Source organism: Heterodontus francisci, chromosome 13, assembly GCF_036365525.1.
Source record: "Heterodontus francisci isolate sHetFra1 chromosome 13, sHetFra1.hap1, whole genome shotgun sequence".
Lineage (NCBI taxonomy): Eukaryota > Metazoa > Chordata > Chondrichthyes > Heterodontiformes > Heterodontidae > Heterodontus > Heterodontus francisci.
In genome coordinates this window covers 119,886,401-119,958,489 of record NC_090383.1, presented here as the reverse complement: position 1 = coordinate 119,958,489, position 72,089 = coordinate 119,886,401, and the positions used below count along the sequence as shown (strand labels likewise).

General features: G+C 47.3%; 2 protein-coding genes across 4 annotated transcripts; both read right to left on the bottom strand.

Moving 5' to 3' along the window:
- Positions 1 to 34,638: 34,638 nt before the first annotated feature.
- On the bottom strand, positions 34,639 to 41,839 carry LOC137376651 (interferon-inducible GTPase 5-like). Of its 2 annotated transcripts, none has more exons than XM_068045611.1 (3): positions 41,581 to 41,839; positions 40,882 to 40,969; positions 34,639 to 38,932 (listed from the first exon to the last, which is right to left on the bottom strand). In XM_068045611.1, exon 3 carries the CDS (start codon positions 38,924 to 38,926, stop codon positions 37,730 to 37,732), a length of 1,197 nt encoding a protein of 398 aa, XP_067901712.1. In that variant the 5' UTR covers positions 38,927 to 38,932; positions 40,882 to 40,969; positions 41,581 to 41,839; the 3' UTR covers positions 34,639 to 37,729. The 2 variants fall into 2 exon arrangements, with proteins under 2 accessions (XP_067901712.1, XP_067901713.1); XM_068045612.1 differs by lacking the exon at positions 41,581 to 41,839 and adding an exon at positions 41,106 to 41,225.
- Positions 41,840 to 44,478: 2,639 nt separating this feature from the next.
- LOC137376650 (tripartite motif-containing protein 16-like) lies at positions 44,479 to 69,730 on the bottom strand. 2 transcript variants are annotated; one of them, XM_068045607.1, is made up of 6 exons: positions 69,104 to 69,730; positions 64,257 to 64,352; positions 61,300 to 61,533; positions 59,576 to 59,747; positions 51,702 to 51,797; positions 44,480 to 50,403 (listed from the first exon to the last, which is right to left on the bottom strand). In XM_068045607.1, exons 1-6 carry the CDS (start codon positions 69,695 to 69,697, stop codon positions 49,871 to 49,873), a joined length of 1,725 nt encoding a protein of 574 aa, XP_067901708.1. In that variant the 5' UTR covers positions 69,698 to 69,730; the 3' UTR covers positions 44,480 to 49,870. The 2 variants fall into 2 exon arrangements, with proteins under 2 accessions (XP_067901709.1, XP_067901708.1); XM_068045608.1 differs by lacking the exon at positions 51,702 to 51,797 and having other exon boundaries at positions 44,479 to 50,403.
- Positions 69,731 to 72,089: the final 2,359 nt, after the last annotated feature.

Below are 72,089 nucleotides of genomic sequence, written 5' to 3'. Positions count from 1 at the left end.
GGGCTGTGTCCCTCGCCCTAAGTACGGGGCTCACAGTGGGTGGGATTTTCCTGCCAGTGGACCCTCTGGGGGCCACTGCACATCGGGTAAACTGGTCGAATGTCCCACCCTTCATTCCTGATGAGCTCCTCCTCCCCCACCTACACCATCTGGGGGAGGTGAGGTCAGGGATCATTCCAGTCCCGCTCGGTCTTCGGGAGCACAGCCTCCGACATGTGTACTCCTTCTGCCGCCAGCTATTTATGCAGCTGGCGCGGGAGGAGGTCTTGGAGGGCCACTTCAGTATAGAGTTTCAGGGGACGGCCTACCGCGTCTTCTGGACCTCGGATGGGGCGCGGTGCCACGTCTGCAAGGGGGTGGGGCATGTTCGTAAGAACTGCCCCAACCTCCTGGCCGCCAGCTCCACCTCGGCGGCCCAGAGTGGTTCCACAGCACCTCCTCCCACTCCCCCCACACATCCAATAGACGCCGCTCAGTCGGTTCCGGAGGCTGTGGCTGTGGTCCCCTGGACACTTTGACTCAACCCGAGCCTGAGCTCAGCCCAAGGCCCATTCCCATGGAATCCACCTGTCCCAGGGCTGGGCTCAGGCCCAGGGTGACTAAAAAGGAAAAAAATGGTGCGGAGGCGGAGGCCTCTGATGACATGGAGGTCTCTGAGCCTCCACGCTCTAGTGGGAAAAAGAGGAGAAGGCACCCCTCCACAGAAATAACACAGGGCCCTGAGGCGCAGGGCCCATCTGTTGGAGGGGAGCTGTCTCCTGTTTCGGGTCCCCAGGTTACCCTACCGCCACCACCAAGGCTGCAAAGTCCGGGCAGGAGCACTCTATTCCTCAGGATGGAGGGGAGGGGAAGGCCCCGGTACTTGAGGCCCCTCCTGAAGGAGTAAGTGGGGCCCTGCTTGTGGTGGGGGAGCCTGGGGACGCCGCCCATTCTGCCACTGCTACTGGGTCGGGTGCCCTGAATGAAGGGGAGGGCGAGGCCCCAGAGGGTCGGGCCTCCCAGCCAGAGTCCACCACCAACCAGGAGACACCCGACCCAGTTATAACTGAGAATGCTGCCCCATCTGCTGGGCCTGTGGGTGCTGGCGGAGCGGGAGATAGCCTCCTCCCTCCGCCTCCAGTCTCGGCTCCGGCTGGTTTCCCGGAGTCCAGAACCTCTGTCTCCCCTGGACCACTCATTGGCCTGGGGATGGAGGTGGAGGGGGGTCCTGGACCGCTGGTGCCTACAGGCTCCAGTTTCACAATAGAACCCAGAGAGGACTCCTCTGCCATCGATCCTGGGGTTGGGATCGTGACGGAGGCGGGACAAAAAAAAAAAAACTGGGATTGGCTGCTCTCTGATTTGGGAGCCTGAATGCATCAACGAGGTGCAGCTGACTGTGGCTGTGTGCACAGGTTGGAGGCTGCAGGCTGTGTGACTGCTGCAAGAGGGAGATTCAAACTGAAACAAAAGTTTGTTCCAAATTTCAACAAAGGAAGGAAGGCGAAGAACTGGAAGCTCTTTTGTGAGTTTGTTTTATCCTGAAGTCTTTTTCATTGATTGTTGGGGGTGGGGAAAGAAGAGACCTGAAGACCTTGGGTGGGGCTGCATTGTTCAATAGGGAGCTCCTGTGTTTAGCATCTTTGGATCGGGAGCTCCCTCCCCACCCCAACTACTAAGACTGGGACAGCTGGAGCTGCCCAGGTGAAGAGACTTCTCTTCTCTTTTCTCTTATCTGAACATCGAAGGAGGCGTGTGCCTGGGCATCTTACAGCTGACCCAGGTGAAGACATCACCCCACCCTCCCAACTGGAAGACCAGCTACAAGACTTCTTTAAAATACCAACAAAGACTGATTCCTCCTGGCCTTCCTCTCCCTCAGCCTCTTCCCCTGTGCTACATCCTTTAAATGTTGCTTTTTTGATTTATTGTATTTGCTCTTTTTTTTTCTCTCAGCAAAGTGCCTGTAACTCTTCTACCCCATGACTTCTCAGTCCTCTCCGGTGACGGGGCCCTCCTATGCTGCAGCAGCTGCGACAGCTGCTCCTGTGGCCCCGTCACCATTTAAAATCTTAACATCAAAGCATGGGGTGAAGAGTTACACTCATCCTAATATGACTATTGAGGCTTGTGTTAAGGCAATGGCCATGGTTGTCGGCCCCTCGGCCATTGTTGCAGCCTCAAAGATGTACGGGAAGGCTGTGTTCTTCCTGAAGACCGAGCGGGCTGTGTCCCTCGCCCTAAGTACGGGGCTCACAGTGGGTGGGATTTTCCTGCCAGTGGACCCTCTGGGGGCCACTGCACATCGGGTAAACTGGTCGAATGTCCCACCCTTCATTCCTGATGAGCTCCTCCTCCCCCACCTACACCATCTGGGGGAGGTGAGGTCAGGGATCATTCCAGTCCCGCTCGGTCTTCGGGAGCACAGCCTCCGACATGTGTACTCCTTCTGCCGCCAGCTATTTATGCAGCTGGCGCGGGAGGAGGTCTTGGAGGGCCACTTCAGTATAGAGTTTCAGGGGACGGCCTACCGCGTCTTCTGGACCTCGGATGGGGCGCGGTGCCACGTCTGCAAGGGGGTGGGGCATGTTCGTAAGAACTGCCCCAACCTCCTGGCCGCCAGCTCCACCTCGGCGGCCCAGAGTGGTTCCACAGCACCTCCTCCCACTCCCCCCACACATCCAATAGACGCCGCTCAGTCGGTTCCGGAGGCTGTGGCTGTGGTCCCCTGGACACTTTGACTCAACCCGAGCCTGAGCTCAGCCCAAGGCCCATTCCCATGGAATCCACCTGTCCCAGGGCTGGGCTCAGGCCCAGGGTGACTAAAAAGGAAAAAAATGGTGCGGAGGCGGAGGCCTCTGATGACATGGAGGTCTCTGAGCCTCCACGCTCTAGTGGGAAAAAGAGGAGAAGGCACCCCTCCACAGAAATAACACAGGGCCCTGAGGTGCAGGGCCCATCTGTTGGAGGGGAGCTGTCTCCTGTTTCGGGTCCCCAGGTTACCCTACCGCCACCACCAAGGCTGCAAAGTCCGGGCAGGAGCACTCTATTCCTCAGGATGGAGGGGAGGGGAAGGCCCCGGTACTTGAGGCCCCTCCTGAAGGAGTAAGTGGGGCCCTGCTTGTGGTGGGGGAGCCTGGGGACGCCGCCCATTCTGCCACTGCTACTGGGTCGGGTGCCCTGAATGAAGGGGAGGGCGAGGCCCCAGAGGGTCGGGCCTCCCAGCCGGAGTCCACCACCAACCAGGAGACACCCGACCCAGTTATAACTGAGAATGCTGCCCCATCTGCTGGGCCTGTGGGTGCTGGCGGAGCGGGAGATAGCCTCCTCCCTCCGCCTCCAGTCTCGGCTCCGGCTGGTTTCCCGGAGTCCAGAACCTCTGTCTCCCCTGGACCACTCATTGGCCTGGGGATGGAGGTGGAGGGGGGTCCTGGACCGCTGGTGCCTACAGGCTCCAGTTTCACAATAGAACCCAGAGAGGACTCCTCTGCCATCGATCCTGGGGTTGGGATCGTGACGGAGGCGGGACAAAAAAAAAAAAACTGGGATTGGCTGCTCTCTGATTTGGGAGCCTGAGTGCATCAACGAGGTGCAGCTGACTGTGGCTGTGTGCAGAGGTTGGAGGCTGCAGGCTGTGTGACTGCTGCAAGAGGGAGATTCAAACTGAAACAAAAGTTTGTTCCAAATTTCAACAAAGGAAGGAAGGCGAAGAACTGGAAGCTCTTTTGTGAGTTTGTTTTATCCTGAAGTCTTTTTCATTGATTGTTGGGGGTGGGGAAAGAAGAGACCTGAAGACCTTGGGTGGGGCTGCATTGTTCAATAGGGAGCTCCTGTGTTTAGCATCTTTGGATAGGGAGCTCCCTCCCCACCCCAACTACTAAGACTGGGACAGCTGGAGCTGCCCAGGTGAAGAGACTTCTCTTCTCTTTTCTCTTATCTGAACATCGAAGGAGGCGTGTGCCTGGGCATCTTACAGCTGACCCAGGTGAAGACATCACCCCACCCTCCCAACTGGAAGACCAGCTACAAGACTTCTTTAAAATACCAACAAAGACTGATTCCTCCTGGCCTTCCTCTCCCTCAGCCTCTTCCCCTGTGCTACATCCTTTAAATGTTGCTTTTTTGATTTATTGTATTTGCTCTTTTTTTTTCTCTCAGCAAAGTGCCTGTAACTCTTCTACCCCATGACTTCTCAGTCCTCTCCGGTGACGGGGCCCTCCTATGCTGCAGCAGCTGCGACAGCTGCTCCTGTGGCCCCGTCACCATTTAAAATCTTAACATCAAAGCATGGGGTGAAGAGTTACACTCATCCTAATATGACTATTGAGGCTTGTGTTAAGGCAATGGCCATGGTTGTCGGCCCCTCGGCCATTGTTGCAGCCTCAAAGATGTACGGGAAGGCTGTGTTCTTCCTGAAGACCGAGCGGGCTGTGTCCCTCGCCCTAAGTACGGGGCTCACAGTGGGTGGGATTTTCCTGCCAGTGGACCCTCTGGGGGCCACTGCACATCGGGTAAACTGGTCGAATGTCCCACCCTTCATTCCTGATGAGCTCCTCCTCCCCAACCTACACCATCAGGGGGAGGTGAGGTCAGGGATCATTCCAGTCCCGCTCGGTCTTCGGGAGCACAGCCTCCGACATGTGTACTCCTTCTGCCGCCAGCTATTTATGCAGCTGGCGCGGGAGGAGGTCTTGGAGGGCCACTTCAGTATAGAGTTTCAGGGGACGGCCTACCGCGTCTTCTGGACCTCGGATGGGGCGCGGTGCCACGTCTGCAAGGGGGTGGGGCATGTTCGTAAGAACTGCCCCAACCTCCTGGCCGCCAGCTCCACCTCGGCGGCCCAGAGTGGTTCCACAGCACCTCCTCCCACTCCCCCCACACATCCAATAGACGCCGCTCAGTCGGTTCCGGAGGCTGTGGCTGTGGTCCCCTGGACACTTTGACTCAACCCGAGCCTGAGCTCAGCCCAAGGCCCATTCCCATGGAATCCACCTGTCCCAGGGCTGGGCTCAGGCCCAGGGTGACTAAAAAGGAAAAAAATGGTGCGGAGGCGGAGGCCTCTGATGACATGGAGGTCTCTGAGCCTCCACGCTCGAGTGGGAAAAAGAGGAGAAGGCACCCCTCCACAGAAATAACACAGGGCCCTGAGGTGCAGGGCCCATCTGTTGGAGGGGAGCTGTCTCCTGTTTCGGGTCCTCAGGTTCCCCCTACCGCCACCACCACGGCTGCAAAGTCCGGGCAGGAGCTCCCTATTCCTCAGGATGGAGGGGAGGGGAAGGCCCCGGTACATGAGGCCCCTCCTGAAGGAGTAAGTGGGGCCCTGCTTGTGTTGGGGGAGCCTGGGGACGCCGCCCATTCCGCCACTGCTACTGGGTCGGGTGCCCTGAATGAAGGGGAGGGCGAGGCCCCAGAGGGTGAGCCCTCCCAGCCGGAGTCCACCACCGAACAGGACACACCCGAGCTGGTGAAAACTGAGAATGCTGCCCCATCTGCTGGGCCTGTGGGTGCTGACGGAGCGGGAGATGGCCTCCTCTCTCCGCCTCCAGTCTCGGCTCCGGCTGGTTTTCCGGAGTCGGGAACTTCTGTCTCCCCTGGACCACTCATTGGCCTGGGGACGGAGGTGGAGAGGGGTCCTGAACCGCTGGTGCCTACAGGCTCCAGTTTCACAACGGAACCCAGAGAGTGCGGTGGGCGTGTCGGCCGCTGGCGGTGACGACCCTGAGGAGGATGGGTACGGAGGATGATCTTGATTCCATCGCCAGTGAGGTGGTGGAGTCCCTCGTGCCTCCCACCGAATCTCCTCTCATCCCCACGGCGGAATTCCGGGATTTCCTCGCGGTTTGCAGGGGCTGCCGCAATAAAGTTCAGCTGGCCCTCGACCGCTGGTCGAATCTGGCGCTGATCATACAGTCCGTCCGTGCTGCCCTGAAGATAACGGGCAAGCGCGCGGGCGTGAAACTGGTTGAGAGGCGCCGTTTTAATGTGTTCCTCAATGAGTTGCTAGGGGAGTGGAAGGCCAGGTGCACTTCCACTCCCTCCTCACAGTGAGCTGTTGGTGACGGGTTTTAAGTACCTTTGACATGAAGATAACCATAGCCAGCCTCAACATCAACGGCAGCAGGGGGTCTCACCGCAGATTTCACAATCTCTCAGTCCTTAGGGAAGGGAGATACGCGGTGAGCTTTCTGCAGGAAACCCACACCGTTCCGGGAGACGAAGCCACCTGGCTCCTGGAGTGGCAGGGTGGGGTCTACATGAGTCACCTCACCCCTATTTCTAGTGGGGTGGCTATCTTGTTGGCCCCAACTTTTCAGCCGGAGATCTTGGGGGTCAAGGAGCTAGTGCCGGTCCGCTTGCTCCACCTCGCCGTTCGCCTGGGTAGCGTGCCGCTCCACTTTGTGAACATGTACGCGCCCAGACCTGGCGCGTTGCAAGCGCGCTTCTTTGAAGAAGTGTCCGCTCTCTTGAGCTCCATCGATAGCGGCGAGTGCATCATCCTCGGGGGGGATTTTAACTGCACCCTCGAGGTGGGGGATCGCTCCGGTCCCCAGCGCGGCCAAGCGTCGGTGGAGAAGTTGAGGGGACTGATCAGCTCCCTTAACTTGGTGGACGTCTGGCGGAATCTCCATCCCGACTCCAGCGCCTTCACGTGGAGGTCTGGAGGAGGAGGGTCGCGAATCGACCGCCTCTACATTTCGCAGGCGTACGCCTCCCGCGTCTCGGCGGCCTCCATGTGGCTGGTGCCATGCTCGGACCACCGCTTGGTGTGGGCGGAGTTCACTCCGCTCCGCACGCGGGCGGGGTCCGCGTACTGGCACTTTAATAACCGGCTGCTGGAGGACGAGCGATTTCGGGACTCGTTCTGTCGATTCTGGGCCGACTGGAGAAGGAAGCGGGGGGGATTCCCCTCCTTGAGGCTATGGTGGGATGTGGGCAAGACTCACATCCGCGTCTTCTGTCAGGAGTACGCGAAGGGGTCGACCAAGAGGCGGGAAGCCGAGATCGGGCGCCTTGAGAGGGAGGTGCTCAAATTGGAGTTCCGCCTCGGTCATGCCGTCGTGGACCCGGCCATGTGGCAGGCGTACAAAGAGAAGAAGGGCGCGCTGAGGGACCTGCAGCTCATAGGGTCCTGAGGCGCGTACGTGAGGTCGCGGATCCAGATCCTGGAAGATTTGGACCGCGCCTCACCCTTCTTCTACTCGCTGGAAAAATGGCGGGGGGTCCGTAAGCAGCTCGTCGAGCTGCTGGCCGACGACGGATCCTCCATCATGAATCTGGAGGGAATGGGCCTCCTGGTCCGTACTTATTACAGTGCGTTGTTCTCTCCGGATCCGTCCAGCGAGGATGCGCGCAGAGTTTTGTGGGAGGACCTGCCGCAGGTCAGCCCGGAGGGCGCCGAAGGATTAGAGGCTCCGCTCACGTTGGCGGAGCTGACTGGCGCCCTCCACCAGCTCTCGAGGGGCAAATCCCCAGGGCTGGATGGGTTGACCGTGGAGTTCCTCAGGGCGTTCTGGGACGTCCTGGGGGACGTTTACGCGCGGGTCCTGGGGGAAAGCCTGGCGACCAGGGAGATGCCCCTCTTGTCATCGTCCTGCTGCCGAAGAGGGGCGATCTCCGCCTGCTTAAAAACTGGCGTCCGGTCTCCCTCCTCAGCACAGATTATAAGATCTTTGCCCGGGCTATGTCTACCCGCCTGGGCTCTGTGCTGGCCCACATGATCCACCCCGACCAGTCCTACACGGTCCCGGGCCGGTCCATCCAGGACAACATCCACCTGGTCCGGGACCTGATCCATCTTTCCCAGAGGACTGGTCAGTCGGTCGCCTTTCTCTCACTCGATCAGGAGAAGGCGTTCGACAGGGTGGATCACGATTACCTTTCCGCGCTTTCGGACTCGGGCCGCATTTTATACGCCGCCGCAGAGTGTCTAGTCAAAGTTAACGGGTCCTTGACGGCGCCCCTTCGCTTTGGGAGAGGAGTGCGTCAGGGATGCCCCATGTCCGGCCAATTGTATACCATCTGCGTGCAGCCCTTCCTGTGCCTGCTTCACAGGAGGTTGACGGGATTGGCTCTGCGCGAGCCGGCCATGCGAGTCGTCCTCTCAGCTTACGCCGACGACGTGCTCCTCGCAATCACAGATCCCGTTGACTTGCGGAGGATGCGCGACTGCCAGCAGACCTTTTCTGCCGCGTCCTCCGTGAGGATCAATTGGGAGAAATGTTCCGGATTCCTGGTTGGTCAGTGGCGGGTGGACTCCCTGCCGGAGGAGATGACACCTTTTGCGTGGAGCACCACGCACCTCCTCTATCTGGGAGTCCACCTTAGCCCCGCTGAGGAAGCCTGGCCGGCAAACTGGCAGGAGTTGGAGGTGAAAGTCACCGCTCGGCTGGGGCGCTGGACAGGACTGCTCCGAGTGCTTTCCAACAGGGGCCGAGCGTTGGTCATAAACCAACTGGTGGCCTCCATGCTGTGGTACCGGTTGGTCACTTTGGCCCCGCCCCTGTATTTGCCACCAAGATCCAGAAGAAACTCGTCGATTTCTTCTGGGGCAAGAGGAAACACTGGGTCTCTGCCGCGGTCCTGAGTCTCCCGATTGAGGAGGGCGGTCAGTCGCTGGTGTGCGTCCGCACCCAGGCTGCGACTCTCCGCCTTCGGACCCTGCACAGATACCTGTACGTCGAGCGTCCTCCCAGATGGTGTGCGCTGGCGACGTATTTTTTCCGCCAGTGTCACTGCCTTCAAGATGACACGCAGCTCCCGGTGGAGTCCGTTAGCTGCGCCTCTCTGAGGGAGTTGCCTGTCTTTTACCGGGATCTATTCCGAGTCTGGAACATGGTCGCCTGCAGTCAGGGCGCTCCCCCGCCGGTGGAGGAGAGCGCCTCGGCTGTCCGGGCGGCCGACTCCAGGGACGGTCCGGCGGGCGGAGGAGTAGCCGAAACCCCCGGGACGCCCCTCACTGCGGGTGGCAAGGGGGCTCAGGAGTGCGGAGCGATCCCGGAGGAGCTGACCCCCGCTCGGCCGGAACTGCTCATCGGACCCAGGCCCGAAACCCTCCTCGGGAGCCGGTCCCGCACAACCCGAGCCATGTCTCGGAAATGCCCTCCGTGCCATTCCAATCGGCGCGGAGGGGTTTCCTGTACGGGCTGCTCCTGCACACTCTCCACTTCCTCGCCCTCGTCAGCCGGCCGGACACGCCCTGGCGGTCCGCGTTGCCATCTGGCGGCGAGGGGAAACCCCGATGGAGGTCTCTCTATGCGGGAGTCTTCCCTCTTTACATCGGGGACCTGGGGTGGAGGGTGCTGCACAGAGCAGTCCCGTGCAATAGACTTTTAAGTAGGTTCACGGACTCCCAGGCCGCCTGTACTTTCTGCGGCCTGGACGAGTCCGTGTTCCACGTTTATACGGAGTGTGCGAGGTTGCAGCCCCTCTTTGAGTATCTGAAGGGGCTGCTCCTCAAATTCTGGCTGCACTTCAGTCCCACGCTCCTGATCTTTGGGCACCCGGTGCGGAGGGGCTTGGGCCGGGAGGAGGATCTCCTCGTCGGTCTGCTCCTGGGCCTGGCCAAGGTGGCAATTCACAGGTCCAGGTTGCGGGCCGTCGGGGGTTCCGTCCTCCCCGATTGCCTGCCCCTCTTCCGCGGTTACGTTCGCGCCCAGGTGTCCCTGGAGAAGGAGCATGCGGTGTCCGCCTGTACGCTTGAGGCCTTCCGCGACCGGTGGGCACCGCAGGGACTGGAGTGCATCGTTGACGCCGAGAATGGCATTTTAATTTGAGTTTTTTGTTTATTTATCTGGTTTTAATAAAGTTATTTTAATACTGTAAATATGTACATAAAGGGGGCCTGAGGAATAAAGGCCACCTTAAAAAAAAAACGGGCTGTGGCTGCTGCCTGATTGAGGACTAAAAAAAAACGGGGTTGGATACAGAAAAAAAAAACTGGGTTGGATACAGAGTAAAGCTCCCTCTACACTGTCCCAGCAAACACTGTCTTCGCTTTCTGGTTCCCAGTAAAGGAGAACTCTAACAATGTGAACCGAGCCCAGTTCCTACAGACAGGGATACTTCACCCTGAACTGTCCCTGGTAACATCACTGAGAGGTTGTTCATTCAGTAAATACAGCGGACTGGGCTTAGCTGACATTCACTGCTCTTACCTCCTACCTTGATGTTAATATCCTTGTAGCCTGCTCCTGAGGAAGCACTAACGTTAATCCTGTATGTCCCTGCATCAGATAGACGCACGTTGTTTAACTTCAGTGACACATTTCCTTCAGCAATCTCATTCTCAAACAGCTGGGTTCTGTTTCGATAGTCTGGATCCTGTTGATCAAGGAGACTTTCGCTGATCTGGTAACGATGAACCAGTCGCCTGGGACCCAGCCTCTCCCACAAGACGATGATAAGTTGGGGCTCGTATTGTGAATAAAAGTAACAGGGTGTGATAAGATCATCTCCAACTCTGAGTTTGATTCTGTCGCTATCACATCCAACAAGGAACATACCTGGAACTAGAAACACTTCTCGTTTCAGACCACAGCACGAGAGCGTTTACAGTGAATAGTCAGACACCAGACACAAAGATTCACACCTGGAATAGGGACAGCATTCAACAGAGCAAAGTGAAACTCTCACAATGATCACACAGACCCCACTCGATAATACAGACCCCACTATCTTTAGATTACTGATCCCACTCTCTCTATAATATAGACCCCATTATCTTTATAGCACAGACCCTAACATAACATAGACCCCACTACAGACCCCACTTGGAAATATGATGCTGTTGCTATTACAGAGACTTGGTTGAGGGAAGGGCAGGATTGGCAGCTAAATGTTCCAGGCTTTAGAAGCTTCAGGCGGAATAGAGGGGGGATGTAAAAGGGGTGGGGGAGTTGCATTACTGGTTAGGGAGAATATCACAGCTGTACTGCGAGAGGACACCTCAGAGAGGTCATGCAGCAAGGCAATATGGGTGGAGCTCAGGAATAGGAAAGGTGCAGTCACGATGTTGGGGGTTTACTACAGGCCTCCCAACAGCCAGCGGGAGGTAGAGGAGCAGATATGTAGACAGATTTTGGAAAGATGTAAAGGTAACAGGGTGGTAGTGGTGGGTGATTTTAACTTCCCCTATATTGACTGGGACTCACTTAGTGCTAGGGGCTTGGATGGGGCAGAATTTGTGAGGAGCATCCAGGAGGGCTTCTTGAAACAGTATGTAGATAGTCCAACTAGGGATGGGGCCATACTGGACCTGGTATTGGGGAATGAGCCCGGCCAGGTGGTCGAAGTTTCAGTAGGGGAGCATTTCGGGAGCAGTGACCATAATTCCATAAGTTTTAAGGTACTTGTGGATAAGGATAAGAGTAGTTCTCGGGTGAAGGTGCTAAATTGGGGGAAGGCTAATTATAACAATATTAGGCAGGAACTGAAGAATTTAGATTGGGGGCGGCTGTTTGAGGGTAAATCAACATCTGACATGTGGGAGTCTTTCAAACGTCAGCTGATTAGAATCCAGGACCAGCATGTTCCTGTGAGGAAGAAAAACAAGTTTGGCAAGTTTCGGGAAGCTTGGATAACGCGGGATATTGTGAGCCTAGTCAAAAAGAAAAAGGAAGCATTTGTAAGGGCTGGAAGGCTAGGAACAGATGAAGCACTTGAGGAATATAAAGACAGTAGGAAGGAAATTAAGCAAGGAATTAGGAGGGCTAAAAGGGGTCATGAAAAGTCATTGGCAAACAGGATTAAGGAAAATCCCAAGGCTTTTTATACGTATACAAAGAGCAAGAGGGTAACCAGGGAAAGGGTTGGTCCACTCAAGGACAGAGATGGGAATCTATGTGTGGAGCCAGAGGAAATGGGCGAGGTACTAAATGAGTACTTTGCATCAGTATTCACCAAGGAGAAGGACTTGGTGGATGATGAGCCTAGGGAAGGGAGTGCAGATAGTCTCAGTCATCTCATTATCAAAAAGGAGGAGGTGTTGGGTGTCTTGCAAAGCATTAAGGTAGATAAGTCCCCAGGGCCTGATGGGATCTACCCTAGAATACTGAGGGAGGCAAGGGAGGAAATTGCTGGGGCCTTGACAGAAATCTTTGCATCCTCATTGGCTACAGGTGAGGTCCCAGAGGACTGGAGAATAGCCAATGTTGCTCCTTTGTTTAAGAAGGGTGGCAAGGATAATCCAGGAAATTATAGGCCGGTGAGCCTAACGTTAGTGGTAGGGAAACTATTAGAGAGGATTATTCGGGACAGGATTTACTCCCATTTGGAAACAAATGAACTTATTAGCGAGAGACAGCATGGTTTTGTGAAGGGGAGGTCGTGCCTTACTAATTTGATTTAGTTTTTTGAGGAAGTGACGAAGTTGATTAATGAAGGAAGGGCAGTGGATGTTATCTATATGGACTTTAGTAAAGCCTTTGACAAGGTCCCGCATGGCAGACTGGTACAAAAGGTGAAGTCACACGGGATCAGAGGTGAGCTGGCAAGATGGATACAGAACTGGCTCGGTCATAGAAGACAGAGGGTATCAGTGGATGGGTGTTTTTCTGAATGGAGGGATGTGACTAATGGTGTTCCGCAGGGATCAGTGCTGGGATCTTTGCTGTTTGTAGTATATACAAATGATTTGGAGGAAAATGTAGCTGGTCTGATTAGTAAGTTTGCGCATGACACAAAGGTTGGTGGAGTTGTGGACAGTGATGAGGATTGTCAGAGGATACAGCAGGATATAGATCGGTTGGAGACTTGGGCAGAGAAATGGCAGATGGAGTTTAATCCGGACAAATGTGAGGTAATGCATTTTGGAAGGTCTAATGCAGGTGGGAGGTATACAGTAAATGGCAGAACCCTTAGGAGTATTGACAGGCAGAGAGATCTGGGTGTACAGGTCCACAGGTCACTGAAAGTGGCAACGCAGGTGGATAAGGTAGTCAAGAAGGCATACGGCATGCTTGCCTTCGTCGGTCGAGGCATAGAGTATAAAAATTGGCAAGTCATGTCGCAGCTGTACAGAACCTTAGTTAGGCCACACTTAGAATATTGCGTACAATTCTGGTCACCACACTACCAGAAGGACGTGGAGGCTTTGGACAGGGTACAGAGGAGGTTTACCAGGATGTTGCCTGGTCTGGAGGGTATTAGCTATGAGGAGAGGTTGGAAAAACTCGGATTGTTTTCACTGGAACGACGGAGGTGGAGGGGCGACATGATAGAGGTTTACAAAGTTATGAGCGGCATGGACAGAGTGGATAGTCAGAAGCTTTTTCCCAGGGTGGAAGTCAGTTACTAGGGGACATTGGTTTAAGGTCAGAGGGGCAAAGTTTAGAGGGGATGTGCGAGGCAAGTTTTTTACACAGAGGGTGGTGAGTGCCTGGAACTTGCTGCCAGGGGAGGTGGTGCAAGCAGATACGATAGCGATGTTTAAGAGACATCTTGACAAATACATGAATGGGAAGGGAATAGAGGGATATGGGCCCCGGAAGTGCAGAAGGTGTTAGTTTAGGCAGGCATCAAGATCGGCACAGGCTTGGAGGGCCGAATGGCCTGTTCCTGTGCTGTACTGTTCTTTGTTCTTTGTTCTTATATTTATAACACAGACCCCTCTATAATATAGACCCCACTATCTTTATCACACAGGCCCCATTTTGTAACACAGACCACACTCTCTCTATAATATAGACCCCACTATCATTATAACACTTATCACACTCTCTCTATAATATAGACCCCACTATCCATGACAAGATGAAAGGCACAATTCAGCATAGCGGTGCCTCATCAGACCCCTTTCCTATCCTGAGTGGCGTGAAACAGGGCTGTGTTCTCGCACCCACGCTGTTTGGGATCTTCTTCGCCCTGCTGCTCTCACATGCGTTCAAGTCTTCTGAAGAAGGAATTTTCCTCCACACAAGATCAGATGGCAGGCTGTTCAACCTTACCTGTCTAAGAGCAAAGACCAAAGTACGGAATTTCCTCATCAGGGAACTCCTCTTTGCTGACGATGCTGCTTTAACATCCCACACAGAAGAGTGTCTGCAGAGACTCATTGACAGGCTTGCGGCTGCCTGCCACAAATTTGGCCTAACCATCAGCCTCAAGAAAACGAACCTCATGGGACAGGGCGTCAGAAATGCTCCATCTATCAATATTGGTGCCCACGCTCTGGAAGTGGTTCAAGAGTTCACCTACCTAGGCTCAACTATCACCAGTAACCTGTCTCTAGATGCAGAAATCAACAAGCGAATGGGAAAGGCTTCCACTGCTATGTCCAGACTGGCCAAGAGAGTGTGGGAAAATGGCGCACTGACACGGAACACAAAAGTCCGAGTGTATCAGGCCTGTGTCCTCAGTACCTTGCTCTATGGCAGCGAGGCCTGGACAACGTATGCCAGCCAAGAGCGACGTCTCAATTCATTCCATCTTTGCTGCCTCCGGAGAATCCTTGGCATCAGGTGGCAGGACCGTATCTCCAATGCAGAAGTCCTTGAGACGGTCAACATCCTCAGCATATACACCCGACTGAGCCAGCGGTGCTTGAGATGGCTTGGCCACGTGAACCGCATGGAAGAGGGCAGGATCCCCAAGGACACATTGTACAGCGAGCTCGTCATTGGTATCAGACCCACTGGCCGTCCATGTCTCCGCTTTAAAGACGTCTGCAAACGTGACATGAAGTCCTATGACATTGACCACAAGTAGTGGACATCAGTTGCCAGCAATCGCCAAAGCTGTTGAAAAGCCATAAAGGCAGGGCTAAAGAGTGGCAAGCCGGAGACTTAGTTGTTGGCAGGAAAAAAGACAGAAGCACAAGGAGAGAGCCAATTGTGTAACAGCCCTGACAACCAATTTTATCTTTCGCACCTGTGGAAGAGTCTGTCACTCCAGAATTGGCCTTTATAGCCACTCCAGGTGCTGCTTCACAAACCACTGACCAGCTCCAGGTGCTTACCCATTGTCTCTCGAGACAAGGAGGCCAAAGAGAGATCTTTCTAAAACTGGTCCCACTCTCTCTGTAATGCAGACCCCAGTATCTTTATACAACACAATCCCCATCTAAAATACAAACCCAGCGATCTTTATAACACAGACACCAATCTCTCTATGTTATAGACCCCACGATCTATATAACACTAATTCCACTCTGTCAATAATATAGACCCCACTATCTTTATAACACAGACCTCACTATAATATAGACCCCACTATATTTATAACACAGACCCCTCTATAATATAGACCCCACTAACTTTACAACACAGTCCCCACTCTGTCTATAATACAGTACCCATCATCTTTATAACACAGACACCAATCTCTCTATGTTATAGACCCCACTATCTATATAACACTAATTCCACTCTGTCAATAATATAGACCCCACTATCTTTATAACACAGACCTCACTATAATATAGACCCCACTATATTTATATTAAGGGGTCTGGCAGCATCTGTGGAAAGAGAAGCAGAGTTAACGTTTCGGGTCAGTGACCCTTCTTCGGAACCGACAAATATTAGAAAAGTCACAGATTATAAACAAGTGAGGTGGGGGTGGGGCAAGAGATAACAAAGGAGAAGGTGCAGATTGGACCAGGCCACATAGCTGACCAAAAGGTCACGGAGAACAGGCAAACAATATGTTAATGGTGTGTTGAAAGACAAAGCATTAGTACAGATTAGGTGTGAATACACTGAATATTGAACAGCAGCAAGTGCAAACCTGAAGAAAAGCAACCTGAAAAAAACAGTGGGTAAGCAAACTGAACAAACTAAGATGAACTGAAATAAATGCAAAAAAAGATTGTAAAAAATGTAAAAAGGAAGAAAAAATAACTAAAAATGAAAGTAAAATGGGGGGCTGTCATGCTCTGAAATTATTGAACTCAATGTTCAGTCCGGCAGGCTGTAGTGTGCCTAATCGGTAGATGAGATGCTGTTCCTCGAGCTTGCGTTGATGTTCACTGGAACACTGCAGCAATCCCAGGACAGAGATGTGAGCATGAGAGCAGGGGGGAGTGTTGAAATGGCAAGCAACCGGAAGCTCAGGGTCCTGCTTGCGGACTGAGCGGAGATGTTCCGCAAAGCGGTCACCCAGTCTGCGCTTGGTCTCCCCAATGTAGAGGAGACCACACTGTGAGCAGCGAATACAGTATACTACATTGAAAGAAGTACAAGTAAATCGCTGCTTCACCTGAAAGGAGTGTTTGGGGCCTGGGATAGTGAGGAGAGAGGAGGTTACCTGCCCACTTACCTCCTCTCTCCTCACTATCCCAGGCCCCAAACACTCCTTTCAGGTGAAGCAGCGATTTACTTGTACTTCTTTCAATGTAGTATACTGTATTCGCTGCTCACAGTGTGGTCTCCTCTACATTGGGGAGACCAAGCGCAGACTGGGTGACCGCTTTGCGGAACATCTCCGCTCAGTCCGCAAGCAGGATTTTGAGCTTCCGGTTGCTTGCCATTTCAACACTCCCCCCTGCTCTCATGCTCACATCTCTGGCCTGGGATTGCTGCAGTGTTCCAGTGAACATCAACGCAAGCTCGAGGAACAGCATCTCATCTACCGATTAAGCACACTACAGCCTGCCGGACTGAACATTGAGTTCAATAATTTCAGAGCATGACAGCCCCCCATTTTACTTTCATTTTTAGTTATTTTTTCTTCCTTTTTACATTTTTTACAATCTTTTTTTGCATTTATTTCAGTTCATCTTAGTTTGTTCAGTTTGCTTACCCACTGTTTTTTTCAGGTTGCTTTTCTTCAGGTTTGCACTTGCTGCTGTTCAATATTCAGTGTATTCACACCTAATCTGTACTAATGCTTTGTCTTTCAACACACCATTAACATATTGTTTGCCTGTTCTCCGTGACCTTTTGGTTAGCTATGTGGCCTGGTCCAATCTGCACCTTCGCCTTTGTTATCTCTTGCCCCACCCCCACCTCACTTGTTTATAATCTGTGACTTTTCTAATATTTGTCGGTTCCGAAGAAGGGTCACTGACCCGAAACGTTAACTCTGCTTCTCTTTCCACAGATGCTGCCAGACCTGCTGAGTGATTCCAGCATTTCTTGTTTTTGTTTCAGATTTCCAGCATCCGCAGTATTTTGCTTTTATAATACAGAGCCCACTATCTTTAGAACACAGACCCCATCTATAATATAGAGCCCACTATCTTTATAACGCAGACCCCATCTATAATATAGAGCCCACTATCTTTATAACACAGACCCATCTATAATAGAGCCCACTATCTTTATAACACAGACGCATCTATAATCTAGAGCCCACTATCTTTATAACACAGACCCATCTATAATATAGAGCCCACTATCTTTATAACACAGACCCCCTTTATAATATAGAGCCCACTATTTTATAACACAGACCCCATCTATAATATAGATCCCGCTATCTTTATAACACAGACCCATCTATAATATAGAGCCCACTATCTTTACAACACAGACCCCATCTATAATACAGAGCCCACTATCTTTATAACACAGACCCCATCTATAATATAGAGCCCACTATCTTTATAACACAGACCCATCTATAATATAGAGCCCACTATCTTTATAACACAGACCCATCTATAATATAGAGCCCACTATCTTTATAACACAGACCCATCTATAATATAGAGCCCACTATCTTTATAACACAGACCCCATCTATAATATAGAGCCCACTATCTTTATAACACAGACCCATCTATAATATAGAGCCCACTATCTTTATAACACAGACCCATCTATAATATAGAGCCCACCATCTTTATAACACAGACCCATCAAAAATATCGAGCCCACTATCTTTATAACACAGACCCATCTATAATATAGAGCCCACTATCTTTATAACACAGACCCCATCTATAATATAGAGCCCACTATCTTTATAACACAGACCCATCTATAATATAGAGCCCACTATCTTTATAACACAGACCCATCTATAATATAGAGCCCACTATCTTTATAACACAGACCCATCTATAATATAGAGCCCACTATCTTTATAACACAGACCCCATCTATAATATAGAGCCCACTATCTTTATAACACAGACCCATCTATAATATAGAGCCCACTATCTTTATAACACAGACCCATCTATAATATAGAGCCCACCATCTTTATAACACAGACCCATCAAAAATATCGAGCCCACTATCTTTATAACACAGACCCATCTATAATATAGAGCCCACTATCTTTATAACACAGACCCATCTATAATATAGAGCCCACTATCTTTATAACACAGAGCCATCTATAATATAGAGCCCACTATCTTTATAACACAGACCCATCTATAATATAGAGCCCACTATCTTTATAACACAGACCCATCTATAATATAGATCCCACTATCTTTATAACACAGACCCATCTATAATATAGAGCCCACTATCTTTATAACACAGACCCATCTATAATATAGAGCCCACTATCTTTATAACACAGACCTCATCTATAATATAGAGCCCACTATTTTTATAACACAGACCCCATTTATTATATACAGCCCACTATCTTTATAACACAGACCCATCTATAATATAGAGCCCACTATCTTTATAACACAAACCCCATCTATTATATAGAGCCCACTATCTTTATAACACAGACCCCATTTATAATATAGAGCCCACTATCTTTATAACACAAACCCCATCTATTATATAGAGCCCACTATCTTTATAACACAGACCCATCTATAATATAGAGCCCACTATCTTTATAACACAGACCCATCTATAATATAGAGCCCACTATCTTTATAACACAAACCCCATCTATTATATAGAGCCCACTATCTTTATAACACAGACCCCATTTATAATATAGAGCCCACTATCTTTATAACACAGACCCATCTATAATATAGAGCCCACTATCTTTATAACACAGACCCATCTATAATATAGAGCCCACTATCTTTATAACACAGACCCATCTATAATATAGAGCCCACTATCTTTATAACACAGACCCATCTATAATATAGATCCCACTATCTTTATAACACAGACCCATCTATAATATAGAGCCCACTATCTTTATAACACAGACCCATCTATAATATAGAGCCCACTATCTTTATAACACAGACCTCATCTATAATATAGAGCCCACTATTTTTATAACACAGACCCCATTTATTATATACAGCCCACTATCTTTATAACACAGACCCATCTATAATATAGAGCCCACTATCTTTATAACACAAACCCCATCTATTATATAGAGCCCACTATCTTTATAACACAGACCCCATCTATAATATAGATCCCACTATCTTTATAACACAGACCCCATCTATAATATAGAGCCCACTATCTTTATAACACAGACCCATCTATCATATCGAGCCCACTATTTTATAACGCAGACCCCATCTATAATATAGAGCCCACTATCTTTATAACACAGACCCATCTATCATATCGAGCCCACTATCTTTATAACACAGACCCCATTTATAATATAGAGCCCACTATCTTTATAACACAGACCCCATCTATAATATCGAGCCCACTCTCTTTATAACACAGACCCCACTCTATAATATTTAGTCCACTATCTTTATAACACAGACCTCATCTATAATATAGACCCCACTATCTTTATAACACAGACCCCATCTATAATATAGATCCCACTATCTGTATAACACAGACCCATCTGTAATATAGAGCCCACTATCTTTACAACACAGACCCCATCTATAATCTAGAGCCAACTATCTTTATAACACAGACCCATCCATAATATACAGCCCACTATCTTTATAACACAGACGCATCTATAATCTAGAGCCCACTATCTTTATAACACAGACCCATCTATAATCTAGAGCCAACTATCTTTATAACACAGACCCATCTATAATATACAGCCCACTATCTTTATCACACAGACCCCCTTTATAATATAGAGCCCACTATCTTTATAACACAGACCCATCTATAATATACAGCCCACTATCTTTATAACACAGACCCCCTTTATAATATAGAGCCCACTATCTTTATAACACAGACGCATCTATAATCTGGAGCCCACTATCTTTATAACACAGACCCCCTTTATAATATAGAGCCCACTATTTTTAAAACACAGACCCATCTATAATCTAGAGCCCACTATCTTTATAACACAGACCCCATCTATAATCTGGAGCCCACTATCTTTATAACACAGACCTCATCCATAATATAGAGCCCACTATCTTTATAACACTGACCCCATCTGTAATATCGAGCCCACTATCTTCATAAAACAGACCCCATCTATAATATAGAGCCCACTATCTTTATAACACAGACCCCATCTATAATATAGAGCCCACTATCTTTATAACACAAACCCCATCTATAATATAGAGCCCACTATCGTTATAGCACAGACCTCATCCATAATATAGAGCCCACTATCTTTATAACACAGACCCCATCTATAATATAGACCCCACTATCTTTATAACACAGACCCCATCTATAATATAGATCCCACTATCTTTATAACACAGACCCATCTATAATATAGAGCCCACTATCTTTATAACACAGACCCCATCTATAATATAGAGCCCACTATCTTTATCACACAGACCCCTACTATAATCTAGAGCCCACTATCTTTATAACACAGACCCATCTATAATATACAGCCCACTATCTTTATAACACAGAGCCATCTAGAATATAGAGCCCACTATCTTTATAACACAGACCCCATCTATAATATAGACCCCACTATCTTTATAACACAGACCCCATCTATAATATAGACCCCACTATCTTCATAACACAGACCCCATCTATAATATAGATCCCACTATCTTTATAACACAGACCCCATCTATAATATAGAGCCCACTATCTTTATAACACAGACCCATCTATAATATAGAGCCCACTATCTTTATAACACAGACCCATCTATAATATAGAGCCCACGATCTTTATAACACAGACCCATCTATAATATACAGCCCACTATCTTTATAACACAGACCCCCTTTATAATATAGAGCCCACTATCTTTATAACACAGACGCATCTATAATCTGGAGCCCACTATCTTTATAACACAGACCCCCTTTATAATATAGAGCCCACTATTTTTAAAACACAGACCCATCTATAATCTAGAGCCCACTATCTTTATAACACAGACCCCATCTATAATCTGGAGCCCACTATCTTTATAACACAGACCTCATCCATAATATAGAGCCCACTATCTTTATAACACTGACCCCATCTATAATATCGAGCCCACTATCTTCATAAAACAGACCCCATCTATAATATAGAGCCCACTATCTTTATAACACAGACCCCATCTATAATATAGAGCCCACTATCTTTATAACACAAACCCCATCTATAATATTGAGCCCACTATCTTTATAACACAGATCCATCTATAATATAGAGCCCACTATCTTTATAACACAGACCCATCTATAATATAGAGCCCACTATCTTTATAACACAGACCCATCTATAATATAGAGCCCACTATCTTTATAACACAAACCCCATCTATTATATAGAGCCCACTATCTTTATAACACAGACCCCATTTATAATATAGAGCCCACTATCTTTATAACACAGACCCATCTATAATATAGAGCCCACTATCTTTATAACACAGACCCATCTATAATATAGAGCCCACTATCTTTATAACACAGACCCATCTATAATATAGAGCCCACTATCTTTATAACACAGACCCATCTATAATATAGATCCCACTATCTTTATAACACAGACCCATCTATAATATAGAGCCCACTATCTTTATAACACAGACCCATCTATAATATAGAGCCCACTATCTTTATAACACAGACCTCATCTATAATATAGAGCCCACTATTTTTATAACACAGACCCCATTTATTATATACAGCCCACTATCTTTATAACACAGACCCATCTATAATATAGAGCCCACTATCTTTATAACACAAACCCCATCTATTATATAGAGCCCACTATCTTTATAACACAGACCCCATCTATAATATAGATCCCACTATCTTTATAACACAGACCCCATCTATAATATAGAGCCCACTATCTTTATAACACAGACCCATCTATCATATCGAGCCCACTATTTTATAACGCAGACCCCATCTATAATATAGAGCCCACTATCTTTATAACACAGACCCATCTATCATATCGAGCCCACTATCTTTATAACACAGACCCCATTTATAATATAGAGCCCACTATCTTTATAACACAGACCCCATCTATAATATCGAGCCCACTCTCTTTATAACACAGACCCCACTCTATAATATTTAGTCCACTATCTTTATAACACAGACCTCATCTATAATATAGACCCCACTATCTTTATAACACAGACCCCATCTATAATATAGATCCCACTATCTGTATAACACAGACCCATCTGTAATATAGAGCCCACTATCTTTACAACACAGACCCCATCTATAATCTAGAGCCAACTATCTTTATAACACAGACCCATCTATAATCTAGAGCCAACTATCTTTATAACACAGACCCATCTATAATATAGAGCCCACTATCTTTATAACACAGACCCATCTATAATATAGAGCCCACTATCTTTATAACACAGACCCATCTATAATATAGAGCCCACTATCTTTATAACACAGACCCATCTATAATATAGAGCCCACTATCTTTATAACACAGACCTCATCTATAATATAGAGCCCACTATCTTTATAACACAAACCCCATCTATAATATTGAGCCCACTATCTTTATAACACAGATCCATCTATAATATAGAGCCCACTATCTTTATAACACAGACCCATCTATAATATAGAGCCCACTATCTTTATAACACAGACCCATCTATAATATAGATCCCACTATCTTTATAACACAGACCCCATTTATTATATACAGCCCACTATCTTTATAACACTGACCCCATCGATAATATAGAGCCCACTATCTTTATAACACAGACCCATCTATAATATAGAGCCCACTATCTTTATAACACAGACCCATCTATAATATAGAGCCCACTATCTTTATAACACAGACCTCATCTATAATATAGAGCCCACTATTTTTATAACACAGACCCATCTATAATATAGAGCCCACTATCTTTATAACACAGACCCATCTATAATATAGAGCCCACTATCTTTATAACACAAACCCCATCTATTATATAGAGCCCACTATCTTTATAACACAGACCCCATTTATAATATAGAGCCCACTATCTTTATAACATAGACCCCATCTATAATATAGATCCCACTATCTTTATAACACAGACCCCATCTATAATATAGAGCCCACTATCTTTATAACACAGACCCATCTATCATATCGAGCCCACTATTTTATAACGCAGACCCCATCTATAATATAGAGCCCACTATCTTTATAACACAGACCCCATTTATAATATAGAGCCCACTATCTTTATAACACAGACCCCATCTATAATATCGAGCCCACTCTCTTTATAACACAGACCCCACTCTATAATATTTAGTCCACTATCTTTATAACACAGACCTCATCTATAATATAGACCCCACTATCTTTATAACACAGACCCCATCTATAATATAGATCCCACTACCTGTATAACACAGACCCATCTTTAATATAGAGCCCACCATCTTTACAACACAGACCCCATCTATAATCTAGAGCCCACTATCTTTATAACACAGACCCATCTATAATATACAGCCCACTATCTTTATAACACAGACTCCCTTTATAATATAGAGCCCACTATCTTTATAACACAGACGCATCTATAATCTGGAGCCCACTATCTTTATAACACAGACCCATCTATAATATAGAGCCCACTATCTTTATAACACAGACCCATCTATAATATACAGCCCACTATCTTTATCACACAGACCCCCTTTATAATATAGAGCCCACTATCTTTATAACACAGACCCATCGATAATATACAGCCCACTATCTTTATCACACAGACCCCCTTTATAATATAGAGCCCACTATCTTTATAACACAGACGCATCTATAATCTGGAGCCCACTAACTTTATAACACAGACCCCCTTTATAATATAGAGCCCACTATTTTTAAAACACAGACCCATCTATAATCTAGAGCCCACTATCTTTATAACACAGACCCCATCTATAATCTGGAGCCCACTATCTTTATAACACAGACCTCATCCATAATATAGAGCCCACTATCTTTATAACACTGACCCCATCTGTAATATCGAGCCCACTATCTTCATAAAACAGACCACATCTATAATATAGAGCCCACTATCTTTATAACACAGACCCCATCTATAATATAGAGCCCACTATCTTTATAACACAAACCCCATCGAGAATATAGAGCCCACTATCGTTATAACACAGACCTCATCCATAATATAGAGCCCACTATCTTTATAACACAGACCCCATCTATAATATCGAGCCCACTATCTTTATAACACAGACCCCATCTATAATATAGAGCCCACTATCTTTATAACACAGACCCCATCTATAATATAGACCCCACTATCTTTATAACACAGACCCCATCTATAATATAGACCCCACTATCTTTATAACACAGACCCCATCTATAATATAGATCCCACTATCTTTATAACACAGACCCCATCTATAATATAGAGCCCACTATCTTTATCACACAGACCCCTACTATAATCTAGAGCCCACTATCTTTATAACACAGACCCATCTATAATATACAGCCCACTATCTTTATAACACAGACCCATCTAGAATATAGAGCCCACTATCTTTATAACACAGACCCCATCTATAATATAGACCCCACTATCTTTATAACACAGACCCCATCTATAATATAGACCCCACTATCTTCATAACACAGACCCCATCTATAATATAGATCCCACTATCTTTATAACACAGACCCCATCTATAATATAGAGCCCACTATCTTTATAACACAGACCCATCTATAATATAGAGCCCACTATCTTTATAACACAGACCCATCTATAATATAGAGCCCACTATCTTTATAACACAGACCCATCTATAATATACAGCCCACTATCTTGAGAACACAGACCCCCTTTATAATATAGAGCCCACTATCTTTATAACACAGACGCATCTATAATCTGGAGCCCACTATCTTTATAACACAGACCCCCTTTATAATATAGAGCCCACTATTTTTAAAACACAGACCCATCTATAATCTAGAGCCCACTATCTTTATAACACAGACCCCATCTATAATCTGGAGCCCACTATCTTTATAACACAGACCTCATCCATAATATAGAGCCCACTATCTTTATAACACTGACCCCATCTATAATATCGAGCCCACTATCTTCATAAAACAGACCCCATCTATAATATAGAGCCCACTATCTTTATAACACAAACCCCATCTATAATATAGAGCCCACTATATTTATAACACAGATCCATCTATAATATAGAGCCCACTATCTTTATAACACAGACCCATCTATAATATAGAGCCCACTATCTTTATAACACAGACCCATCTGTAATTTCCAGCCCACTATCTTTATAACACTGACCCCATCGATAATATACAGCCCACTATCTGTATAACACAGATCCATCTATAATATAGAGCCCACTATCTTTATAACACAGACCCATCTATAATATAGATCCCACTATCTTTATAACACAGACCCATCTATAATATAGAGCCCACTATCTTTATAACACAGACCCCATCTATAATATAGAGCCCACTATCTTTATAACACAGACCCATCTGTAATTTCCAGCCCACTATCTTTATAACACAGACCCATCTATAATATAGAGCCCACTATCTTTATAACACAGACCCCATCTATAATATAGAGCCCACTATCTGTATAACACAGATCCATCTATAATATAGAGCCCACTATCTTTATAACACAGACCCATCTATAATATAGATCCCACTATCTTTATAACACAGACCCATCTATAATATAGAGCCCACTATCTTTATAACACAGACCCCATCTATAATATAGAGCCCACTATCTTTATAACACAGACCCATCTATAATATAGAGCCCACTATCTTTATAACACAGACCCATCTATAATATAGAGCCCACTATCTTTATAACACAGACCCATCTATAATATAGAGCCCACTATCTTTATAACACAGACCCATCTATAATATAGAGCCCACTATCTTTATAACACAGACCCATCTATAATATAGATCCCACTATCTTTATAACACAGACCCCATCTAAAATATAGAGCCCACTATCTTTATAACACAGATCCATCTATAATATAGATCCCACTATCTTTATAACACAGATCCATCTATAATATAGAGCCCACTATCTTTATAACACAGACCCCATCTATAATATAGAGCCCACTATCTTTATAACACAGACCCATCTATAATATAGAGCCCACTATCTTTATAACACAGACCCCATCTATAATATAGAGCCCACTATCTTTATAACATAGACACCATCTATAATATAGAGCCCACTATCTTTATAACACAGACCCCATCTATAATATAGAGCCCACTATCTGTATAACACAGACCCCATCTATAATATAGAGCCCACTCTCTGTATAACACAGACCCCATTTATAATATAGAGCCCACTATCTTTATATCATAGACACCATCTATAATATAGAGCCCACTATCTTTATAACACAGACCCCATCTATAATATAGAGCCCACTATCTGTATAACACAGACCCCATCTATAATATAGAGCCCACTATCTGTATAACACAGACCCCATTTATAATATAGAGCCCACTATCTTTATAACATAGACACCATCTATAATATAGAGCCCACTATCTTTATAACACAGACCCCATCTATAATATAGAGCCCACTATCTGTATAACACAGACCCCATCTATAATATAGAGCCCACTATCTTTATAACACAGACCCCTTCTATAATATAGAGCCCACTATCTTTATAACACAGACCCATCTATAATATAGATCCCACTATCTCTATAACACAGACCCCATCTATAATATAGAGCCCACTATCTTTATAACATAGACACCATCTATAATATAGATCCCACTATCTTTATAACACAGACCCCATCTGTAATATAGAGCCCACTATCTTTATACCACAGACCCCATCTATAATATAGAGCCCACTATCTTTATAACACAGACCCCATCTGTAATATAGAGCCCACTATCTTTATACCACAGACCCATCTATAATATAGATCCCACTATCTTTATAACACAGACCCCATCTGTAATATAGAGCCCACTATCTTTATACCACAGACCCCATCTATAATATAGATCCCCCTATCTTTATAACACAGACCCCATCTGTAATATAGAGCCCACTATCTTTATACCACAGACCCCATCTATAATATAGAGCCCACTATCTTTATAACACAGACCCCATCTGTAATATAGATCCCACTATCTTTATAACACAGACCCAATCTATAATATAGAGCCCACTATCTTTATAACATAGACACCATCTATAATATAGAGCCCACTATCTTTATAACACAGACCCCATCTATAATATAGAGCCCACTATCTGTATAACACAGACCCCATCTATAATATAGACCCCACTATCTTTATAACACAGACCCCTTCTATAATATAGAGCCCACTATCTTTATAACACAGACCCATCTATAATATAGATCCCACTATCTTTATAACACAGACCCCATCTATAATATAGAGCCCACTATCTTTATAACATAGACACCATCTATAATATAGATCCCACTATCTTTATAACACAGACCCCATCTATAATATAGAGCCCACTATCTTTATAACATAGACACCATCTATAATATACAGCCCACTATCTTTATAACACAGACCCCTTCTATAATATAGAGCCCACTATCTTTATAACACAGACCCATCTATAATATAGATCCCACTATCTTTATAACACAGACCCATCTATAATATAGAGCCCACTATCTTTATAACACAGACCCATCTATAATATAGATCCCAATATCTTTATAACACAGACCCCATCTAAAATATAGAGCCCACTATCTTTATAACACAGATCCATCTATAATATAGATCCCACTATCTTTATAACACAGATCCATCTATAATATAGAGCCCACTATCTTTATAACACAGACCCCATCTATAATATAGAGCCCACTATCTTTATAACACAGACCCATCTATAATATAGAGCCCACTATCTTTATAACACAGAACCCATCTATAATATAGAGCCCACTATCTTTATAACATAGACACCATCTATAATATAGAGCCCACTATCTTTATAACACAGACCCCATCTATAATATAGAGCCCACTATCTGTATAACACAGACCCCATCTATAATATAGAGCCCACTCTCTGTATAACACAGACCCCATTTATAATATAGAGCCCACTATCTTTATATCATAGACACCATGTATAATATAGAGCCCACTATCTTTATAACACAGACCCCATCTATAATATAGAGCCCACTATCTGTATAACACAGACCTCATCTATAATATAGAGCCCACTATCTGTATAACACAGACCCCATTTATAATATAGAGCCCACTATCTTTATAACATAGACACCATCTATAATATAGAGCCCACTATCTTTATAACACAGACCCCATCTATAATATAGAGCCCACTATCTGTATAACACAGACCCCATCTATAATATAGAGCCCACTATCTTTATAACACAGACCCCTTCTATAATATAGAGCCCACTATCTTTATAACACAGACCCATCTATAATATAGATCCCACTATCTCTATAACACAGACCCCATCTATAATATAGAGCCCACTATCTTTATAACATAGACACCATCTATAATATAGATCCCACTATCTTTATAACACAGACCCCATCTGTAATATAGAGCCCACTATCTTTATACCACAGACCCCATCTATAATATAGATCCCACTATCTTTATAACACAGACCCCATCTGTAATATAGAGCCCACTATCTTTATACCACAGACCCCATCTATAATATAGAGCCCACTATCTTTATAACACAGACCCCATCTGTAATATAGATCCCACTATCTTTATAACACAGACCCAATCTATAATATAGAGCCCACTATCTTTATAACATAGACACCATCTATAATATAGAGCCCACTATCTTTATAACACAGACCCCATCTATAATATAGAGCCCACTATCTGTATAACACAGACCCCATCTATAATATAGACCCCACTATCTTTATAACACAGACCCCTTCTATAATATAGAGCCCACTATCTTTATAACACAGACCCATCTATAATATAGATCCCACTATCTTTATAACACAGACCCCATCTATAATATAGAGCCCACTATCTTTATAACATAGACACCATCTATAATATAGATCCCACTATCTTTATAACACAGACCCCATCTATAATATAGAGCCCACTATCTTTATAACATAGACACCATCTATAATATACAGCCCACTATCTTTATAACACAGACCCCTTCTATAATATAGAGCCCACTATCTTTATAACACAGACCCCATCTATAATATAGAGCCCACTCTCTGTATAACACAGACCCCTTCTATAATATAGATCCCACTATCTTTATAACACAGACCCCATCTATAATATAGAGCCCACTATCTTTATAACACAGACCCCTTCTATAATATAGATCCCACTATCTTTATAACACAGACCCCATCTATAATATAGAGCCCACTATCTTTATAACACAGACCCCTTCTATAATATAGATCCCACTATCTTTATAACACAGACCCCATCTATAATATAGAGCCCACTATCTTTATAACATAGACACCATCTATAATATAGAGCCCACTATCTTTATAACACAGACCCCATCTATAATATAGAGCCCACTGTCTGTATAACACAGACCCCATCTATAATATAGAGCCCACTCTCTGTATAACACAGACCCCATTTATAATATAGAGCCCACTATCTTTATAACATAGACACCGTCTATAATATAGAGCCCACTATCTTTATAACACAGACCCCATCTATAATATAGAGCCCACTATCTGTATAACACAGACCCCATCTATAATATAGAGCCCACTATCTTTATAACACAGACCCCTTCTATAATATAGATCCCACTATCTGTATAACACAGACCCCATCTATAATATAGAGCCCACTCTCTGTATAACACAGACCCCATCTATAATATAGAGCCCACTATCTTTATAACACAGACCCATCTATAATATAGAGCCCACTATCTGTATAACACAGACCCCATCTATAATATAGAGCCCACTATCTTTATAACACAGACCCCTTCTATAATATAGATCCCACTATCTTTATAACACAGACCCATCTATAATATAGAGCCCACTATCTTTATAACACAGACCCCTTCTATAATATAGATCCCACTATCTTTATAACACAGACCCCATCTATAATATAGAGCCCACTATCTGTATAACACAGACCCCATCTATAATATAGAGCCCACTATCTTTATAACACAGACCCATCTATAATATAGAGCCCACTATCTTTATAACACAGACCCCATCTATAATATAGAGCCCACTATCTTTATAACACAGACCCATCTATAATATAGATCCCACTATCTTTATAACACAGACCCCTTCTATAATATAGATCCCACTATCTGTATATCACAGACCCCATCTATAATATAGAGCCCACTATCTTTATAACACAGACCCATCTATAATATAGAGCCCACTATCTGTATAACACAGACCCCATCTATAATATAGAGCCCACTATCTTTATAACACAGAGCCATCTATAATATAGAGCCCACTATCTTTATAACACAGACCCCATCTATAATATAGAGCCCACTATCTTTATAACACAGACCCATCTATAATATAGATCCCACTATCTTTATAACACAGACCCCTTCTATAATATAGATCCCACTATCTGTATATCACAGACCCCATCTATAATATAGAGCCCACTATCTTTATAACACAGACCCATCTATAATATAGAGCCCACTATCTGTATAACACAGACCCCATCTATAATATAGAGCCCACTATCTTTATAACACAGAGCCATCTATAATATAGAGCCCACTATCTTTATAACACAGACCCATCTATAATATAGAGCCCACTATCTGTATAACACAGACCCCATCTATAATATAGAGCCCACTATCTTTATAACACAGACCCCTTCTATAATATAGAGCCCACTATCTTTATAACACAGACCCATCTATAATATAGAGCCCACTATCTTTATAACACAGACCCCTTCTATAATATAGATCCCACTATCTTTATAACACAGACCCATCTATAATATATAGCCCACTATCTTTATAACACAAACCCCATCTATAATATAGAGCCCACTATCTTTATAACACAGACCCCATCTATAATATAGAGCCCACTATCTTTATAACACAGACCCCATCTATAATATAGAGCCCACTATCTTTATAACACAGACCCCATCTATAATATAGAGCCCACTATCTTTATAACAGAGACCCCATCTGTAATATAGAGCCCACTATCTGTATAACACAGACCCCATCTATAATATAGAGCCCACTATCTTTATAACACAGACGCCATCTATAATATAGAGCCCACTATCTGTATAACACAGACCTCATCCATAATATAGAGCCCACTATCTTTATAACACAGACCCCATCTATAATATCGAGCCCACTATCTTTATAAAACAGACCCCATCTATAATCTCGAGCCCACTATCTGTATGACACAGACCCATCTATAATATAGAGCCCACTATCTTTATAACACAGACCCCATCTATAATATCGAGCCCACTATCTTTATAACACAGACCCCATCTATAATATAGAGCCCACTATCTGTATAACACAGACCCCATCTATAATATAGATCCCACTATCTTTATAACACAGACCCCATCTATAATATAGAGCCCACTATCTTTATAACACAGACCTCATCTATAATATAGATCCCACTATCTTTATAACACAGACCCCACTCTATAATATAGAGCCCACTATCTTTATAACACAGACCCCATCTGTAATATCGAGCCCACTATCTTTATAACACAGACCCATCTATAATATAGAGCCCACTATCTTTATAACACAGTCCCCATCTGTAATATCGAGCCCACTATCTTTATAACACAGACCCATCTATAAGATAGAGCCCACTGTTTCTATAAAAGCCTGCAGTGCTCCCTCAGTACTGCTCCTCCAGCACTGCAGCACTCTCTCAGTGTAGGACTGGAAGTGTCAGTCTGCACTGTGTGTTCAACACTCAAGAGCGATCCTTTAACCCACAACCTATTAACTAAGGGGCGAGAAATCTGTGCACTGAACCTGATGTGGGAACACATCTCCATCCTGCCCAGCTAGGAAAGGAGAGGGGAACAATTCAAGAAACAAGAGGAACAAAGTAAGTGAACCAAGTAACCAGGGATGAGGGTGTCAATCGCCAGAGGGTTCAGCCAGTGTCAGCCCAGTTACTATAAAGCTGGTCAGACAGGCATTGAGAGACTCTGTAACTGAGATTGGGGTTCTCTACTGAGGGCACATGCTGGAGGGCAGTGTGAATGGAACTTCACCCTGTATCGAGTCACACTGGAAACATCTGTTCCCAGCACAGAGAATCCCAGCTTCATGTGCACAGCAGGCAGAAACTGGCAATAAATCAAGAGCAAGATCCATCTCCTGCCATGGTTTGTGTCACTTCACGGTTACCTCTGCCTTACTACAGGAACTCTGCCTTAACCTTTCCTGGCCTATAGATGGATATACCCCCATAAACACATTGCCACACTCACAACTACACACGCACACATTCACTTTTACACTTACACATACTCCACCACACTCACAACCACTCACTCCCACACACACACATTATCACAAAATTCCACACTCACTGTCACACTCACACACTGTCACACAACCCCCGCATTCACTGTCATCCTCACAACCGCACACTCTCACACTCATTGTCTCACACACATACTCACTGTCACATTCTCAACCACTCCCGACAATCACTGTTACACTCACAAGCACACACACTCACTGTCACATACACATACAGACTCAAGTTGCATTCACTACATATACACACACTTACACATTTTTTTTTGTTCATTCATGGGATGTGGGCATCGCTGGCTAGGCCAGCATTTATTGCCCATCCCAAATTGCCCTTGGGAAGGTGGTGGGGAGCTGCCTTCTTGAACCGCTACAGTCCATGTGAGGTAGGTACACCCACAGTGCTGTTAGGAAGGGAGTTCCAGGATTATGACCCAGTGACAGTTAAGGAACGGCGATATAGTTCCAATGTACACAGATGCACACAGACATACACACTGTGACACTTGCAATCACACACACACTTACATGCATATACACACTTACTCACATGCACTTGCACTCATGCATTCTCAAACACACTCACAGTCACACACTTGAAGCTTTCTCACCTGTGTTAGAACTGCAGCTATGGTACAGTGTGATCAAATGGATAAATAGAAAGATGAGCTGATTCATTCCGCTGTTCAGACTGTACAAGGACCCTGGTTCACATTAAATGACCCCAGTCTCTTTCTAAAGCTGAGAGCCCTGACATGCAGCTCATGTAAATCACACAACCCCAGTGTCGTACACTGGCTTTAAAATCCATTTTATCTTGCAGAGGTAGTGTGTGTTTACAGAGGGGGAGCCTTGCTGTATACAGAGCATAATAATATGCTCATAATGATGTCAGCACACTATTGTTTACAGTGTGTGATGTCAGCAACTGCAGGTGAATAAAGTTGGCATCTTGACTGGACCTGACTGGCCTCAGGAGAGGCATCAGGTTGCTACAGCAGGTGCCAAGTGGCAGCTGATAGTGCCCGACATGTCACATTCCACAGTCACAAGCTCCAAGCTGCCTATTACTAGACTAAATGTAGCCACTTAAAAAGAGTCTGATCCATGCAGAATGTGGCTTTAAATATTAATCAATAGATAAGAGTTTAATGACCCATCTATCTATTTATTAATGTTGTTGCTATGTTCTGTCACCCAGAAACACTTCCTTTAGACATTGTTGTGTCCACAGCTTTGTTCCAAGTGTGATTGCCTGTGACGTGCATACATTGGGTCAAATGGCCTTCTTCCATGCTGTAAATTTCTATGATGTGGCAGCACCTAGCCCTTTGTCACATTCTTCCTGTCACACATATGTGGCAGTTCTAGTGGTTATGTTACTGGGCCAGTAATCCAGAGGTCTGGACTAATAATCCAGTAAAACCACAGTTTGAGTCCCACCTTGGGCTCTTTGACAACTTCAATTGCACAGAAGTGAATAGCGAGTGCACGTGTGATTATTGAGTGGTGTGTGGGCGTGTTCTAAGAAAGGCGTAAATATTGAGTGAAACTCTCTAAACACAGCGTTACAACAGCCAGGATGCTCCCAGGTACCAATGAGTCTCCTATGGGTGAGTCTATAGACTGATTGCTGTTAGTATTGATCTGATGCCCAGACTTTGAGCCTTTATATACAGAGAGTACACTTGGCAAAAATGTACAACAATCTTTAATATTGATTCAAAAGTACACCAAATGTTCAGTTTACAAGTTTAACAGAAAAAGCAGTAACTGAACATTTATCGCATATATTGGTATGGCAATATGAATGTATATGGGATAATATAGAAAGGTTACAGAGAGTATACAGCACAGAAACAGGGCATTCAACCCAACAAGCCTGTGCTGGTGATTATACTGCACATAAATCATGTTCTAAACTGTAAGGATTAATATCTTAATTTCTCTTGTATATAAAACATGTCTTAAAGAATCATGATTAATATAAAGGAACACAATACACAAAAATATAAAAACCATTGAAAAAGCTACAGCCAAGTCTAATTTTCCTCAATAGCTCCCCCTCTCCTTGGGCTGGATTTTAAGAGACCACCGCCGATGTCAGCGGCAACCTCAAAATTTGGCGGCATGCCGAAGAGCCGCCACGATCACCCGCATAGCGGCTCATTTAAATAGATGGGGCAGCCCGCTCCCCCCCCCCCCCACCCCCACCAATCACATGGAGGGAGCAGGCTGTCCATTGCCAGCAATAACATCAGCTGCCTGTGCGTAGGCACTGGCACCATTTTCAAAGGGCAGCCTGCCCTGCTGGCATATTTGAATTTTTGAAGTGAACCCCCCAAATAATTATCAAATAAAATTGTAACACCCCTTTCCAACCAACCCCCCGCAATAAAAATGACATTAGGTATTTGCCCTTCCCCCGCCAAAACACTGACCTTTGAATTCTGACCTTCACCAACACCACCACCCCCCCCCCCCCCCCGCCCCCTCCGCAAACTGTACAAAGTTCACCCCTTTCCACCATCCCTTACACTCATTTGGCTGGACTTGAAGAAGCCCTCAACATCAGGATCTGTGGCGGGGTTAGGGGCGGTGGCCTGAAGATGGCCCTGGATGAGGCCCGCCAGGGACCTCCACACTGGCAGGGCCTGGAATCACAGTGGCTCTTTGGCGGGTAGCACATACAAGCGGGCCGCCATTTTTTTCACAGCCCATTATGTTTATTTGACCCCGTTCCCCACCCTCCCGCAATGAAAATCCTAACTCCTCCCCCCTCCCCACCACATCACGCTGGCTTTCCACAGATGGGGAATTGAAGGCACAGGAGTGCCGGCTGCTGCACTAAGGGTCGCGGCAGACCTGGAAGGTTGCAGGTAAGTTGAATTAAATTTTTTCATCTCGTTAATTTAAATATTGAAATGCTGTTCCCGTTGCCCAGTGGCGGGGGTGGGAGGGGGCTCCCATGGAGCCTCGCCACCATTGGGAGGATCGGGCCGGGCCCCCCCGGTGTTGGCCTCTGTGGACCCATCTTCCAGCTGCAACCCCCCCCAACCCCGTAACGGAGCCCAACATCAGGGGCTCGGTAAAATCCAGCCCCTTGTCTCCCAAAGGCATTTGGGGTGGGAGCTGGTGCAATTGTTTTAACTCTCATGGCTGAGTTCTTAAAGCTCCCATCATGAGGAGGACCATTGGCCTTTCTCATGTAGTGTGTGAGTGCTGATCCACTGGTACAGCCAGCACTGGCTAGGAGGCAGGGAGTCCATCAGATCCAGGGTAGCGTCTGGCCAGAAATGATATCCTTGGGATGCAATGCGGATCAGGGTGCATCACAGTCAAATCCAATTGTGTCATCACCTAATGTCAACACATCCACAAGAATCAATGGACAGTAACCAGGAGCAGGAACACATAGTGGTTCTTCCATTTTTAAACTCACCGTGACCAATATAAACACCCTTACCATTTCCCCATCACATCGATACAGAATTAATTCAGTACACATATTGGGCTGAATTATACTGGCCCCTTGATACCGCGAACTGTGGCATGGGGGCCAGTAAAATGCTGCGGGAAGAGGCCCGCCTCGACCCGCAACGTTGAGAAGGGCCCACTGCATATTACCGGTGACGAGGGAACCTCGGTGCACCCTCCCACCACCGCCTGGCGGCAGGCCCTTCATCGCCATATGTAGATTGGCACTAAATATATGCAAAATAACTAGCCTGCCATCCCACGCCAATTTTACGGCTTCCATTCAGCCTTCACGCGCCTTCAGAACTCGGCGATTTCAGGGCGGGAGGGGTGGGGAAGCGGGGAAAACGAATTTAATTGGTTGTGTGAATGGTGGGAAGGGGTTAGAGGCAAAATGTTAGAAGGTTGTGGGGGAAGGTTCAGGTATTTGAAAAATCAATTGATGATCATTTCAGACAATGAAATGCCCATTGGGAGGGGGTTGGGGAAGGGCCTCCATTATTAACTTTTCTATTTAATAAAAATCACTTCTGTTTTGACTTTAAAAATTAAAATTAATTTTCAGGGCTCAAAGCTCTTTAAAAATAGCACCAGCGCCTGCACAGTGAGCCAGACGCCATTGTCAGGGACACGGAGCCTGTCCCTATACGTCATCGGGGGCAGGTGCTCCGCCCCCACTATTTAGATGAGACCCCGTGCAAAATATCGCGGGGGCTCCTCAGTGGCCACTGAATGTGGGCAGCATGTCAAGTTCAAAGGGCGCCGCTGCGGAGTGCAATGCCCAAGTAAAGTTCAGCCCATTGTATTACTATATCAGGGTGCAGTATCAGAAAAATCAGGACTGCAAAATCAGGGCTGTAATATCAGACTGCAACTCAGAGCTGCAATGTCAGGACTGCAATATCTGGGCTGTAATATCAAGGTTACAATTCAAGGCTGCAATATCTGGGCTGTAATATCTGGCTGCAATTTCAAGACTGCAATATCTGCAATATCAGGACAACAACAAACAACAACATACACAGGAATATACTGTGGATGCTGCAAATCTGAAATAAAAACAGAACATGCTGGAAATACTCAGCAGGTCTGGCAGCATCTGTGGAGAGAGAAACAGGCATAACCTTTCAGGTCTGTGACCTTTCATCAGAACAGTTCCGATAAAAGGTCACAGACCTGAAATAGGAACACTTGTAGCAGTGAGTAACAGAGAATCCCAGGACGGTGAATAACAGAGAATGGACAGTTACTGAGAGTCCTCTGGTATATTTGCTTTCCTCCTGGTTTCCTGATTTGGTGGAGATGGTTTAAACCAGGTTATATGCATTCTGCATCACTGTCTTTGCAGCTTGCACGAACTCATCCAGTGAATCACTCAGCATGGTGTTGGTAACCCAAAAGGATGATGTTGCCCCAAAGACAGAACCAATAATTGGTACAAAGTCGAGGATTGCCTCAGCTGCAGTCAGAGCTAATGCGATGGAACTCCGCTCCAGCAGTGTCAGCACCTGCTCATGACTTATCTCCCCATACACCCATGGGTGCTGAATGTTAGCTCGCAGGTAAGCCTCAGATTTTCCCACTCTGTGGGCCAGTTTTTGAATAGAAGCATCATCCAGACCCAGAATCTTCTGCATGAACAGCAGTCCTAAGCAAATTAGGCCCAGGTCACAAGCAAAGGACAAGGTTGGAATTGGAACAGCACCAATACATGCAGAGATAGTAGCAACCATGTGGATGAAACGCTTTAGGAGCTCTTGTTTCCTTTCTATAACATCAATAGATGTGTTTGGGAGAGCAAACAGAAACAAATTCTTCTTTGTTTCCGGTAGGACAGTGTCCAAGGCACGGTTTAACTCGGGGAAATCATAATTATAGACATCTTCATTTGATAGGAGAAATACATGGGTGTTTTTTACCCCCACATTGGCCAATGAGCTGGAGCAATATTTCCTGATTTTCTGAAACATTTGCTCTTGGTTGTAACCAGTTTTCTTACTCTCAGCTTTGATAGACAAGTCAATCTTAGTGCGCACAAAGTAGAAAGGTTTATTTGCCTTATTCATCTTTTTGGCCAGAATTTCATCCTCCACGTTGAAGCGTTCATCACAAACGATTATGCCAAAATCGAACTTTGAAAAGTCGATCACTTTCAGGAACTTTTTAACTGGCAATTTGGCAGAGCCAATTCCAGGGAAGTCCCAGTAGGTCACATTGGGTAGAGTGGGGTGTAGATAGCGGGTACATTCCATTGTGGTCTCTACAATACCAGTTGGGGCAGCTGTCTCATCATTTACATCCAGGTTTCTCAGTGCATTGATAAAACTCGATTTCCCCACCCCCGAAGCACCCATTATCGCAATGTCAAGCTTCACATTTTGAAATGTATTTGCTTTACTCTCTATCTCTGATTGAAGAGCTGCCAACCCGCCTCGGCGATAAGTGGCTGCCAGATGTCTAATATCTGAGGAACTATAGTATGCATGGGATATAATCTCAGCCATCGGTCCCTGAAAGGAAAGAATTAAGGTTGAGTTTTACCTTCATGAGTGATGGATGTCACACTGTGCCTAGCATTCATCAAATACAGTCAAAACCATCTCTTTAACACAGGTCGGACCTCATAGCTTTCTCCAGTTAGCTCACGGTCATTTTAAATTTGGACAATAACGTAAATATGAAATTAGCTGCTTGTTATAGGTCACGCCTGATCTTCCCTTGCATTGAAATCACCAGAAAAGAAAGTGTCAGTTATTTTACAGCATCAGCCAAATTTAAAATAGCCCCACAACAATCCCATGATTTTCAAATTCTCCCTCCGTTCAGATGACTTAAGTTGGGTTTCATTTTCATTGCCCTTTCGTTCCACTGCCTCCAATTCCTGGAAATTGGTGCTTTAGAAATCCAGAAAACTTGAGTAGAAGTCTCTCCCATAAATCCATCCTGACCCCTTCTTACCAATGCTAATGCCCATCTAAACTTAATTATTCTTTCTATCAGAACACCACTACCCACAGCAGAAGCCTGCTTCGATGGACTGTGATTTCCTGGGGTTTCTCTACGGCCTTTTTGGAAAGACTGATGGTCGGTCAGCTAAATTTCCAAGCTTCAGGCACAGCTTTCAATCTTAATGATTTCCTAAAGACAGTGTGAACTACATGACCAGTTCCATTCATTAGGAATCCTTATGTGCAGTCTATCTCAACCTAATGCTTTTGTTCACTTTTTACTTATTCAACCCACATTGACTTCATTATCTAACATTTCTATTTATTTTTTAACAGCTCCTCTATCCTCCATCTGAAACTCAAATTCCAAAGGATGGAGATTTCTATCTCTTGGTGATGCTGTAGTGCCAACTTTAGGGTCTTTTTATTTTTTTTATTTTCTTTTAATTTAGAGATACAGCTCTGAAGCAGGCCCTTCAGCCCACTGAGTCTGTGCTGACCATCAACCACCCATTTATACTAATCCTACATTAATCCCATATTCCAACCACATCCCCACCATCCTCCTACCACCTACCTAAACTAGGGGCAACTTACAATGGCCAATTTACCTATCAACCTGCAAGTCTTTGGCTGTGGGAGGAAACCAGAGCACCCGGCGAAAACCCACAGGCAGTACCCAGAATCGAACACGGGTCGCTGGAACTGTGACGCTGCGGTACTAACCACTGCACCACTGTGCCACCAGCACAGCCAAGACTACCTAATCCTATTCTAATGCTTGTTGTGAATATTATTATAGAGACACTTGCCATTTCTTTAATTGTTCCCAGCTATTCTAATCTCAATTTCTGGTTCATCTCTCCTGACCTTTTTCTTAACCTCCTTCATCTTTACTACATACGTTGGATTGCCTCGATATAATTTGCATGTTTATGTGTAAATACGGACAAGGGACTGGATATAATTTACATGTACACCTGTAAATACGGACAAGGGACTGGATATAATTTACACGTACACCTGTAAATACGGACAAGGGACTGGATATAATTTACACGTACACCTGTAAATACGGACAAGGGACTGGATATAATTTACACGTACACCTGTAAATACGGACAAGGGACTGGATATAATTTACACGTACACCTGTAAATACGGACAAGGGACTGGATATAATTTACACGTACACCTGTAAATACGGACAAGGGACTGGATATAATTTACACGTACACCTGTAAATACGGACAAGGGACTGGATATAATTTACACGTACACCTGTAAATACGGACAAGGGACTGGATATAATTTACACGTACACCTGTAAATACGGACAAGGGACTGGATATAATTTACACGTACACCTGTAAATACGGACAAGGGACTGGATATAATTTACACGTACACCTGTACTACACTACTGCCAGGGAATAGGTGTATTCTTCAACCATTCTATCTGAATTTCTCCAGAACGATTATATCAGAGGATGATGAAGATCATTGCTCACCTGTCAGGATTTCTGATGCTCTGGAATGTCGATGGGATGTCGATGGGATAAGGACCAGTTTCAGGAGGTCAGCAGCAGCTGCCGTTGGCTGGAAAAAAATCCATGAGAACAATGATCACTTGTTACTGACGTGTGGATATATTCTGACTGAAAAACGTTAAACACCGAGAAAGGAAAGCTTGTTTTTAGACCCAATTCTGTCCAGTTCCTCACCCTCCCCTCACCCTTTGCTGGGGTCTAGTTCTCTGATATCCAGTAGTCTTTGCGAGGTGGACACAAAGGGCCAGAGCTCCAACTGAGACTCGAACTCCAGCTAATTGTCATCGCACTGACCCAGACAGCTCACTTGTGACCAAATATGGAACAGCAGCACTTAACTTCAGAAAAACAAGGATTGGCACAGATTCAAGCACTCAGACTGCCAACAGTTGAGCAATTTTTTGCAGCTTTTCACAGACTTCAAGATACAGACAGAAAGCGAGAGAAAATGATAGAGAGAGGACAGAGCGAAGGAGACAAAGACAAAGAGAGAGAGAGAGAGGAAGAAACAGAGACAGAAGGACAGGTCATAAGAGAGACAGAGAGGGAATGAGAGATAGAGGAAGAGAGAGGATAGAGAGCAGACTTAGTGATGGACAGAGAGAGAGGGGTAGGAAGAAGGAGAGATTCAGGCATAGAGGACACTGAGATGATCAATACCCCGAGATGCTGTCCTTTAATTTGTAGACTCCTCTTGGACACTCTGCTCTCTTCTGATTTTGGTGATTTTTGGACAAAAGTTACACAGAGTGAGGAACCTTCCAGTCTTTGTGAAAGCAGGATATCACAATCCTTCAATGTCAAACTGCAGGAAATGTTGATCAAAAGTAAAAGCTGGAAAGCACGGTTTGTGGAAATAGAGTTTCTTTGTGTGTTTGCCGCTGATCCAGGCTGTTTGTGAGATTAGTCTCTTTGAGCTGAGCTACCAACCACTTATGCACGTCATCACTTCCACATCCGTAACATCGCCTGACTCCTCCCTGCCTCACTCAGCTCATCTGCTGCTGAAACCCTCATCCATGTCTTTGTTATCTCTGGACTTGGCTATTCCATGCACTCTTGGCCGACTGCCATCTTCCACCATCTGTATACTTTAGGTCATCCAACACACTCCTGTCAACATCCTAACTTGAATCAAGTCCTGTTCACCCTTTACATCTTTGCTCGCTGACCCACACTAGGTCCAGCAATAACTCGATTTTAAAATTCTCTACCTTGTTATCAAATCCCCTCCATGGCCTCACCCCTCCCTCTGTCACCTCCTCCAGCCCTATAACCCTCCGAGATCTCTGCACTCCTCCAATTCTAGCCTCTTGTACATTTCCGATTTTAATCACTCCACCATTGGCGGCCCTGCCTCAGCTCCCTTGGCCCTAAGCTATGGAATACCCTCCCTTTTTCTCTCTATCTTTCCATATCTCCTTCTTTTAAGACGCTCCTTAAAATTCTTTGACCAAGTTTTTGGTCACCTGTGCTAATGGGCTGAATTTAACGGGGCCTCTAGAAGTGGAACAGGAGGTGGTGGGGGGGGGGGGGGTGTGTAGGGGGGACGTAGAAAAACTGGGAGGGAAGGAGTGGGAGGTAGAGTGTCTATTACCTTCCTGCCACATGGCATTCTGCCAGTGGAGGGAAAGTAGAGAGTAGAGAATGGCCCTCCTACCCAGAGGTTAATTGTATCACTTTAAAAAAAACCAGGGCAGGAACAGCATGGAGTTACATACAGGGTAAAGCTCCCTCTACACTGTCCCCATCAAACACTCCCAGGACAGGTACAGCATGGGGTTAGATACAGAGTAAAGCTCCCTCTACACTGTCCCCATCAAACACTCTCAGGACAGGTACAGCACGGGGGTTAGATACAGAGTAAAGCTCCCTCTACACTGTCCCCATCAAACACTCCCAGGACAGGTACAGCATGGGGTTAGATACAGAGTAAAGCTCCCTCTACACTGTCCCCATCAAACACTCCCAGGACAGGTACAGCACGGGGGTTAGATACAGAGTAAAGCTCCCTCTACACTGTCCCCATCAAACACTCCCAGGACAGGTACAGCATGGGGTTAGATACAGAGTAAAGCTCCCTCTACACTGTCCCCATCAAACACTCCCAGGACAGGTACAGCACGGGGGTTAGATACAGAGTAAAGCTCCCTCTACACTGTCCCACATCAAACACTCCCAGGACAGGTACAGCATGGGGTTCGATACAGAGTAAAGCTCCCTCTACACTGTCCCCATCAAACACTCCCAGGGCAGGTACAGCACGGGGTTAGATACACAGTAAAGCTCCCTCTGCAAAGAAAAAAATGAAAAGAAAAAAAAACGGGGAAAAATGGCTTCGATACAGAGTAAGGCTCCCTCTACACTAGAAGAAAAAAAGAAAAAGAATAAAAAGAGAGAAAAAAAACAGATTAGATTCGGAGGAAAGCTCCATCTACACTGCCCCCATTAAACACTCCCAGGGTAGATACAGCAAAGGTTCTGAAGAGGGGCCACTGACCTGAAACGTTAACTCTGCTTCTCTCTGCACAGATGCTGCCAGACCTGCTGAGTATTTCTAGCGTTTCTTGTTTTTATTTCAGATTTCCAACATCTGCAGTATTTTGCTTTTATATTAGGTACAGCACAAGTTAGATACAGAGACGAGTTAGGATGTGTGGGGCAACAGATTTAGAAAGATTGCTTGGGATGTGTCAGAATTATTGAGAACAGTCAATTTGTGACCTGGTCACAGTATTAGGATGGTTAATGTAGGAAGGGAGAGTTTGTTAAAAATTCTTTCATGGGATGTGGGTGGCAGGGCCAGCATTTGTTACCCACCCCAAATTGCCCTTGACAACTGAGTGGCTTGCTAGGCCATTTCAGAGGGTAGTTAAGAGTCAACCATATTGCTGTGGGTCTGAAGTCACCTGTAGGCCAGACCAGGTAAGGACGGCAGATTTCCTTCCCTAAAGGACATTAGTGAACCAGATGGGTTTTTATGACAATCTATTTATTTATTTATTTAGAGATACAGCACTGAAACAGGCCCTTCGGCCCACCGTGTCTGTGCCGACCAACAACCACCCATTTATACTAACCCTACAGTAATCCCATATTCCCTACCACCTACCTACACTAGGGGCAATTTACAACGGCCAATTTACCTATCACCTGCAAGTCTTTGGCTGTGGGAGGAAACCGGAGCACCCGGCGAAAACTCACAATCGATCATAGTTTCATGGCACCATTACTGAGATTAGCTTTCAATTCCAGATTTTATTAATGAATTGAACCCTGTGTCCCATGAATTAGCCTGGGCCTCTTGATTACTTGTTCAGTGGCATTACCACAACACCACCACACCCCTGTCTTGTTAACATTGTTATAAATTGGGCTGGGTTTGCAATTTACAAATGAAATTGTCTTCACAGCAAAAAGGCAGTTACCATAAACAGACCTGTGCATTGTGTGAACTGAAATTCATGCCCCTATATTGTAAATCAGTTTATATGGCACAGAAGTAACAATTACATTTTCACCATGGCATTACACTCTGGAGATCACATGGCAAGTTCACCAAGGTCTCCTACCTACTTTGAAAGGCAAGGAAGATCACACGATCAGATTGGTACATTCAGGTTAAGATTAACATTCAGATTTATTTGCAAGTAAGATCATGGTACTCAATCAGACCAATACAGTGGAAAACAATTTGCACAATACATAAAAAACAATGTGGGTGTAAATATTTCTTTGTGTTGCTCTTGACTGGATCTTGGATGATAACAACACGAGAAGTCTTTCCTTGAGCTCCCTCGTGTGGAACAGATAACAAGGAAAAACTCCAGAATTGCTGCACAATTATTTTCTTTGATGTCAAAGCAGGGTCATGGAGAGGTCAGGGCAAATCTTCCCAACAAGCAGAGAATTCATGTTATTACCCATTTCCAGCAGTGAAGTGGACAGAGAGTAAACAGTAATGTGGCATCTGGTTCATTTGTTTATCACACGAGAAGTTAAAAGAGTGGACACTACAGTGTAGGTTCAGAGAGTCAGGAATATTACACAACAGGAGTGGGTTATAGCGACCTCCCTCAGAGACAGGAAAGATGGAGGCTCCCACCACTGCCAGTGAGGAGTGGAGGTGTATAATCGCCAGGTAGCTTCTTCATTGCTTCAAATTGGAATACTTAATCCCTGAGTGTAACCTAACCTAACTAGTAGGAAAGGGGCAGGTCAGAAGTCAATGGTGAATAAAGTCAGGTGGGGCATAAAATGGTGCCTAATCTACAACCACCAGACATACGGACCTGATAATAGCACTCAGCACCTTGGCAATGTAGTTTACACTGCCTATACCTCTCCACATAGCAGATTTGTGTTACACCTCCAGTGTACATTGCAGGTGAGTGACTGTTCTTTCATCTTTATCCAGGCAACCCAATCCACTGTATAGAAACAGGAGGAATCCATTCCAGGGGATGCACAGATCCCGAAAACAAATTTTTAAAAAGTCAGTTCCACTCAGGGCTCCAACCAGCAGAGGGAAGCAGAAATCGGGTGAAAGTGAAAGTGGTGAAAACACATTGTGATTTCCAGGAATACAGAACGATTCCCGGCACCTCACTGTGGTCAGAAAGATGTTATTTATACAACACAGGAAGGGCAAAGCTGATAAACTGCAGGGGAGGTACCAGCACTGAGAGGGGTCGACAGGGGAGATACCAGCACTGAGAGGGGTCTGCAGAGGAGATAGCAGCACGGAGACGGATCTACAGGGGAGATACCAGCACTGAGAGGGGTCTGCAGAGGAGATAGCAGCACGGAGACGGATCTACAGGGGAGATACCAGCACTGAGAGGGGTCTGCGGAGGAGATAGCAGCACGGAGAGGGATCTACAGGGGAGATACCAGCACTGAGAGGGGTCTGCGGAGGAGATAGCAGCATGGAGAGGGATCTACAGGGGAGATACCAGCACTGAGAGGGGTCCACAGGGGAGATACCAGCACTGAGAGGGGTCTACAGGGGAGATACCAGTACTGAGAGGGGTCTACGTGGGAGATAGCAGCACGGAGGGATCTACAGGGGAGATACCAGTACTGAGAGGGGTCTACGGGGGAGATAGCAGCACGGAGATGGATCTACAGGGGAGATACCAGCACTGAGAGGGGTCTACAGGGGAGATACCAGCACTGAGAGAGGTCTGCAGGGGAGATACCAGCACTGAGAGGGGTCTACAGGAGAGATACCAGCACTGAGGGGTCTACAGGGGAGATACCAGCACTGAGATGGATCTACGGGGGAGATAGCAGCACGGAGAGGGATCTACAGGGGATATACCAGCACTGAGACGGGTCTACAGGGGAGATACCAGCACTGAGAGGGATCTACAGGAGAGATACCAGCACTGAGAGGGATCTACAGGAGAGATACCAGCACTGAGAGGGATCTACAGGAGAGATACCAGCACTGAGAGGGGTCTTCAGGGGAAGTACCAGCACTCAGAGGGGTCTACAGGGGAGATAGCACTGAGAGGGGTCTACAGGGGAGATACCAGCACCGAAAGTGGTCTAGAGGGGAGGTGCCAGCACTGAGAGGGGTCCAGAGGGGAGGTTCCAGCACTGAGAGGTCTACAGAGGAGATACCAGCACCGAGAGGGGTCTACAGGAGAGGTACCAACACCGAGAGGGGTCTACAGGGGAGGTACCAGCACCGAGAGGGGTCTACAGGGGAGGTACCAGCACCGAGAAGGGTCTTGTGGTGGGGTACCAGTACCGAAAGAGGTGGGATCTTTAGGGGAGGTACCAACACTGGGAGAGGAGAGTTTATAGGGGAGTTACCAATACCCAGAGAGGGGGAACCATAGGGCAGGTAAAAATACTGGGAGAAGCTGGTCTATATGGGAGGTACGAACACTAGGAGAGGGGTCTACAGAGGAGGTAACAACATTGGCGGGGGGGAGGCCCTATAGGGGAGCTACAACCTGGGAGAGGGGGATTCTAAAGGGGAGGTACCAACATCGGGAGAGGGGGTGTATAGCTGTTTAGGGGAGGTACCAACACTGGGAGGGGGGGTTATACAGGCAGGTACAATCACCAGGAGAGGTGGGGGTCTATAGGGGAGGTACCAGCACCGAGAGAGGCTGTATGCAGGGGAGGCACCAGCAGAAGTTAGGGGTCTACAGGGGAGGTAGCAGCATGAGGAGAGGGGATGACCTACACCCTGACTGCAATTGAGCTCTAACCTTTCAACATCTCACTGACAGATCAGACTTTTTAAACACTTCCACAGGAACAGGAGGAGGCCATTCAGCCCCTCAAGTCTGTTCTGTCATTCAATTAGATCATGGATGATCCACTCCTTGTGCACTCCTTGAGCCCTCCATTGCTGCTTCCATTTAGAGTGTTGATGAGTTTTTAAAGATGCAGGTTCATAGTGCTCAACACCCAGCGGACTGCATAAACTGGTAAATGCCCTCCCTGTCCCAGCCTTTACATTTTGGATGGGGCCAGCTACAGAAAGATTCAAGGCCATTGCCACCTTCACCACAACAGCCAGGCACTACCCAGCCTGGCAGGTCTCCCTGGAGTGGACAACATAGCCATGCAACTGCCTCAGACCCCTCTGAGATACGGCTCCTCAGACACCTGTGGGTATCTGTGCCTGTGTACTTGGCTGGTCCATTTGACACCGTACCCTCCTGCAGTACAAGGGCACCTGTAAGTTGGTCATCTCCTCATCATCCTTCTGCTCTCAAAGGACCCCATGATGGAACACCCAGGACATCCCAACAGTTCTCCAAATCAGACAAGGTAAAGTACATTTGGGAATGAAAAAGTAAAGTTCTCCAGAATTAATCCAAAGATGAGCAGTTTACTTAGGAGTTCTGATTGGCTTGACTACTCTTCCAGTTGGTTATGGAGTAATGGAGTGATGTAGCACCAATGGTAAAAAGTTGGGAATTTTGGAGAAGTGTACATACTGCCTCGAATACATATTGATATTAATACTGGATACCTCTTGATATATATTCAGACTTGTCCACAATAGATATTGATAATACTAGATATGACCCCAGATGCCCCGATTAAATATTGAAAGGCAACCTGGATGGATCCCAGATGTTTAATAGAGAATAAAATCATCTGAACTCTTAATCGGTGTCTCTCTAATTTCTCCTATCTTTCAGCTCATGACATCCACAAGACCCACTGAATGCTCCCTTGGTCCCAACAACAGGGGAGTACCCAGCCTCCCGACATTGTAAATGGTTTCCGCTCCTCAGATGAATCTACATATTTAATTGTAAGCTCTGCTGTTGCAGGATTATGGCCCTGTGGTTTAGTACGAGCTCCTTGTGCCCCATGTAATCTCTGTGGGAAGCCTGTCTCTTGAAAAGGATCAGGGATAAGAATTCTATCTCTCTGGTGCATGTGCACGAAGGGGCAATACCACGGATGCCAGAAAGGCCAATTTCAGGCCCATCATGAATTGTCTTTCATCACCGCTCCCTTTCTGTAATTCTCCAGAGACAAAGGGCTGAATTTTGTGGCTGATGGTGAAATCTTGCTGCTGGGGCGGAAAGCAGGCGCCGAACCTGCGTTGTCCGGTGAAGGGATGGCGTATTGCTGGCAGCTGCCAATTAATAGGAGCAGCAGCTCAGCAGTGCCACTGTTAGTGCTGCCCACTGCCAAGGCTACAATGCCAGTAAGAGTGCACCTCAGTGGTGGGTGCCCTCGAATCGCTGTAAGTATGACTGGGGGCAGCTGTGGCCAGGCAGACAGGCTCCGGTGATCGGGGAATGGGGTGGGGGTTATCTTTGAGCATCGGTGGTGCAGCTGCCATGAGGCTGGACATTGCTGCTGGGGGGGCCCCCTCCATGGGCCATGGTGTGCCCATAGAGGGCACTACCGCCCGAAGCCCACTGGGAGGCTGCGAGGTTTCAATGGGTGGTCTCCTGAACTGGCGACAGGCCCTCCCGAGGCAGGAAGTGGCCCTTAATTGTGATGGAAGCAGAGGTGATGAATGATTTCAAAAGGAAATTGGATGGGCACTTGAAGGAAATAAAATTGCAGGGCTGGGTGATTGAGCAGGGGAGTGGGACTGATTGGATAGCTCCGCAGAGAGCCGTCATGGACTCAATGGGCTGAATGGCCTCCTTCTGTTCCATAAATGACTATGATTCTGATTGGCCTCCTGGCATGCGGCCAAGCTGCCAACTTTCTTTCCGCTGGCAATGTGGCATGATGGGGGAAGATGCCAGGCTCCCCTCCTGATGTCTTCCCCCCTGTTTTGCCAGCCCTCCCACCAGAAAGATTCAGTCCAAAATGTCAGCTAAAAGGCTGTCCCTTCCCTGAATGAGCGATCGAGGATGGTTTAACTCCAGGTCTCTGCAGTGAGCAAGCACTGTACCAGGATCAGCAGACGGTGAGCTGCTGATATTGAATCCACATGAGTGCCGTCCAGGCTTGTTCTCACTGCACAACAGCTGTTACTGCCTCTCTCACCAATTAATGGGATGTGTTCTGTAATTGACAGCTTACCACAGAGTCTATTTAACTGTGAGTTGCAGCTTCACCTCACCTTACTGGGCATTTGTCTCAGCAGTAGCACTGTCTCCAAGTCAAAAGGTCGTGAGTTCAAGCCCCACTCCCAGGACTTGTGCGAATAATCCAAGCTGACACTCCCAGTGCAGTATTGAGGGAGTGCTGCACTGCCGGGGTGCTGTCTTTCAGATGGGATGTTAAACCGTGACCACACCTGCTCTCTTGGGTACGGCCACTTTTCCAAAGAAGAGCAGGTCCAAGCCAATACCTGTCAATCAACATTGCTAAAACACATCATCTGGTCATTATCACATGGGATCTTGCTGTGCACAAATTGGCAGCTGTGTTTCCTAAATTACAACAGCAATTGCACTTCAGAAAGTACTCTGTGGGCTCTAAAGCACTTTGAGATGTCGTGAAGTTATGTGAGCTGGCAAATGCTGAGAGTCGTGTCGCAGTAGATCCAAAAGGCTGGGTGCATGGGTTCGCTAAAGACAGCTTGGAATTGGTGTATGAGGGAGATCTGATCAGAGACACCATAAAAGGACAAGGTCCCAGCTGGGCAGTTCAGGCACAAGCCAATCCGCTCGTACCTCCCCACTTGCAGCTTTGTCTCCTCATTATTATGCCATGCTGATACATTATTGTACCAGAATTCAATGCACCAGGAGAAATCATTCCGCCCAAGGATGCAGTAATTGTCCGATCCTTTCCTCCTGATCCGCTTGTGAGTGATCCCGATCATAGCATCCCCATCATTCAGCTCCACCTCCCAGTAAAACTGGCCAGCACTCAAACTCTCCCTGCAGAGCACCTGGGAGCACAGGTCAAACCTTTCGGAGCACTGTTCATAGTCCTCAGACTTCGGGTAGATGTTAGTCACTTGCTGGCTTCCCTCGCTCAGATACAGCTCCCTTTGGACCGTACTGGGGTCCAATGTAATGCGGCAACAATCTGCAGGAAATATAACAGGTCAGGGCTGCTGAGAATGTGAGGCAAAGGCAGCAGTCCAGGGTCTACATGACAACAACAACAACTTGCATTGATACAGCACCTTTAATGTAGCATGACCTCCCAAAGCACTTTACGAGAGCAATTATCAAACATGACACCCAGACATATATAAGGAAATATTAGGGCAGATGACCAAAAGCTTGATCAAAGGGATACATTTTCAGGAGTATCTTCAAAGAGAAAAGTTAGAGAGGCAGAAGGGTTTAAGGAGGGAAGGGATCTTTGAACCAACACCACTAAAACAGATGATCTGGTCATTATCATATTGCTGTTTGTGGGAGCTTGCTGTGTGCAAATTGGCTGCCACATTTCCTACATTACAACAGTGACTACACTTCCAAAAAGTGCTTCATTGGCTGCAAAATGCTTTGGGACATACTGTGGATGTGAAAGGCTATAGAAATGCAGGTTTTTCTTTCTATCCAAGGACACAGTCCCCTGCAAGCTAAGTAAGGACTGGGGAGTGGGGGGGGGGGGGGGGCGGGTGCGGGTGGCAGTAGAGGGGGATCATTTCCAGGACAAGTTGAGGATGCTGAGGGGTGTTGAGGAGGGGAAGGGGGTTGTAGTCGAGGGAGGCCTGGGGAAGAGGAAGACCAAGGTTAACTCATTGGGCCTCTTGGCCAACAAAGTATCAATCCTACCTGGGCTCCTTTGTGGCTATGATCTTGTTTACTTTTAGATTTCTGTGGCAGCACCATCAAAGTGTACAATTTGTACATTTCAAATTCCACACTGTATCTGCGGACCCCAATACTTAAACCTTTACAAGGCCCCTCTTCCCCACCTGCCTGGGGCAGCCTCACCATTCCTGAACACACAGGGCTTACAATGGTGGACACGGTAGAGCACTATACACAGTGGATAAACAATGGGTAGTCCCACTTTATCTCTGTCTCTCTGCCCAAAAACACACATTCTTCCCTTGTGGGCACAGGTAAAATAAGGGTTATATAAACTCTTTTGGCAGCAGTATAAAAGCAAAATACTGCGGTGGGTGGAAATCTGAACTGAAAACAGGAAGTACTGGAAATACTCAGCAGGTCTGGCAGCATGTGTGGCGAGAGAAACAGAGTTAACGTGTTTGCAATAAAAGGCCATTCCTTCTCTGCCCCCTCCCACCTCCTTCCCTCTCACCCTCTCTCTTCCCACTCCTCTCCCTTCCCTGTCTCACCTCCCCCTCTCCACCAAGCCCACTCTCCCCCTCTCCCTTCATATGGAAGTGGCTGAATATTACTTACACTGTAGCAGGTCCTCCCTGTTCCTTGTTTCAAGGAACAGTGGCTGTTCCTGGGGGGCTGCATTGAGTGAGGGTTTTGAATTTCTCTCTTCTTCATCTGTGAACACATCGAAAGATCAATGGACAACCTCAGGAAAAAGGACAGATTCTACTGGGGAATTTTAACAAACTGTAATAATCAGTTGCTCAGAGACTGTGAAAACCTTCAGAAATTTGATGTGTCTGTCAGGTTTCTTACTCACTGAGGATGTCAGTGTTCTTTTCTTTTAAACATGACATACCACCCCAGCTTGTGTTAGTATCAGAACTCCCAGGACAGGCACAGCAAGGGGTTAGATACAGAGTAAAGCTCCCTCGACACTGTCCCCATCAAACACTCCCAGGACAGGTACAGCACAGGGTTAAATACAGAGTAAAGCTCCCTCTACACTGTCCCATCAAACACTCCCAGGGCAGGTTAGGGTTAGACAGCACAGGGTTAGAAAAAAAAGATAGAGAAAAAAGAGGGGAAAAAAATGGGGTGAGATACAACTTAAAGCTCCCACTACAAAAAAAACTGGGTTGGCTGCTGCCTGATTGGGACCACTGACTGTGTGTGCACAATGAGTCTCAGCTGACTGCTGATTGTTGACTGTGAGTTGGAGGCTGGGAGCTGGAGGCTGTGTGACTGCTGTAAAAGGAAGACTGAGACTTTAAGGAAGATTTTTCCATCTATCCCTGTCTACAAAAGAGGAAAACAAGAGGCCAAAAGAACTGACAGCTCTTGTGAGTTTGTTTTTTTGAAGCCCTTTCATTGATTGTTGTGGGGAGGGGGAAAGAAGAGACCTGAAGACCTTGGGTGGGGCTGTTTGGAGAGGGAGCTCCTGTGTTTAACAGCATCGAACAGGGAGCTCCCTCCCCACCCCAACGACCTAGCCCGGGATAGCTGGGGCTGCCCAGGTGAAGAAACTTTCTCTTTTCTGTTTTCCCTCAATACCAGAAGCAGAGTGTGCCCGGAGAGCTTACAGCCATCCCAGGTGGAGACATCACACTCCCTCCCCGCCACCACAACTGGAAGACCAGTGAAAGGACTGCCTTGAAAATAAGATCTGCAAAGAGAATGATTCCTCCTGGCCTTCCTGTCCTTCAGCCTCTCTCCCCCGTGATAACCCCCCCAGCAAACTATTTGTGGGACTACTTGTCATGATTATTTTATTTCTCCTTTCTCTCAAACTCTATTTTATTTAACGGTGGGTGTGACTCTTCTACCCCATGGCTTCACAGTCCTCTCCAGTGGAGGGACCTTCCTATGCTGCAGCCACTCCTGTATCTCCGTCACCATTTAAAATCTTCACTTCAAAGCTTGGGGTGAAGAGTTACACCCACCCAACCATGACTACTGAGGCATGCGTTAAGGCAATGGCTGAGATTGTCGGCCCCTTGGCTATTGTTGCAGCCTCAAAGATGTACGGGAAGGCAGTGTTTATCCTGAAGACTGAGTGGGCAGTGGCCCTGGCCCTGAGCAGGGGGCTCACCGTGGGCGGGACTTTCCTGCCAGTGGACCCTCTGGAGGCCACTGCACAGCATGTGATTCTATCGAACATCCCGCCCTTTATTCCCAATGAGCTCCTCCTCCCCCACCTGCACCATCTGGGGGAGGTGAGGTTGGGAATCACCCCAGTCCCACTCGGCCTTCGGGAGAACAGCCTCCGACATGTCTACTCCTTCCGCCGCCAGCTATTCATACAGCTGGCGCGGGATGTGGTGTCAGAGAGCCATTTTGCTGTTCAGTTCCAGGAGACGACCTACCGTGTCTTCTGGACCTTGGACGGGGCGTGGTGCCATGCTTGCAAGGGGGTGGGGCATGTTCGAAAGAACTGTCCCAACCTCCCAGCCGCCAACTCCACTTTGGCAGCCCAGGGTGGCCCCGCTGCGCCCCCTCCCACCCCCCCTACACCTCCAACAGACACCGCTCAGGCGGTTCTGGAGGCTGTGGTTTTCACGGCCTCCAGCACGGAGGCGAGAGCCCGTCCGAGTGGAGGGAAGACGCGGAGAAAGAATAAACACCGAGAGGCTTGTCCCCTGGACACCGTGGCACAACCCAAGCATGGGCTCAGCCTAAGGCCCGATCCCAGGGAACCCGCTTGCCCCAGGGCTGGGCGCAGGCCGAAGGTAACCAGGCAAAAGGAGAGTGCAGTGGTGGAGGCCCCTGATGACATGGCAGTCTCTGTGCCTCCGCGGCCCAGTGGGAAAAAGAGGAGAAGGCACCCGTCCACAGAGGGAACACAGGGCCATGAGGTGCAGGGCCCATCTACTGGAGGGGAGCTGTCTCCTGGTTCGAATCCCCAGATTCCCCCTGCCACCACCACCATCAAGGCTGTAAAGTCTGGGCAGGAGCACCCTACCCCTTAGGATGGAGGGGAGGGGAAGACCCCTGTACATGTGGCCCCTCCTGAACGAGCAAGTGGAGCCCTGCATGTGGTGGGGGAGCCTGGGGACGTTCCTGAAGAAGCCTCCCATTCTGCCACTGGGTCGGGTGCCTTGAGTGAAGGGGAGGGCGAGGCCCCAAAGGTTCAGCCTTCCCAGTCAAAATCCACTCCGGACCATGATGTACCCGACCCAGTTATGGTTGAAAATGTTGCCCCATCTGCTGGGCCAGTGGGCGCTGGCGTGTGGGAAATGACCTCCTCTCTCTGCCTCCGGTCCCGGCTCCGGCTGGATTTCCGGAGTCTGGGAACTACTATCTCCCCTGGGTCGCTCGTGGGCCTGGGGACGGTGATGGAGGGGGGCCCTGAACTTTTGGCACCCATAGGCTCCAGTTTCACAGAAGAACCCAGAGAGGACTCCTCCGCCATCAATCCTGGGGGTGAGATCATGATGGAGGCGGGACCAGCTGGTGCAGCCGGGGCATTTGCCCCAACGTATGTAGTGAATGTGGCGGCCACTGGCAGTGATGACCTGCAGGAAGATGGGGACTCGGTGTGGGGCACGGAGGACGACCTTGAATTCATCGCCAGTGAGGCAGTGGACTCCCTCGTGCCTCCCACTGAGTCTCCTCTCATCCCCACCGCGGAACTCCAGAACTTCCTCGTGGCATGCAGGGGTTGCCGCAGTGAAGTTCAGCTGGCCCTCAGCCGCTGGTCGAGACGAGCGCGAATCATCCTGTCTGTCTGTGCCACCCTCAAGAAGGTGGGGAAGGGTGTGGGCGTGAAACTGATTGAGAGGCACCGGTTTAACGCGTTCCTCAATAGGTTGCTGGGGGAGTGGAGGGCAAGATGCGCTTTTGATCCCTCCTCACAGTGAGGTGTTGGTGATGGTTTTTAAGTACCTTTGATATGAAGATAACCATAGCCAGCCTCAACATCAACGGCAGCAGATGGTCTCTCCGTAGATTTCACAATCTCTCAGTCCTCAGGGAAGGGAGATACGCGGTGAGCTTTCTGCAGGAAACCCACACAATTCAGGGAGACGAAGTCACCTAGCTCCTGGAGTGGCAGTTTGGGGTCTACATGAGTCTTCGCACCCCTATTTCTAGTGGGATGGCTATCTTGTTAGCCCCAACTTTTCATCCAGAGATCTTGGGGGTCAAGGAGCTCGGGCCAGGCTGTTTGCTCCACCTTGCCGTACGCCTGGGTAGCGTGCCGCTCCACTTTGTGAACGTGTACGCGCCCAGACCCGGCGCGTTGCAAGCGCGCTTCATTAAAGAAGTGTCCGCTCTCTTGAGCTCTATCTATAGCGGCGAATGCATCATTCTCGGGAAGAATTTTAACTGCACCCTCAAGGTGAGCGATCGCTCCAGTCCCCAGCGCGGCCAAGCATTGGTGGAGAAGTTGAGGGAACTGATCAGCTCCCTCAACTTGGTGGACGTCTGGCGGAATCTCCATCCCGACTCCAGTGCCTTCAGATTGAGATCTGGAGGAGGAGGGTCCTGAATTGACCTCCTCTACATTTCTCAGGTGCATGTCTCCCGCATCTCAGCAGCCTCCACGCAGCTGGTTCTGTGCTTGGACCACCACCTGGTGTGGGTGGAGTTCACTGGAGGTCAAGTGATTCCGGGATTCGTTCCATCGATTCTGGGCCGACTGGAGAAGGAAGCAGGGGGGCTTCCCCTCCTTGAGGCTATGGTGGGATCTGGGCAAGACTCACATCCGCGTCGTCTGTCAGGAGTACACGACGGGGTCGACCAAGAGGCGGGAAGCCGAGATTGGGCGCCTAAAGAGGGAGGTGCTCGACTTGGAGTCCCGCCTCAGTCATGCCGTCGTGGACCCGGCCCTGTGGCAGGCGTACAAAGAGAAGAAGGGTGCGCTGAGGGACCTACAGCTCATAGGGTCCTGAGGCGCATACGTGAGGTCGCGGATCCAGATCCTGGAAGATTTGGACCACACTTCACCCTTCTTCTACCTCAGAAGGTGGTGGAGGCAGGGTCATTGAATATTTTTAAGGTGGAGGTTGATAGGTTCTTGTTAGGCAAGGGAATCAAAGGCCTTGGTGAGGCCACACCTGGAATATTGTGTGCAGTTTTGGTCTCCTTATCTGAGGAAGGATATTCTTGCGTTAGAGGGAGCGCAGCGAAGGTTTACCAAACTGATTCCTGGGATGGCGGGACTGACGTATGAGGAGAGATTGAGTCGGTTCGGATTATATTCGCTGGAGTTCAGAAGAGTGATGGGGGATCTCATAGCAACCTATACAATTCTAACAAGACTTGGCAGGAAGGATGTTCCCAATGGTGGGGGGGGGGGGGGCAGAACCAAGGGTCATAGTCTAAGGATACAGGGTAAACCTTTCAGGACTGAGAAGAGGAGAAATTTCTTCACCCAGACAGTGGTGAACCTGTGGAATTCGCTACCACAGAAAGCAGTTGAGGCCAAAACATTGTATGTTTTCAAGAAGGAGTTAGATATAGCTCTTGGGTCTAAAGGGATCAAAGGGTATGGGGCGAAAGTGGGAACAGGTTACTGAGTTGGATGATCAGCCATGATCACAATGACAGACTGAGCAGGCTCAAAGGACCGAATGGCCTACTCCTGCTCCTATTTTCTATGTTTCTATGAATACCTTTTCGGGACTCTGCGCGCTTTCGGACTCGGGCCGCATTTCGTGGCCCGGGTCCGACTTTTATACGCCGCCGCAGAGTGTCTAGTCAAGGTTAACGGGTCCCTGACGGCGCCCCTTCGCTTTGGGAGAGGAGTGCGTCAGGGAAGCCCCATGTCCGGCCAATTGTATACCATCTGCGTGGAGCCCTTCCTGTGCCTGCTTCGCAGGAGGTTGACGGGATTGGCTCTGCGCGAGCCGGCCATGCGGGTCGTCCTCTCGGCTTACGCCGACGACATGCTCCTCGCGTTCACAGATCCTGTTGACTTGCGGAGGATGCGCGACTGCCAGCAGACCTTTTCTGCCGCATCCTCCGCGAGGATCAATTGGGAGAAATGGGGCCTCGATGCTGTGGTACCGGTTGGTCACTTTGGCCCCGCCCCCTGCATTGCCACCAAGGTCCAGAAGAAAGTCATCGATTTCTTCTGGGGCAAGAGGAAACACTGGGTCTCTGCCGCGGTCCTGAGTCTCCTGATCGAGGAGGGTGGCCAGTTGCTGGTGTGCGTCCGCACCCAGGCTGCGACTCTCCGCCTTCAGACCCTGCAGAGATACCTGTACGTCGAGCGTCCTCCCAGATGGTATGCGCTGGCGGCGTATTTTTTCCGCCTGTGTCACTGCTTTCAAGATGACACGCAGCTCCCAGTGGAGACCGTTAGCCGCACCTCTCTGAGGGAGTTGCCTGTCTTTTACCGGGATCGATTCCGAGTCTGGAACATGGTCGCCTCCAGTCAGGGCGCTCCCCCGCTGGCGGAGGAGAGCGCTTCGGATGTCCGGGTGGCCGACTCCGGGGACGGACCGGCGGGCGGAGGAGTAGTCGAAGCACCCAGGACGCCCCTCACTGCGGGTGGCGAGGGGGCTCGGGAGAGCAGAGCGCTCATGGCCGAGCTGACCCTCGCTCGTCCAGAACTGCTCATCAGACCTAGGCCCCGAACCCCTCCTCGGGAGCCGGTCCCGCACAACCCGAGCCGCCTCTCGGAAATGCCATCCGTGCCATTCCAATCGGCGCGGAGGGGTTTCCTGTACGGGCAGCTCCTGCACACTCTTCACTTCCTCGCCCTCGTCAGCCGGCCGGACACGCCCTGGCAGTTCGCGTTGCCATCTGACAGCGAGGGAAAACCTCGATGGAGGTCTCTCTACGTGGGAGTCTTCCCCCTTTATATCGGGGACCTGGGGTGGAGGGTGCTGCACAGAGCAGTCCCGTGCAATCGACTTTTAAGTAGGTTCACGGACTCCCAGGCCACCTGTACTTTCTGCGGCCTGGACGAGTCCATGTTCCATGTATATATGGAGTGTGCGAGGTTGCAGTCCCTCTTTAACTATTTGAAGGGGCTGCTCCTCAGGTTCTGGCTGCACTTCAGTCCCACGCTCCTGATCTTTGGGCACCCAGTGAGGAGGGGCTTGGGCCGGGAGGAGGATCTCCTCGTTGGTCTGTTCCTGCGTCTGGCCAAGGTGGCAATTCACAGGTCCAGGCTGCGGGCTGTCGGGGGGTCCGTCCTTCCCGATTGCCTGCCCCTCTTCCGCGGCTACGTTCATGCCCGCGTGTCCTTGGAGAAGGAACATGCGGTGTCAGCCGGTAGGCTTGAGGCCTTCCGTGACCGGTGGGCACCGCAGGGACTGGAGTACATTGTCGACACCAAGAATGGCAATTTAATTTGAGTTTTTTGTTCATTTGATTTTAATAAAGTTACTTTTCAAAAATGTATCTCAAGGGGCCCTGAGGAATAAAGGCCCCCTCGACATAAAATATATCAAAGTGGTCTGGGGTATGAAGGCCACCTTATAAAAAAAAGATTTTTTAAAAAAGAAGAAAAAAACAGGGTTAGATACAGAGTAAAGCTCCCTCTACACTGTCCCCATCAAACACTCCCAGGACAGGGACAGCATGGGGGTTAGATACAGAGTAAAGCTCCCTCTACACTGTCCCTATCAAACACTCCCAGGACAGGGACAGCATGGGGGTTAGATACAGAGTAAAGCTCCCTCTACGCTGTTCAAAGAGTACACTCTACTTCAGCCATGTGAGTTTTACATTTTCCATCACACTGGCCTCTCTGAGTGAGATTTTCTGAGTGACAATCTGTTTAGGATTGTGAGCAATGTTGTTCTGTGGATTTGGTCCTCGTATCAACTGGATTGCGAGAAGTTAAACTGGTTGGGAGGTAAAGGGTGGGGTCTCACTGAATAAACCACCTGCTGACTCTTGAAAGAAATCCCTTCATAAAACTTGCAGAAATATTAAATTAATCTTTTCATGTGGCTGCAAAACAGGGATTTGCTTCAACTTGTTATCCAGAAGTTCTACTGAGATGTGGCCTTGTGTAGATATTGAATAGGGACAATAGTGAGCTTCTTATTGACTGTCACCCATGGGTGAACAAACAGTCAGCATTTCTCTATCCATACTCAAAGCTGAAGAATGGGGACGTTTGAGGCAATCAGTGCTTATTTCGGATCCTTTCCCTATTGCTTGGGAAGAAAGGGTAAGAGAGGAAAGTGAAGGAGAATAAATGGGATCCTGACAACCAGATTTCCTCTTCTGATAGTGAGACTCCCTCTTTAAAAGGTCACCTAATTGTCCAGGTCCGTCTTTAACTGGGACCCTGCTATTGAGACCCCCTCCTAAAAGGTGCTGATAATTGGGAGTGGTCTCAACAGCTAACATGCAAGAGCCTTCATTGTCACTGACCCATTTACAAGCAGCAGTTGTGGAGATCTGATATTCCTGCAAGGGTTAAATCAGCCTCGGCAATTTGGGCAATGTGCCTTATTTAAGTTAGGAAGGGAATGTGCCCGGTGACTGACCTGTGGAAGTTGTATTCTCCAGATTCTTCATCCACGCAGATTGGAAATGCTCTTTGATAAGAGCAGACAGTCTTTCAATAGCTCTCTCGACCTTGCCAAGTTTTGTGTGCAGGCCTGTTGTTGAAGGTGGTGAGGTGGGATTCTCTGCGATTGCATTAAAAGTCAGATATTCCTGAGAATGACAGGTGGGTTGGAAATGTTAAAATGTAGCTCCGTTCAGCAATCTGTGTTAAATCCTGAGGAATTTGCTGCACAGGTCCCCATCCAAATAGAAAATAAATAATCACACTGTGCTTGTGAAGGACGTCCCGAGCAACATGAGCCTCTGCACAGCCATGTGCTGCCAAAATTACCCAGACAACAACTGAATGAAGATGTCAGCTGTGGTTCAGTGGGTGGCACTTACACCTCTGGATCAGATGGTCATGGGTTGAAGGCCCACTCCAGGATTTGGGAGATTTGAGGCTGATACTCCAGTGCAGTACTGAGGGTGTGTAGTACTGCCAGAGGTGCCATCCTTCTGATGAAACATTAAACCAAAGTTCTCTCAGGTGAATACAAAGATCCCAGGGCACTATTTGAAGAAGAGCAGGGGAGTTGCCCCAGTGTCTTGACCAATATATATCCCTCAATCAACATCACGAGAAACTGATTTTGGGGTCATTATCACATTGCTGTTGCTGTGCACAGATTGGCTGTCACAGGTCCTGCACTATAAGAGCTTGACCACACTTCATTATCTATGAAAGGATTGGGGACATCCTCAGGGTGTGAAAGGCAAGTTCTTTCTTTTATATTTGAGTTATCATCAGTGAATTACTCTAGAAATTATTCATAATTTATCTGATCCTAAAGTTCACCACCACTTTTATCGAAGAGTGTTCTAACCACTCATTTCCTGTCTCGGAAGAACGTTTTGCTGCTGTGTTTAGTTTCTTCAACTGCTCTCATCTCCAGGCCCTTTTGGCACCCAACAGTGTTGGGCACAAACTCCCAAAGTTGGCACCGCTGAAATTCCTGAAATAGTTTTGGGGATAGGGTAATTTCAGCACAGCGGGAGCAGACAGTAAGAGTTTTCACCCCATTTACCAGTAATAAGAAACTCTGAGAAAGGAGGTGTGGAGCATTCTTGACCCCTCCCCTACTGTGATGTCAGACTGGAGGCAGGGTCATTGCCATGTGGACCCCACAATCCTGTATCCAATCAGAATGAGACAGCTGCACAGCAACAAAGATGAGGCAAACAACTTTCAGATTAACACTTACACTAGACCAATCCCCACCTCACCCCTCCGGAATGGGCAAGGTGCCACTCTGACATCCCGCTAGAACCATGAGTGACCCATCCAAATACTCACAATTACTTTACATCAGGGAAATTGGGAAGGGGTCAGAGCAAGGACAAATGAGCAGACCGAATTCCCGGAGGAAACTTCCCAAATTCAAAAGCTAGAGTTTCTTTGGAATAGAAAGTAATGCAGAGATTGTGTCTGTGTGTGTATGTGACACTGTGCATGGAACTGGATTAAAATAAAACTGAACAGGAATCTTTCCTTTATCAGATCGAGGTTGAATGTTGTCCTTGCTGAATCAACAACAGTGCTCAGTACCATCCCAGGTTTCCACCACTGCACACAACAGATAATACAGTCAAACCCTTCATATACCCTCTGCCCCCACTCCTCCTCCACTCCTGCCTCTTGTCCAGCTTCTGTGTATCTTACCTGTGTGATGTAAATGCTGTCATTGGTCTTGGACAGAGCTTCCAGCCGCACCTTCTCGTGTCTCAGCTCCGTCCATTTCTGTTCCAGTTCTTTCTTGGCAGCTTCAGCCTGTTTTAGCTCCGCTCGTTGCTCCCTCTCAATAAACTCCATCACTTCACTCTGTGCCTTCTCCACTGCTCGGAGTAACTCAGTGAATTTACTCACGGCGGCACCCTTCACTCTTTGAGCAGATTCCTGCACAGGACAGGGATAGAACATTCCATTAGACTCCTCAAGCTGTGTGTTTTGGAATGCTAGGATATGGGGCCACAGTGATGGGATAGTCATCAGTACCCAGTACTAAGTCCCACATCATCAGCATGAGGAAGGATAGTGCATTTACACATAGGGGGATACATTAGACCAGAGTCACTCATACCCACACACCACCCAGCAGGCGATCACCCTCCCCAGTCAGTGTCACTCCCCATTCCCCCCAACACCCCTGGTCAGTACCATTCACTTCCAGCAACCAATCACTCCCAATCCCCTCCCATCACCCACCCCCCCCACCCCCTCCCAGTGTCACTCTCCCCTTCCCTGACCCCCATCCCACCCCGTCAGTGTCACTCACTTCTAGCAACTGGTCACTTGCTTTATGCCCCTCCCACTGTCACTCACCCAATGTTTTCCTCCCCATCCCAGTGTCATTACCCCCTCCCTCTCACCTATCACTCCCCAGTGTCTTTCCCCCTAAAGTGTCACTCCCCACTTCCCTGTCTGTGTCACTCCCTCTGTGTTACTCTCCTCTTGCCCCCATCCCCCTGCCCCATCCCTCAGTCAGCAATCAGTCACCCACCCCCTGGTCAGCATCACTCAGTCCCAGTGACCGGTCAGTTACTTCCTGGTCAGTATGGCACGCTCCCAATGACCAGTCACCCACTTCCTGGTCAGTACCAATCACTCCCAGTGGTCAGTCAGTTTCCTTCTGGTCAGTACCACTCGCTCCCAGTGACCGGTCAGTTACTTCCTGGTCAGTACCACTCACTCCCCGTGACTGATCAGTTACCCCTTGGTCAGTACCACTCGCTCCCAGTGACTGGTCAGTTATCTTCTGGTCAGAATCACTTGGTCCCAGTGACTGGTCAGTATCTCATTTATCCCAGTGCATGTGTTATGAAATTGGCTCTCCTTTGTTAAAAAATACTTTTTAAAAAAAAGGAATTTATAGTTAAACTAAATAAATGTTGGATCAGTTTTTTAAAAAAAATCAAGGGGTCAGTGAGGGAGCCGATTGGCAACAGTGCTGCTATTTGTTACCTGGCTCGAACTAGGCTTAGAGCAGAAGCCATGGCAATGGGACAGAAATCAACAGGCATTCCTTTGATTGGACAAGCCTAGCAGCAACAGAACATCTGGGTGGGTAGAAAACTGCCAAACTGTTTGGTTGTTAGTCAGTGTGTGTGTGATACATTAGTTCAGTTCAGATCAGAGATACAGCACTGAAACAGGCCCTTCGGCCCACCGAGTCTGTGCCGACCATCAACCACCCATTTATACTAATCCTACACTAATCCCATATTCCTATCACATCCCCACCTGTCCCTATATATTTCCCTACCACCTACCTATACTAGGGGCAATTTATAATGGCCAATTAACCTATCAACCTGCAAGTCTTTGGCATGTGGGAGGAAACCGGAGCACCCGGAGGAAACCCACGCAGACACAGGGAGAACTTGCAAACTCCGCACAGGCAGTACCCAGAATCGAACCCGGGTCCCTGGAGCTGTGAGGCTGCGGTGCTAACCACTGCGCCACTGTGCCGCCCATTCTGGAGGAAGAGAAAAATCAAGTGCTGCTAAAGAGTCAAAAAAGGACAGAAAAGGGAGAGAATTCCAAGGAAGAACAGAAGACCACAACCCAGCTCGTTTCTCACAATTTCCTAAAAGACTCAGTGAAGTTCAGTCAGTCAAATCATCTTGTTTCCTGCATCACAAGGCCTGCTAAATTGCTTTTCAATGCCGCCTGAAGACAGCTAATTCTGGAAGGTTCTTTAACAGTTGCTTGGCGGTTGGACTGTGTGCCAGTTTGGTGCACTGTGTCTCATCTGTTATTTTTTTTTCAGGAGTGGGCAAGTGATCTGCTCGAGTGTGTTTTGTTTTGTCTGTAAAACAGCTCTGATCTAAAAATATTTTTTTAAACTTTTTCTTCAGTTAACTGGAATATATCTGTGTGTGTGAGTACGAAGGGACTAAGGTAAAGGGGTCTTTCTAAAATTTAATTTGAATTTTCATAAAATTTGATCAATGTGATATTGTTTTACATCATTACTTGTTAAGACTTGTTCTATGACAAACTGTTAATTTTGTTGTTCAGTAAAGAAACCTGGTTAGTGTGTTCTATTCTGGGGGGAAATAGTGTATCTGATTGGCTGTGTCAGTTAGTGGGAAAATTTAAAGAATATGTTGAGACCTGTGGAGAAGTGGGACTGAATTAACAGTGCACTCCTCCCGCCTTGGTTGTAACACTGGTCAAAGCATCAGTTACCCACCCTCTAAGCCTCCACTCTTTGAGACACTGGTGAGTTAAGGAATTCGGATCCTCTGGGATTTAAGGGTTTGTCCGAGAGGTGATTCCCTCACACACTGAATTTTGAATCTTAATTGCGAATGAGGGAAGACTTCATTAGCTTGATCTAGAGGGCAAGATTGTTTGGTGCATCATGTGATTCACTGAGGGGCAGCTCAGGAGGCGCAAAAGCCCCATGAGCCAGTGGCGGGGGGTGGGGTGCAGAGGGTGTTATTGGTGGGGTTATGGGGGTCCTGGTTAGCGTTTGTGAAAAATCCATCCTCTTTTCTACTCTCACAGTGCTGCCTGCTTTACCTGTTTGAAGGTTTCTATATCTGGGATTACATTGAAGGATTTATAAAACATGGCCACAAAACAAACACGTACCCAGACTGTCAGGCACTCACCTTGATGCAATCAATATTTTGTTTCCATTTTCCAATCTCTTCGGCCGTGCTCTGCAGGTGTTCCTGTAATTCCATCTTCCGGGCCGTGATTAGTTTCTGTGCAAAAGTGAAGAGAACTTTATTCAGACACTCTGTGCATGAGCTACTCAGCCACCCCCTCACGAGAATGCCCCCACTCACTGACACAATTCCCACCCAATGCCCCCACCTTCGCCCCCACTGACAGAAACCCATCCCCCTCGCACTGGCCTTGACATCAACAACCACATCATTTGCATTAGTTGAGCGATAAAGATTGGTCAAATCTCTTCCTGATTTAAAAGATTACCATGGAATCTTTACACCCACCTGAAAGGGCAGAAGGGGACTTGGTTGAACATCTCATGTGACAGATACAATACTGATACTTCAAACACTGCATTGATATAGCACCTTTAAAGGCACTACACAGGAACATTATCCGATACAATTTGACATTGAGCTACATAAGGAGATATTAGGACTGGTGACCAAAAACCTGGTCAAAGAGGTGGATTTTAAAGAAGAGTCTTAAAAGAGGAAAGGGAAGTGGAGAGGTTTAGGGAGGGAATTCCAGAGCTTAGGGCAGCTGAAGGCATGGCCCCGAATGGTGGAGTGATTAAACTCGGGGTGCGCAATACTATGCTGTACATCACTGGCAGTACACAGCAATGGACCACCCATTCCACCTAGATCCCTCTGGCCTCTTATCTTCTCTTGATCTTTTCATTGTCATTCCATCATGACATCTCTACTCCCCTCCCTCCCTCTGAACTTGCAGCATTTCATACTCTCAAGTGCAACCCAAACATTGTCATTAAACCTGCTGACAAGGGCAGTGTGTTGTTGTTTGGCGAACAGAACACCATCTGTCCGACACCTTTTCTTAAATCCCCTGAACCACCAACCCACCACTGAATATCAGGATATTGATTAACCTCAGCTTCTCTGGAGATCCTCTAACCACGATCTCCAACCTTATAGACCCCAAAACACTTTTACTTCCTCCCAAAGATCCACAAACAGAAGAACCATTGTTTCAGCCCCCTGTCCCACTGAACTGATTTCTTCCTCACTCAAACTCCATGTTATCTTCCCTTTTCCAGTCTCTTCCCACCTACACCCCATGACTCTTCCAAAGACCTCCACCACTTAAACAGTTTCCAGTTTCCCAGCGCTAACTATCTCCTTTTCACCACGGATGTCCAATCCCTCTACACCTCCATCCCCTACCAGGACAGGCTGAGGGCTCTCAATTTCTTCCTTGAAGCAGGCCCAACCTGTCCCCATCCAACACCACCCTCCCCCATCTGGCCAAACTTATTCTCACATTAAAACAACTTCTCCTTTGGCTCCACTCACTTCCTCCAAATAAAAGGTGTTGCTATGGGAACCTGTATGTGTCCAAGCTATGCAGCCTTTTCAATGGGATAGGTAGAACATTCTTTGTTCCAGTCCTACTCAGGTCCCCTCCCTCACCTTTTTCTGATACATTGATGATTGTATCAATGCCGTTTCCTGCTCTCGTCCTGAACTGGAAAATTGCATCAACTTTGTTTCCAATTTCCATCCTTCTCTCACCTTCACATGGTCCATCTCTGACTCTTCCCTTCCCTTCCTGGGCTTCTCTGTCTCCATTTCTGTGGATAGGCTATCTACAGATATTCACTATAAGCCCCCACTGACTCCCATATATATACCAATATGCCAATATACTGTACTGGCACTGTACCACACAAGCACTGTACTGCTCTGCCACTATACTGCACTGGCACTGTACCACACACGCACTGTACTGCTCTGCCACTATACTGTACTGGCACTGTACTGCACTGGCACTGTACTGCTCTGCCACTACACTGTACTGGCACTGCACTGCACTGGCACTGTACTGCTCTGCCACTATACTTTACTGACACTGTACTGCACTGGCACTGTGCTGCTCTGCCACTATACTGTACTGGCACTGTACTGCTCTGCCACTATACTGTACTGGCACTGTACCACACTAGCACTGTACTGCTCTGCCACTATACTGCACTGGCACTGTACCACACTAGCACTGTACTGCTCTGCCACTATACCGTACTGGCACTGTACCACACTAGCACTGTACTGCTCTGCCACTATACTGTACTGGCACTGTACCACACTAGCACTGTACATGCTCTGCCACTATACTGTACTGGCACTGTACATGCTCTGCCACTATACTGTACATGCTCTGCCACTATACTGTACTGGCACTGTACTGTACTGCACTGGCACTGTACTGTACATGCTCTGCCACTATACTGTACTGGCACTGTACCACACTGGCACTGTACCACACTGGCACTGTACTGCTATGCCACTATACTGTACTGGCACTGTACCACACTAGCACTGTACATGCTCTGCCACTATACTGTACTGGCACTGTACATGCTCTGCCACTATACTGTACTGGCACTGTACTGCACTGGCACTGTACTGTACTGGCACTGTACTGTACATGCTCTGCCACTATACTGTACTGGCACTGTACCACACTGGCACTGTACTGTACTGGCACTGTACTGTACTGGCACTGTACTGCACTGGCACTGTACTGTACATGCTCTGCCACTGTACTGCACTGGCACTGTACTGCACTGGCACTGTACTGTACTGCACTGGCACTGTACTGTACATGCTCTGCCACTATACTGTACTGGCACTGTACCACACTGGCACTGTACTGCACTGGCACTGCACTGCTATGCCACTATACTGTACTGGCACTGTACCACACTAGCACTGTACTGCACTGCCACTATACTGTACATGCTCTGCCACTATACTGTACTAGCACTGTACATGCTCTGCCACTATACTTTACTGGCACTGTACCACACTGGCACTGTACTGCACTGGCACTGTACATGCTCTGCCACTATACTGTACATGCTCTGCCACTATACTGTACTGGCACTGTACCACACTGGCACTGTACCACACTAGCACTGTACTGCTCTGCCACTATACTGTACATGCTCTGCCACTATACTGTACTGGCACTGTACATCCTCTGCCACTATACTGTACTGGCACTGTACTGCACTGGCACATGTGATCAAGTGCTCCTTGTCTCAGGATGGTGAGCACTTGCATCCCTCTTTCATGTATTCGAAACAGATTCAATCCAGTCAACTGAAGGTAGCTCAGCTCCTGCACACTTTGTTTATTGGATTCTCCAAATAAAATACATTTACTCAAAACTGTCACAAGTCTGCAATATCTAGTTTAAAGAAACAGGAAAGGCAGTTTATATAATGAGGGACACCTGTCAACAGCTGCCAATATCCAGTGCCATACAAAGCTAGGGTGAAAATGTAAGCTGTGAGGAGGACACAAAGAGGCTGCAAAGAGATATAGACAGGATAAGTGAGGGGGCAACAAGGTGGCAGATGGAGTATAATGTGGGAAATTGTGATGTTATTCATTTTGGTTGGAAGAAGAGAAAAACAGAATATTTTTTAAAAGGCGTGAAGCTTTTAAATGTTGGTGTTCAGAGGGACTTGGTGTACTTGTGCAAGGAACATGGAAAGTTAGCATGCAGGTACAGGAATAATAAAGAAGGCAAATGGCATGTCGGCCTTTATTGCAATGGGATTGGAGTACAAGAATAAGGAAGTCTCACTAGAATTGTACAGGGCTTTGATGAGACCACATCTGGAGTATTGTGTGCAGTTTTGGTCTTGATATTTAAAGAAGGATATAGTTGCCTTGGATGCAGTAGAATGAATGTCTGCTAGATTGGTGCCTGGGATAAGAGGGTTGTTCAATGAGAGGCTGAATAAATTGGGCCGATACTCTCTGAGGTTTAGAAGAATGAGATGTGATCTCATTGAAACATACACGGTTCTGAAGGGGTTTGACAGGGTAGACACTGAGAGGTTGTTTCCCCAGGCCAGGGAATCTAGAACACAGGGACACAGTCTCAGGATAAGGGGTCGATCATTCAGGACTGAGATGAGGAGAAATTTCTTCACTCACAGGGTTCTGAATCTTTAGAATTCTCTACCCCAGAGGCTTGTGAATGCTCCATCATTGAACATAACAATTAAAAGCAGGAGTGGTCTATTTAGCCCTTCGAGCCTGCTCCACCATTCAGTAAGATCATAGCTGATCTGACCGTGGTCTCCACTTTCCTGCCTGCCCCTATAATCCTTGACTCCCTTGTAAATCTATATTTAAGGCTGGGATAGACAGATTTTTGGTCCCTCGGGGAATCAAAGGGATATGGGGAACAGGCAGGAAAGTGGAGTTGAAGCCTAAGATCTGCAGGGATCATATTGAATAGCGGAGCAGGCTCGCTAGGCCATATGGTCCACTCCTGCTCCAAGTTTATATATTCTTACGGTTCTAAGTGCCTATAAGATCTGGAGTGGATTTACATTTCCTTATAAACTTCACCCCTCATTAAAACACATGGGGACTGATCATGTCCCAAATCAGATCTGCACTGCCTCAGAAAATCATCATCATTTTGGTTTCCCTTTCATGGGTCCTTGTCCCCAACCCAAATCCTCTCCCTGATCCCAAATCCCAAATCCACATCTGAATCCCGACTCCAGCTCCTCTCCCTGATCCCAAATCCACATCTGAATCCCGACTCCAGCTCCTCTCCCTGATCCCAAATCCACATCTGAATCCCGACTCCAGCTCCTCTCCCTGATCCCAAATCCACATCTGAATCCCGACTCCAGCTCCTCTCCCTGATCCCAAATCCACATCTGAATCCCGACTCCAGCTCCTCTCCCTGATCCCAAATCCACATCTGAATCCCGACTCCAGCCTGCCATTACCTGTCTATAAGCCGCCTCCTCGTCCACGGTGATGATTTCATGGTCCCCGTGTTCATTGAGAGCGCAGACCCAGCACATACACCTTCTGTCTGTGCGGCAGAAAGACTCCAGGGGCTTCCTGTGTTTGTGACATCTCCTGAGAGCCACGTCCCTGACCGGCTCGGTCAGCTGGTGTTCCCGGAACGCCGAGCTCTCCCGGTGTGGTCTCAGGTGGCTGTCACAATACGAGGTCAGACACACCAGGCAGGATTTCACCGCCTTCAGCTTGTGGTCCTGAGGGCAGGAGTCGCAGGGCACGTCCCTGGGGCCAGCCAGGGGCTGGGACCCCCGCCTGGGAGCTGCCTGCAGGAATCCCTCCACTATCTGACACAGCACCGTGTTCCTGTCCAGAGAGGGTCGGGGCTTGAAGCATCTGCGGCAGTTTGGGCAGCTGTAAAGTCCGGGGCCCAGCTCCTGGTGCTCCCAGTGCTTGCTGATACAGTTCTGACAGAAACTGTGCCCACACGGCAAGGTGGCAGGGTCAGTGAAGAATTCCAGGCAGATGCTACAAGACAGACTGTGCTCAGACAGGGTGAGGGATGTGGAGGTGGCCATCTCGCATCTCCTCCCGCCCACGACTGGAGTATTTCAGAGAAATGGAAAGTGAAACTGGCTTCAAACTGCCCCTTTAAACCTCGGTTTATTTAGAACGAAACAGCCGTTCGTTTCCTCTCGTCCCACAGCAGAGCAGCCGACCCTGTGGTTTTGTTTTGTTGCAAATTCAGCGCGCTGTTTAAAAAGTAGAAACAGGACTGCGGCTTTGTCCCTCCCTCAATCTGTGCATGAAACAATGTTCAGTTAACACACCCTATGCTGCGCTTTGCAATGAATCTCAGACTCAGAGACTGGTTACCGCACAGAAGGAGGCAATTCGGCCCACCAAGAGCAAATTGCGACGTCTCACTCCCCCGTCCTTCCCCCTTGGCCTTGCAGACTTTATCGCTTCAGATAATTATCCAATTCCCTCTTGAATCTGCCTCCACCACACTCTCAGACAGTGAATTCCAGATCCTAAACACACACTGAACCTGCCTCCACCACACTCTCAGACAGTGTATTCCAGATCCTAAACACACACTGAACCTGCCTTCACCACACTCTCAGACAGTGAATTCCAGATCCTAAACACACACTGAACCTGCCTCCACCACACTCTCAGACAGTGCATTCCAGATCCTGAACACTCACTGAACCTGCCTCCACCACACTCTCAGACAGTGCATTCCAGCTCCTAAACACTCACTGAACCTGCCTCCACCACACTCTCAAACAGTGCATTCCAGATCCTAAACACACACTGAACCTGCCTCCACCACACTCTCAGACAGTGCATTCCAGCTCCTAAACACTCACTGAACCTGCCTCCACCACACTCTCAAACAGTGCATTCCAGATCCTAAACACACACTGAACCTGCCTCCACCACACTCTCAGACAGTGCATTCCAGATCCTGAACACTCACTGAACCTGCCTCCACCGCACTCTCAGACAGTGTATTCCAGATCCTAAACACACACTGAACCTGCCTCCACCACACTCTCAGACAGTGCATTCCAGATCCTGAACACTCACTGAACCTGCCTCCACCGCACTCTCAGACAGTGCATTCCAGATCCTGAACACTCACTGAACCTGCCTCCACCACACTCTCAGACAGTGCATTCCAGCTCCTAAACACACACTGAACCTGCCTCCACCACACTCTCAAACAGTGCATTCCAGATCCTGAACACTCACTGAACCTGCCTCCACCACACTCTCAGACAGTGAATTCCAGATCCTAAACACACACTGAACCTGCCTCCACCACACTCTCAGACAGTGCATTCCAGATCCTAAACACTCACTGAACCTGCCTCCACCACACTCTCAGACAGTGCATTCCAGATCCTGAACACTCACTGAACCTGCCTCCACCACATTCTCAGACAGTGCATTCCAGATCCTAAACACTCACTGAACCTGCTTCCACCACACTCTCAGACAGTGCATTCCAGATCCTAAACACTCACTGAACCTGCCTCCACCACACTCTCAGACAGTGCATTCCAGATCCTAAACACTCACTGAACCTGCCTCCACCACACTCTCAGACAGTGCATTCCAGATCCTAAACACTCACTGAACCCGCCTCCACCACACTCTCAGACAGTGCATTCCAGATCCTAAACACTCACTGAACCTGCCTCCACCACACTCTCAGACAGTGCATTCCAGATCCTAAACACTCACTGAACCCGCCTCCACCACACTCTCAGACAGTGCATTCCAGATCCTAAACACTCACTGAACCTGCCTCCACCACACTCTCAGACAGTGCATTCCAGATCCTAAACACTCACTGAACCTGCCTCCACCACACTCTCAGACAGTGTATTCCAGATCCTAAACACTCACTGAACCTGCCTCCACCACACTCTCAGACAGTGCGTTCCAGATCCTAAACACTCTCTGAACCTGCCTCCACCACACTCTCAGACAGTGCATTCCAGATCCTAAACACTCACTGAACCTGCCTCCACCACACTCTCAGACAGTGCATTCCAGATCCTAAACACTCACTGAACCTGCCTCCACCACACTCTCAGACAGTGCATTCCAGATCCTAAACACTCACTGAACCTGCCTCCACCACACTCTCAGACAGTGCATTCCAGATCCTAAACACTCACTGAACCTGCCTCCACCACACTCTCAGACAGTGCATTCCAGATCCTAAACACTCACTGAACCTGCCTCCACCACACTCTCAGACAGTGCATTCCAGATCCTAAACATTCACTGAACCTGCCTCCACCACACTCTCAGACAGTGCGTTCCAGATCCTAAACACTCACTGAACCTGCCTCCACCACACTCTCAGACAGTGCATTCCAGATCCTAAACACTCACTGAACCTGCCTCCACCGCACTCTCAGACAGCGCATTCCGGATCATAAACACTCA

Excerpts from the sequence above, each read along its gene's own strand:
- LOC137376651 (XM_068045611.1), bottom strand. The coding sequence starts at position 38,926 with ATGGCTGAGATTATATCCCATGCATACTATAGTTCCTCAGATATTAGA.
- LOC137376650 (XM_068045607.1), bottom strand. The coding sequence starts at position 69,697 with ATGGCCACCTCCACATCCCTCACCCTGTCTGAGCACAGTCTGTCTTGT. Across the intron at positions 61,534-64,256 it reads AAAATATTGATTGCATCAAG|GAATCTGCTCAAAGAGTGAA; the intron begins GTGAGTGCCTGA and ends TGTCCTGTGCAG. Across the intron at positions 51,798-59,575 it reads GGAGAATACAACTTCCACAG|ATGAAGAAGAGAGAAATTCA; the intron begins GTCAGTCACCGG and ends ATGTGTTCACAG.